Below are 72,089 nucleotides of genomic sequence, written 5' to 3' on the forward strand. Positions count from 1 at the left end.
TCCGACTGGCTCTGGGGTCTAATCATAATGCTGTAAAGCACCTATAATGCATCTTTCAACCAGGGATCGCAATGGGGCTTGACACACATGATTAAACTGAAGCAGGCTAACAAAGCTTTATCTGCCTGGCCCCAGCAGCCTACAGAAGGATTCAGAAAGCCCCGACACCTGCAAAATGATGCTGTTGCTTCTTTAAGAAGTAGAAGCCAGGCTCCAGATAAGAGGATTGTGAATCAGCACAAATTGCTCAAAACTGGCAGATTCAAAGTGTCACAATGACTCTAGTTTGGCAAGACGTGGAAAACAATGCACTGAAGGTCGTAAAAGACACGGTGATCAAAATAAAGGGAGGAGATATAGGTATGAAACCCCATTTCTAACAATATTTAACTTCATCACTAGCTCTGTTTATGGGCATAAAGGGACTTCAAATATTTCTAACATCTTTGTTCATTTTCCAGTTTCTGTACAGCGAGGTTGTTTTGGAGTGATCAAACCAATAAAAAACGAACACAGAACTCATGGATGACATATGCCAGGATATTAACCACCATCAATGGCTTTCAAATACCATCCCCCACAGTAGCCCTTTCAAGTGGGAATTACAAATTGCTGACTTGGAGAGGAAATTTCAAACACCTCACTTATCAAAAAATGCCAAATAAACCTGTCATTGGGATAGAAGCTACAAACCATTCCTAAACTCTGCAGATGTTTCCTGAGCCTGTGAACTCTGATCTTGGCTTCTAATAAACATGACATCAGCTCCCCAGCATTGTAGACACAAGACACATGACCCACCGCTATGATATGGCCTCCCCTGCTGGTTCTTATAGGGTCTACTCTAAAGCATGTTGACGTCAATGGAAGTCTTTCCCTTCATTTCACAAGGGCTTTGGATCAGGCCCATAATGAGAGAAGAGTAAACGAACTGGCATAATTTGTTCTGTGACAGAATGCACGCCCATATGCACACCCTACACATTACTGTAATGATCTTTGTACACAATATGCCTTGTAAGGTGTCATTTGAAAACTGGTAATGTGGTGGTCAATAATATCATGGTGAAATGTATGTAAAGTTATGAACATAAGCTGAAATCAGGATCAAAGTGTGTTTACCAGACAAGTCTGGGAAGTGGGTAAACTTGTTTCCCAAAGACAAAGGACCCGGCCAGGTGTCATCAAAGCTGATGGGCCATCACCCGTCAAGTGGTGGTTCTTTGGCATGGAAGGTGGGGGAAGGCAAGAGACCAGGCAAATCTGCATTTCAGCATACACAGCCGAGAAGAAACAGCATGGAACTGCCTCCCCCCAGACTCCATGTCTCCTTGCTCTCAGCAGGAAACAACTTCATCCAGGGGTCACTCTCAGGAAAGTGTTTTTCAAAGAGTGACTGAGGGGCAAAAACACCATTTTCTCTCTCTCTCTCTTTCACTTAAGAGGAAAAAAGAATACAGCTGTTGGACCTTGGGAGCAGATCTTGACCTGAAACTTGGTCAGCAGTGCTACCGGAAACCTGTGGTAAGAACTTCACTTTGAATGAAGTCTAGTTGGTTACGTTTAGTACGAGACAGCGTTTTATCTTTATTTTTCTTGTGACCATTCCTGACTTTTATGCCTCATGACTTGTACTTGTACTCATTAAATCTCTTAGTAGTTCAATAAACTTGTCTTATTCTAATCCAGTGTTGTGAACTGTGTGGGTAACTCCATTTAAAGTGGCAAACTGTTGGAATTTGATCCCCTTAAAGGGACAATGCAGCTAATATATCTGGAATGTCCAGGAAAGGGCTGGACAGTGCTAAATGCACATTTGGGGAGGGGGGGGGGAATCCAGGACTAGAAGTGTGTTGGGGTCACCCTGCCAGTGATAACCCAGGGTGGTAGAAGCCAGGGGGTGACTGGTATGTGCTGACAGGCTGTTGGGGTCAGAGCTGCTGGACCAGGGCTGTAACTACACACAGACACTCAGGGTGTGACCTGCATGCTGCTAGCCTGTTTGTGAGCAACCCACGTTGGAAGCTACAGCAGAAAAGCCTTGTGTGGCACCCCAGGTTGCAGGGCAGGGCTGACAGCCCCTCACTCATCTGGACTGCACTCCAAAATGTCACACCTGCCCTATGAACAGCAATTTCCCGTGGCACCTGGAGCGGGTATCTACCATAGTCGAGTGCCAGATTTGGCAGGAAATATAATGCTGTATCCGGTGTCTCGTGCTAAGTGAAAGAGCTCAAGCTGAGACACAAAGGAGGAATCTTACTGGAGAGAACATCTCCAGGAGCATCTGAGAGTCCAAAGTCTGGGTAAATCACAACACAGGTCAGTCTGAAAAGTAAATTAATAAACAAGCACGGCTAGTGTCCTGAAGGGTATGTCCCCTTCTACACAGCGCCTCTGCACTGACCCACAACCCTTAACGCTGGGAATGGCCTCCAAGTCCGTGCAGATCACAAACCACACTGCAAACAAAGCAGCTGTCTCCTATGTTGGGCAAGGACAACACAACAGGACCGTCACCGTCCTGAGGCTAGCGTGGAGCAGCTAAGCAGCTGTGCATAAGCCATGCTCTAAAACCAGGTACTTCCCAATGCATCCGAGCTGCTGCGGTCCTGACACCCCTGGCCACAACATCCCTAATGCACAGCTCGCTAGGCACAGAGATGGGGAATCAGATACAACGAATATGCAGGCGACACACAGGGGCTCCAGCAAGGAAAGAGGATGAGCCAGGAAGATGTGTGGAAATACCAAGCACTGCTGTCCCATGATCCACACAGACATCTGCAGCTAGAAAGGGCCTCATGGCCCATTCCAGGGAAGGGAATAGGAGCCTCACGTGCTGTTTGGAACAAGTAGGACGAAACTCCCCAACTTGAAACTCAGTTTCCTGACCCCTTTTGGTGGATTTGTCCTGTGAAGGAGGAACAAATCCTCAGCTCATGGTGGCATAGATCAGTGGAGCTACTCCAGCTTACAGTACTGGGGCTCTAGCCCTCTAGTTCAGCCCGTCGGATATGCATGAGGATCTCCTCTGGGCTGCTGAGTGTCCCAGACACATTACGCCATCGTTCTAGGAGGACAGCCGAGGATAACCGCGCGGTTGGAACTGCTGGTAGGGGCAGGGGCTCAGCTGGAAGAGCCGCAGGTACTGGAGTGAGAAGTCAACCGGAACAGCCTCTCGAACAGAAAGCACTGTGTGATCTTTAATGACCGGTAAAAGTTCAATGCTTTGGTTTCAATGACTCATCCAGCAGCGCTGTGCCTCCTCCCAGCCTGCTGTGGCATTTGTACCCGGAGGGATGTAGGTCAGCTACTGATTCATAAGGATTGGTCGTCTCCAATCCAAACACTGACCAGCCCCAGCCCTACTTAGTTCTGATGCAACTGTAGCCCAAGGCTAGGCCCTGGAGCTTTCCAAAAGAAAAACCCTTTCCTGTGATCAAAAACAAACACAAGATTATTTCCAAAAGCAAGCTATCAAGCCCGCGTTTCCCTTGAAAGCCTGACAATTACACGGCACACACACTTAGCGTCTGGACTTCAAAAGAAAAGTGCAGCGGGCTATGCCAAAGAGATTGAAAGTTATGCTGATTGGTCGTTTAGGAGCAAACTTTAATGCATGAGCGGGACTTGTGTTTTTATACCACTGATCTACATTTGCAAATCCCTAGGGGCAACTTCATCCAGCCTATAAAAAGGGAGAGCTATAAAGCCAGCTATAGGTTATGCAATAGAAAGCCCAGCTGTGCTGAACAGAAACAGCCCACACACACACACACACAAACACAAAGAAAAGAAACAAAAGTCTTAAGGTTTCATGTAGAAAATCTAATACACTTCATCCAGCAAAGGAGAGACTAATTAAGTTGTCCTCCTTGAGTGCAGAGATAATTAAATTACAGAAACAGTCACAATAGGGTAATCAGTTTAGAAGAGCCCACAAACGGAGACAAAACACTCGTAGGTTCAATCACGCAAAAAAAAAAAAAAAAAAAAAAAGAGTCTCAGCTAATTTTTTTTCCTTTGGAGAAATGCACAGTTGTGCTCTGCCACAGAGGGATGAGAAAACCCCAGCTTGGTTCCAGTTTTCCCAAAACACCTGAAAAGCCATCACACCTGGGAGAGACTTACAGTGTAGACAGCTCAGGATACTTAGTGATTTTCCACAGGAATCACAGCTTTCCGTTTTTTTAAAGCCATTATGGTTGCAGGAGAGAGATTGAAAACATAACCCAAGTATATTCTAAAGGCTCAGAAACCAGAGGGATATAAAAAGCATCCCCGCTCATTTTTCGTCTTTATAGTCTATAAGTACATAGTTGTTTATAGCATATAAATCTCATGATTTTTTAAGATAATCTCTTGATTTGAAGGGGCTGACTTATGATTTTCGGACACTTGGGGTCGGAAGTGCCGGTGTTAGGGCTTGTCAAAGCCCGGGTTTGTGCTGCTATGTTTATATCAGTTTAGAAGCTGACACTGTTAAAGCGGTACAAGCCCTAGTTGGACGCAGTTATACTGGTGTAAAGGTGCCTACCTTTCTGAGAATAAGCTACAGCAATACAAGCGCCTCTGTAACCGGTATAACTTTGTCTACACTAGGATGTTGTTCTGCTTCAACTATGGACAACAGCTAGGTTGCTGGTGTGCTGACACCACTGCCAATCATGCTGACCAATATTGTCTCACTGCGTCCTTGGACTCCCCCATCTGCCTGTATCTGTCATCTCTTGTCTTGTACTTAAATTGTAAGCTCTTTGGGGCAGGGAACTGTCTCTGCTCTGCATTTGTACAGCACCAAGCAATGGGATCCTGATCTGTGGCAGAAGAGTTTTAATGGGAAACTTTCACCCAGCCTTTAGCAATAGTCCCGAGGTCTCTATCAAGAACACCAAATTGGAGATTTGGTCTGAAATCAACAAGATGAAATTCAATAATGACAAGTGCAAAGTACTACAGTTAGGAAGGGGGGGAAATCAAATGCACAGCTACAAAATGGGGCGTAATACTGCTGAAAAGGATCTGGGGGTTATAGTGGGTCACAAATTCACTATAAGTCAACAATGTGATGCAGCTGTGAAAAAGACTAATAGTCTGGGGGTGTTAAAGGATTTTTTCTACGTAAGACACAGGAGGTGATTGTCCCACTCAACTGAGTATTGGTGAGGCCTCAGCTGGGGTACTGTGTCTAATTCCGGGTGCTGCACTTTAGGAAAGACGTCTACAAGTTGGAGAGAGTCCAGAGGAGAGCAAGAAAAGTAATAGAACTTTTAGAAAACCTGATCTATGAGGAAAGGTTAAAAAACTGTTTGCCTCAAACTGGGAATGGGCGACCGGGGATGGATCACTTGACGATTCCCTGTTCTGTTCATTCCCTCTGAAGCATCTGGCATTGGCCAGTGTCGGAAGATGGATACTGGGCTAAATGGACCTTTGGTCTGACCCAGTATTGCCGTTCTTATGTTCTAACTGGGCATGTTTAGTCTTGAGAAAAGAAGACTGAGGGGGACCTGATAACAGTCTTCAAATATGTTAAGAGCTGTTGCAAAGAGGACTGTGATCAATTGTTCTCTGTGTCAACTGAAGATAGGACAAGAAGTAATGTGCTTAATCAGCAGCCAGGGAGATATAGGTTAGATATTAGGAAAAACTTTCTAACTATAAGGGTAGTTAAGCTCTGGGATAGGCTGCTGAGGGAGGGTTGTGGAATCCATTGTTGGAGGATTTTAAGAACAGGATGGACAGACACCTGTCAGGGTGGTCTAGGTTTACTTGGTCCTACCACAGTGCAGGGGGCTGGACTTGATGACCTTTCGAGGTCCCTTCTAGCCTGACATTTCTATGCTTCTAAATAGGGGCTTCAAGGTGTTTAAGGAAGCAGGTCATGTCTCTTATTTATTAAGTGCCACCTGTTTCATCCACAAGGTGGCACTTGGTATCTTCTTGAGATGCAGTGGGAGATTTATTTTTTTAAGTACTGCAATAGGCCATGCCAACCATGTACTGCCATAGGAAGGCATCTGCACCTGCCAATAGTCTCAGAACTCTCATTCGCTGGGGATCAGTTGGACACATCCATCACTCTTTGGAGGGAAGCGTAATGACTTTGTTGACTCTCAGGGGATCCCTGAGATGCCACCAGGCTTCTATGTGGTGTTAAAAGGGCGCACAGTATACAGTGAGAAGAGGTGGGAAATCAGGACAGAAAAGCAGGGCTTTAAAGAAGTCATAAAATAGCAATAAATCTGCACACTGAGCTAAAATTTGACAAGCCACAAAGGGTCGCACAAAAGTTTGGAGAATGTGACTATAGCAGCATCTACTGGTCATAGCCTGGTAAGCAGATTACATTTCTGTTGGTTTGGAAAAGTTCACACAGTAATAAAGAAAGCTCTTTTGTATCTTCTCACCCTTTTATTTCCGAACTGTTATTTACTTGCTTCTAAGAAGTCCCTTAAAACAATTTTAGGGCTAAAAATAAGATTAACATGCACTTAAAAAAGACATTCGCTACTGTGACAATACATGACCATGAGTGTCTGTATTAACTGCATATTTTGATCTGTATCCAAAATGAGATTTAGGTGTTTGCCTTCTAAAACTATGTTTGATTGACAAAGGAGATCAGATAGTTTCAACACCCTCACCTACAAGGGGAAGACAGTCATTAGGCTTGTGATGACAACTAGGGCTGGTCAAACATCATTTTTCCATCTAAGCAGTTGACAGAAAATGGAGGTTTTGATTTTGTTAAAAGGGTCATTCAAAGTATCTGCTTTATGTGGAAACGTTCAGTTTTTTGTTGACAAAAACAGATATCCCTAAACCAAAAAGATGTTGGGTTTGGGCCCAAAATCAAAATAATATCATTAGGATATCACACACTGGTGCCTCATGGGAGTTGCAGTTTGGTTTCCTGCTGTCCTAATTCTCCTCTATGGCCCAGCTGGACTGCATATCCCATGATGTGTAGGGTGACCAGACATCCTGATTAAATCGGGACTGTCCTGATTTTGAGGAGTTTGTCCCACGTCCCAACCAGGCCTTTTTTTTTTTTACACTCACCCATCCTGGTCTTCGGTGGCAGTTCGGCGGAGAGTCCTTCAGTCACTGATGGTCTTTGGCGGCATTTCGGCGGTGGGTGCTTCTGTCTTTGACGGCAAGGTTTATTACCCGCCGCCGAAATACCGCCGAAGACCGTCAGCAACTGAAGGACTCTCCACCGAATTGCCGCCGAAGACCCGGACGGGTGAGTGTAAAAAAAAAAAATGCCCACCCTGCGGCGGTCCCGATATTTTCCCCTTACCATTGGGTCACCCTACATGATGTGCCATGGCCAAGGACTCTGATAATGCAGCCACATCCCCTCAACAATCATGAGGGGAGACCAGAGTATATCAGGGGAGATGCAGTCTGACCAGGGAGCCTGGCCAAGAGAGAGGAATGGAAGCATAAGGCATCACAGCAGCATTTCAGAGTTGAAATATTCGGGGGGTTGGTTTTTCACTAGAGAGCGCTAACTTTTCCCTGGGAAATGAGATTTTTTTTGTTTTCAACACAATTTTCCACAAAAAAGCAGCTCTAGTTACAACCTATTGCGACTGAGTGGGTCTAACTGTCCAGACAATGGAATAGCCATTCTCCTGGATACACCGGGATAGATGCTCCCACTGAGTGGAATGAAGCAGTTTGAACAGAGAGAGAACCAGACTGAGGGTTTGTCTACACTATAAATGTGTCTACGCAGCCGCACTGCTGTAGCGTAGACACTTACTACACCAATGAAAGGGGTTCTTCTGTCACTGTAGATCCTTAGCTGGTTTCAATCAGCGTAGCCTGAATATTCGCATTTTCCCTGCCTAAAATTCACCCATGCTGTTTCAGTTCAGTCATCTCCTTCCCTTCCTGCCCAGCACGGTTAGCAATGCACTGGTCCCGCGCTCTGTTAAATAGTTGTTGCACTCTACCCAGTGCTGAAATTCCCCCACCGCTGGGGAAAGTGATCCCTTTCACAGTGAAAATGTAATAGGAAGGGCCAGCGCCTGTAAATGGAGCTGCCCAGAGATCTGACTCAAGTGCAGGGGTCCGTCCACACAGATCCAGTTACAGGATCTGGCCCTTAATTTTGAATTTAATTTAAAAAAATAAAAATCTCCAAAAGTGGAACGGGAACAGTTTTCAACAATGTATGTTTTAACAACACTCTTAAGAAAAAGACAATTCTTCTTATTGGACTTACTGATGATGTAGCTCTTTGCACTGTACCTCAACACCAAAAACACCACCTGGGGCTAAATTCAGCCCTGATAATAACTCCATTGACGTCAGTGGATGGATTTTGCCTCAGTCCAATTGTTGCAAATCTATGAGCATGGTGACCCAGAGAATGCCACCGGCTGGAAGCTGTTATCGACAGGTTTCTGGGTTAGACCAGATCCTGCAAAGGCTTATGCAGGTGTACTTAACTTTACACATATGAGTAGTCCCATTGAAGTCAACGGGCTTATTCATGCGAACACGTATAAGCACCAGCACAGGTCTTTGCAAGATCGAGGGCCTAAGATTGTAAATAGTCTGTCACTTTTCTCATGCATTATCCTTCATTTCCACACTTCATCTCAACTCAGAGATGATTTAACACACTTTTGAGGAAGGATCCACTCACTGAGATCAGGGCCGGCTCCAGCGTTTTGGCTTCCCCAAGCAGCCAAAAAAAAAAAAAAAAAAAAAAAGCCGCGATCATGATCTGCGGCGGCAATTCGGCGGGAGGTCCTTCGCTCCGAGCAGGAGTGAGGGACCATCCACCGAATTGCCGCCGAATAGCTGGACGTGCCGCCCCTCTCCAGAGCGGCCGCCCCAAGCACCCGCTTGCCAGGCTGGTACCTGGAGCCGGCCCTGACTGAGTTAGAGGTGTTAGAGCAGCAGTTCTCAAACTTCAGCAACCCCAGGACCCCCATTTTAATTTAAAAATTTTCGGGGACCCCCTTGAGCCCCACTCAGGCCCAGGCTCTGCCCTCACTCCACCCCCAAGTCACTATCCCCACCCCACCTCTTCTCACCCTCGTTCCACCTCTGCCCCACCTCTTTCCGCCGCCTCCCCTGAGCGCGCCCCATCCCCTGCCCTCCCAGCGCCTCCTGCAGGCTGCTGAACAGCTGTTCCCCGGCGTGCAGGAGGCACTGGGAGGGAGGGGGAGGAGTTGAGGGAAGAAGGGGGAGGAGTTGATCAGCAGGGCCCACGGACCCCCCTGGAGTACCCTCGTGGACCCCAGTTTCAGAAACGCTGTGTTAGAGAAAGTATACGCCTCCAAGTTACCAGGACTTCTTTTGACTCTGGGTGACTCCAAAATGGCTGAACTTTAAAGCTTCAGTGCTGACCTGTATCGGCCATAGATATCATATAGATCTGGAAAAGTAATATTGAAAGAAAATGTATTAAAAATCTGGATCCACAGGATCCATAAAGAATTCTATGAAGTGTTTCATTTCATAGCTGTCTGTAGTGCATAACTACTGCACAGCTCTGCATTGAGAGGCAGTAAGGTCTAGTGGCTAGAATATTGTACTGGGATCAAAAGAGCTGGGCTCTAGTCCTGGTTTTACCACCGACCTGCTGTGTGTAACCTCCGGAAAGTGGTTTCCCCTCTAACTCTCTTTGTGGTGCCTATTTACATTGTAAACTCTTTGGGGGGGACAGGGAGTGTCTTTTATTATGTGTCTCTGCAGTGCCTAGCACAATGGGGCCTTAATCTCAGGTGGGTTCTCTAGGTGCTACTATAATACAAAATAAATAAAAACACTATTTCTAGATATCCTCTATACATACTTGAAAGTGGGGCTCAGGAGGGAATAGGACTTATTATGGGCAATATTAATAGGACCAATGGGATAAAAATAATCAAGAAAAGGAGGATCTATCTACCTCCGATTTTTCCCAGGTTCCCATCAGCACAATATTAAGCACTGGATTTGGACTATCTCGGAAAGCTGCCCAACCACGAGCTCTTTTAGCTTGTGGAATAGTCTCCCAAGGGAAACAGTGGGATCCCCATCGCCTGAGACATTTAAGACTAGACTGGATAAAGCCATTGGTTGATCTGGACCCAGACCTACTCGCTTTGACTTTAATGTGATCAGGTCGTAGGTTACCCTGTGGGATTTCTTCACCTCGCATTTCTCTGATTACACAGTACAGCACTACAATAAATCAGGTGGAGATGCCCAATAACTGCATTCCTAATACAGACGTATTGACGTGTCACAAAACAGCGTGTAGTGTTGCTCATCCTTAGATCTCACAGCAGTATACAACGATGGAAGTATATCATTAGCAGTGTCACGGCTAATTCCCCCCTCTGGCACTTCGAGTGCACAAGGTGGGGACCCGCAAGGATTCTAAAAATTAAAACTGGCCACTCCAGGCTGGTATTAAACTCCCAAGGTTACAGCTTCTCTCTGACCTTGGATGGGTAGATGCTGCCACCACCCAAGTGCAAAACCTCTTTGAGAGCCCTGGAAGGTGCACTTGGGAATTCCTTCCTGTGGGGTACCCTCAAGCCCTTTCACACACACACACACACCCGCCCCCGGGGAAGAGCTGAGAAAGAAAAAAAGGGAATCAGCTGTTGCCACCAGCTAATTAAACAACATGTGCACAAACCTCTTAGGACACAAAAATCCAATCGTGTTCTTAAAAAAAGTAAATTTTATTAATAAAAAAGAAAGAAAGAAAATACATCTGGGAACTCAGGCTAGTGCTAGATTTTAAAAGAGCAACTACAAGGACAAAGCACCAAGAATAGCTTTCTTGAGGTCCAGCTTAAACGTTACAAGCAAAACAAAAGCACCTGGGGTTAGCACAGAGGAATCCACAAGCCATAACGAAATAAAAGGGATAAACCTAATCGTGTCTTCCTAGACATTTCCTGATCTACTTACACATCTGGGGTTTTAAATGAGTCGTTTCTAGGTGTGATACTGATGATTTTTTCATCCCTGGCCCAAGCTTCTTACAGCATAGCTCTGCCCCCTCCGCCTCTCCCCCGGAGAACAACCACAGACAGACAAAAGGGGAGTCTTTTTTCTATTTTAAAAAGTTCTAGCCTTCCCATTGACTCTTCTGGCCAGGTGCCCACTCATTTCCTTTTACCTATGCATAACAGTGAGACTTTTTAACCCTTTACAGATAGAGCAATTAGAGAACAGCTACTAAGAGGGATTTTATAGCTACTGGCTGGCTAGGTGTCCATAAAAGGAAGCCACCCCCCCTTCATTATCACAAGCAGCTTACAGATGGGGATACTGAGGCACAAAGTTAAGTGATTTGTCCCATCAGTGGCAGAGTTGGGAACAGAACCCAGGATTCACAATCCTTTAGATCACAGATGCCCTCCTATTGTTAAATGGGAAATAGTTGTATTGCAGGAACATTAGCAACAAAAGACCTTACATGAAGTGTTTGATGTGTGCAACACAAAGCGTGCTGCATTAGGGAGCACGTCTAGTGATTAAAGCCATGGACTAATTTTCAGGACATTGGGGTTCTATTTTTGGCCCTGTCACTGACAATCTATACAATCAGGGACAAAGCCCCTCTGACTCAGTTTCTCCATTTGCAAAGTGAGAACAAGAACAATTACCTCCCCGATAAAAACTGCTTTGAGCGCCAAAATGCACAGCGCTATAGAAAAGCATAGTATTTCGGTTAATTTATTATTATTGGCCAATGTTCTCAAACTCAGGCTCCTAAGTTAAGCACCTATGTCCACATTTAGGCACCTAAATAAAAGTGACCAGTGTTTTTAAAGGTGGCTTCTGCTGGGAAGCTGTGGGTGATCAGCATCTTTGAAGAAGAGGCTACTTCTGCTTAGGTGCCTAACTATGGATTTAAAGGTGGGATTTGCAAAAGTGTCCCGTATCGGTCCAACTGCCTCCCCGTTACCCTTGACTTCAGTGGACTGAGATTAAAAACCGATCCATAGCACTACCTAATCTCACCCTCACTGCCTCAGATCTTTCACAACTGCCCCATTCGTTATTTTTATCAATCTTGCAAGACACTCCAACCCGCTGTGTGTGTGTGTGTGTGTGTGTGTGTGTGTGTGTGTGTGTGTGTGTGTGTGTGTGTGTGTGTGTGTGTGTGTGTGTGTGTGTGTGTGTGTGTGTGTTGGAGCCGCTGCTGTACTGAATCAAGGAGAAAGACTGAGTGGTAGGCTTAATGGATTAGCTAATCCTCAAATATGACAAATGATTCTGGCTGCAACTGATACTGTACAGACCTTTAGAACTCAAGTCAAAAACAACATGACAAAGGTTAGAGTCATTACATCAGACGTCTGGGGAAAATACATATTGTTGTGATGCACACCCATGCGTTATTGCCCTGACTCTGGTCTGAATAATGAGTCCCCCTCTGCTCACGTCTCCTTGTTACTCACACTCGAGGGGTTTTCTAGAATGCTTTTTAAGTGTCTCAGATTTCACATTGGTCATGCTACCACTTCCTCGGTCTGCTTTTCGAGCATGAGAGCCGGCTATAAAGGAAAGGCAGGCTTTTGAAATCCTCCACGAAGAATCCAGGCCTTGAGGGGTGACATGTTCACAGGCGTGAATCACACAGGATCCTCGATTGTTGGCAGGATTACCCAGCACTCAGCTCTGACTCCTCAAGTCTTTTCTATGCACAAAATTTGCACAGGCATCGCTTTCTTTCTTGTGGGGGAACTGTCTTGTGTCTGCACCTAAATTATCCCCCCTTCAATATGTCTTGGATCTTAAATCAATATAATTAATCATAATTAAAAAGGCTTTAAGACTCTGAAGAGGCGGGGCTGATCCAGCTGAGAGAGAATGCAGAAGCTATATATAAAAAAAGCACAGGGAGATGGAATTTTATCTTTCGGATACTTAGGCTGCTAAATAACTGGATACATTTTTTTAAAGCTTAAATTTCATTGATTTTCCATGCGACTTAGGCATGATAAAGTGAGAGCTTTATGCCTATAGTTAAGAGGCTTTTCTGCATTTTAAGCACTGTATATTTATGGATATAGGCGGTACATATTATACTACATAGGCACATTCCAGAATTTCCAGTGCAGTTCCGAGTTCCCCAATAGCCTAACAAGTGTGGGAACTGAGCACTGTGGAGTCCCCACTCCGCAGAGCAAGGGATGGACAGTTCCAGAGACATGTTGCATTAATTGTGTCCATCTCTGAATAGCAGCCTGGTCTGTCACTATAACCATCTCTGCAGGAGACCCTCAGTGGACACTTAAGGAACAGGAGGAATCAAACCGTAGAGGGAATGTCAGGCCTGACTGGTTCTGGGCATGAGGTCACATCAAGTGAGGCTCATTTAGAATATGTATTGATCAGGGAATCCGGGGGATAAGTACTTTCCTGCAATTTCCTTGGCGCTCTGTGGCTCTCCTTACTTCTCTCTTCCACCCAAATGAAGGAGGACAGAATAACAGGACTGCAAGTCTGAGCTCACAACTTCACCTCTGAGCAGACTCCACAGGCCTAAACTTCCCAGCACAGCAACGGCAACCACGACTGGGGATTCACACCTCTGGCTTTTTTTTTTATTTTTTTTAATATTGCGCTTACTGGCTGACACACCCGCTGCTTTTTGACTCCCTGCACACAGTCCTGTGGCAATTCAAATTTGAAGACACGAGGAAGCTTAGCCAGAGCTCTCTTTCCTTTCTCCCAGGCCTTCAACTGTTCCACCGACAGCTCTGGGAGCTGAGAGGCATTCCCTGTGGAGAATCTGACTCATTCTTACAATGGGGCTACTCCAGGTCTTCTACAGGCACACATCCCATAGTTCGTTTCAGAGCACCCAGATCCTAATGACCACATGGTTCCACTTAGGGCCTCATGACTTGCAGGAGCTAGAGGGCAGCAGGACATGTGGCCAATGCTTACCTCTGCCTTCACTCCCCTTTGGTCAGTCACCCCTGGAGCACTGGGATAATAATGCCAGCTTCTCAGGAGAAGCTGAGGGTTGCATTGTTTTGGGGAGTCCACAGAGGGAAGCCAAAGAACTGAATTCCCAGCTTGGGAACCAAGAAACACGCCTGCATGTAACACGTTACAAGCTCATGGAAATAAAAGGGGAAAGATTTGGACATCAGAGTGCTTCGACCCCTGAAAGATCTTCTCCTGAGTCTGAATTACTTTGCCAAGCATTGAATGGAGTGAAATCTAAATTTCACATCCCTCTTCAGCCTTGTCAAGGAATATTCATAATAGACATGCATAAAACAGGTGTATCGAACAGCCCAGATGGCCTGTAGGAATGTAGTGTATAGACCCAAAGGGAAAGGCAAATATATAGAGGAAGTGCGTGGGAACTTCTCTTTCTGTTTCTTATACAGTAGTCTGAATCTGCATGCATAGGCAGGGCCATCGAGGAGAACTCAGCGAGTGGAATGGTGAAACTGGAGAAATCATCACTGTGGCTGTGGCATCTCAGAGACTAGATCTGGGTAGGAGACCTTAGGGCAGTGGTTCCCAAACTTGTTCCGCCGCTTGTTCAGGGAAAGCCCCTGGTGGGCCGGGCCAGTTTGTTTACCTGCCGCGTCCGCAGGTTCGGCCGATCGCGGCTCCCACTGGCCGCGGTTCGCTGCTCCAGGCCAATGGGAGCTGCAGGAAGCGGCGCGGGCTGAGGGACGTACTGGCCGCCGCTTCCAGCAGCTCCCATTGGCCTGGAGCAGCGAACCGCGGCCACTGGGAGCCGCGATCGGCCGAACCTGCGGACGTGGCAGGTAAACAAACTGGCCCGGCCCGCCAGGGGCTTTCCCTGCACAAGCGGCGGAACACTGATATGGAGGTGATACGTCAGGACCACATGCAGTAGACCTTATCAGAGGGCTGACCGGTAGGTTCCCACACTGCCCCCCGCACCCCCTAGCTCAGGAGCCAGACACAACTGGACAGCATTCGAGGGTTGGCAAGTTTAGTCACTGGCATAGAGAACAGGTTCTTTGTCGATTTCCCCAGAGAGGCTTTCCCTGCAAATTAGACTTTAGAAAGACAAGGAACCTTTCTCTCTGTTCTCTCCCAGGCCCTTGTCTGACTGTCTCGCTGCTTCTGGAAAAGGAACAACACATGCAACTAGAAATGAGGTACGAAGGATGTTCTGCAGGGAACTTGCCTCTGGGGGTATGGCTACCCTGCAAACAAAATAAAGGTCTGACTGCAGCATGGGTAGGCATACCCGTGTTACTTTTAATCTAGCTAGCACAGGTAACAATAGCAGTCGTGGCATTGGGCTAGCAACCAGAATATGTACCCAAAGTCCCTGGAAGTCTTGTACTCGGGTTGCTAGCCCCTGCTGAAGCCTGTGCCACCATGTCTACATGACTATTGTCACCTGTTACCTGTTATCTCTTCTGAGGCTGCATTGCAAATCCATGGCCTACCCATGCTACAATCAGACCTTCACTGGCCATGCAGACATACCCTTAAGGTACAGCTACGCTTGTGGTGGCATGTGGAATACAGACACCGCACCCCCAGCTAGCATGGGTATTTCAATAGCAATGGAGACAATGAGGATACAGCTTAAGCAAGTAGAGTGCCCTGAACCCTAGGGTATATACACAACTGAGCCCCACATGGCTCTCTACACACCCAAGCAGGGCCTCCCATGACTACACTGCACGTAGTGAACCACTGCCTCCCCGCTGCCTCCCCCAAACCAGAGCCTTGCACTGCGGCACATAGCTACGCGAGTAGTGCCTGTATGTTACACATCACTAAGTGTAGACAAAGCATTAGAGAAGTGCTTGCCCAATATCCCCACCTGCTCTTCCAGAGGCAGCGAAGGCCCTAATGTCCCCGGGCCACCCAGAGAGAACAGAAAAGCAGCTAGGTTCAGGGTCAGAAGGACTTGAGGACACAAGGGGTGATGGCTTGTCTCTGAATTCTCACAATTTGGTCAGTCCTGGGTGGAGCACAGAGCTGCAGTGTCTGCTGTGAGGAGAAGCAGAGCATGGTGTCCCAGGGGAAATGCCACACGTTTGGCCATAAATTTGCAATACAGCCTCAGAGGAGATAACCCTGTCACCTCCGCTGTGCGAGCAGTGGCTCTGCAGTATTAATATCATCCACAGAAGAGGGAAGAAACTATTTAGTAGGAATGGGTGGTGCCCTGGAATGTCAGCGGCACTTTGCAGAGGTTGGACTTTAGCACCATCAGTGAAGGGGAACTGCTACTCTGATATTGCATCTGGGAATGTACAACGAATTTCATAGGCATTAGAGATGCCAAAGATACTGAAGATCATCCCCATGATTATGTGAAACTCTTACCTTTGATGGATTTCAAATCTAGTTCTAAAGTCCCACGAGATGGGTGGGGGTTAAGGACTCCCTCCTTAGGAAACTATTCCACAGCCCGATGGAGCTCAGACTCAGGATACTCTTCCACATATTCCTTTTACGTTTTCCTTTTCCTCACTACGTCCCATTATTCTTTGTTATAACTCCCCAGCCCTAGCCTAGGAAATTTCTCTCCAGCCTTGGTGATAACCTCCTCCACAAAAGGGACGAGCAGGGGCATAATCCCCAACAGCTCCAATACAGCACACACGGATCATCCTTCCCTCTAGATAATGGGGAAGTCACCTGCCTACCATTAAAAAGTCAGGGAGTCCCATCACAAAGTCAGGGAGCTGTAACTCAGTGCAAGTTAGGGTGCCCAGATAGCAAGTATGAAAAATAGGGATGGAGTGTGGGGGGTAATAGGCACCTATATAAGAAAAAGCCCCAAATATTGGGACTGTCCCTATAAAATCGGAACATCTGGTCATCCTAATACAAGGAAGGCAGCAATATCATCAGAACTAAGTTACTAAGGAAGGGTCATGTTGTATCTCAAACTAACCAGCTGACGCAGCCACTCCTTTCCCACAAAGACAGGATCAGAGGAACCCCTTGTAGGAGGCAGATGATGCAGCTGTGGGAAAGGGAAGCATCAAAGTCCACTACAAAAAGGTCAATTCTTTATCTTTTCCCCATTTCTTCCATCCCTCCAGCCCACCAGGCTATCAGCTGTAGGGACACATTTACAACAATGGGCCTCTGCTAATGCCAGCTAGGATTCCAATACCATTATCTTCACCATAGCAAATACGGCTCATTGCCAGCTGCATGACATGAGCTTATTCAAGACACTGCAGGGGCATACTGAGCACATCAGAGTAACCATTGCTCCACTATGCAGCTTGTGAGCTACCAAGGTGCATTTCCTCCCACCAATGCCGACTAATTTTTGGAGCCCAGCCCACTGATTTCTGCCAACAATACAAAGGGTTTAATAAGAGAAGGACATCTCGTGCAGTCTCTGCATGGAGCATTCCCCATTTTGTACATTCCTTTTGCACATTTCTTGCAAACCCCATTGCCCAGGTCTCATCAGTCTCTCCCAAAGCTGCTGTCGTCTGAAGGGCTGGCCAGATAACAAGAATTGTTTCATGAAAAGGTTCAAGGTTTTCCCATTTGGTTTTGTTCCAGCGTGAAACGAAACCACCGCTGCTTTTCAGACATTTTTTTGATAAAAAGAAGAGAGAGAAGAGCCTAGAGCAATCACCTGGAATATGAGAGACCCCGGTTCAAATCCTTGCTTTCCCTAATTTGGAGCAGGACCAGGAACCTAGGTTTCCCTCAGATGTGTTACCCGTGGAAGGAGCAGTGCTCCAAAACCTCCATGAATCGTTGTGTTCTATCTGGTGGACGCTATGCTCGCTCGCTCTCTTTCTAATACCCATTTCCTGGACTGAATTGGGAGGATCCCTTAAAAAAAAAAAATCTGATCCTCTGCATTCCACCGTTTGAGGGAGTGGAGAACGTTCTGTGACTCCGGCAGTCCAGGTGCCAGCTCATGCCAAGGCCCTGGGCCTCACTGCTCACTGACAAATGCACAGCTAGGAACCAGTCTGGCTCACCCTTGTGTTACTATTGTTGTAATAGATGGTAAGTTGATAAGAATGTGTTTAGTGTTTAGACTCGATGAAATGCTTGTAGGCTGCTGCATGTACTGGTTTCACTTATAACATCTGTATCCATTGAGTGTTTGCATTGTAAATCTCTGTAACTGTGTAACTCGCCAGACAGGAAAGAAGCAATAATGAGTGTGGAGTGCGGGTCCTGCACACAATAAGGCCCTTTGAAACCAAATGAGCCATTGTGAAACATCAAAGAACACACCCCTCCACACACACCCAGGAAGAGGAGACAGATGCTCTAGGGGAAGGGAATAAAAATCCCTGACCAGAAGGAACTTTATCACCCTGCTGCTTGGAATGTGGAGAGGACAAGAGTTCTAAGCATAAGCAAGGGATCCACATGCTGCTTTGCTTAGCTCTACAGGTCATAGAAAGCTTGAATATCGCAGCAGTTTCTATTACCTTTTGGGACCTAAGACTGTAACTCATTTGTGTGTGTGTGTGTGTGTGTGTGTGTGTTTACCTGCTTTAACCTTGTAAATAACTTATTTCTTTTTCTTAGTTAATAAATCTATAATCAGTTTATTACAGGATTGGCTACGGGCGTTGTCTTTGGTGAGAGATCGAAGGTACAATTGATCTGGGTAAATGACTGGTCCTTTGGGACTGGGAGTAACCTGAATGTTGTTGTGATTTTTGGTGGACGGGACCATCTATCACAGGGGTGGCCAACCTGAGCCTGAGAAGGAGCCAGAATTTACCAATGTGCATTGCCAAAGAGCCACAGTAATACGTCAGCAGCCCCTCATCAGCTTCCCCCCCCTCCGCTCCCAGCACCTCCCACCCACCGGCAGCCCCGCTGATCAGCGCCTCCCCCTCCCTCCCCGCACCTCCTAATCAGCTGTTTGGTGGCAGGCAGGAGGCTGGGGGGGGAGGAGGGAGGAGCGAGGGCATGGCAGGCTCAGGGGAGGGGGCGGGAAGGGGTGGAGTGGGGGCAGGGCCTGTGGCAGAGCCAGGGGTTGAGCAGTGAGCACCCCCCAGCACATTGAAAAGTTGGCACCTGTAGCTCCAGCCCTGGAGTCTGTGCCTATACAAGGAGCCGCATATTAACTTCTGAAGAGCCGCATGTGGCTCCGGAGCCACAGGTTGGCCACCCCTGATCTCTCACAAAGGCAGGCTTGCCTAGGTGGCAGGATATATTGGAGTTCCTACGAGGACTGTCTGACTCCATGTTAAGGCTGTTGCAGTGTTTGAGGAGTTCACACTTGATTACTTGGCTGGTGAAATCTACGTATAGACCCCCCCCAACCAGTTTGGGGTTTGGGCCCTGTTTCTTAATAGGCTGCCCTGAGGTTGGCACTCACAGTCATGAGCCACTCTAGACAGCCTGACATATACAATGGGGCCTAAGTGAGGTAATAGGAATTACTGGATAGATATCATATGAACTCTGGCTCATTCACACGTGTCTGGATGAGATCAACATTCCCAATAGGCTCCCATAAGAACTTGATTTTTGTTTCTGGGCTGCAACTTGGTTTCCATTATGGTCACCTTCTCCTGAGCTGAGACTTTGTATCTGACAGTATTCATCCTCAACCCAGGCCAATGACGGACTCCCCTGGCACCATGTGTCTGTCCTGAATTTCAGCTCCTGGAATATCTTGATCATTCGGTGTGTTTACTTCAATTTTCTCTCTTCAGGATAGGGTGACCGGATGTCCTGATTTTATAGGGACAGTCCCGATTTTTGGGTCTTTTTCTTATATAGGTTCCTATTACCCCTCACCCCCTGTCCCGATTTTTCACACTTGCTGTCTGGTCATCCTAGTTCAGGACCCTGATCAGAAAAATTGCCCAGGAAAAGATAAGTGAAGTTTCTTCTTCCCTAAAGCCAATATTAGTACTCCCCTGATTCTGGAGACAGATCCTGAGAGCACATCACATCAATATAGCATTTTAATATGACTAAATGTATGTAAACAAAGATTGTGTACACTTAGGCCAGACTTACATGCTTGGGGACTTTATTCTGGGCAGCAGTGACTTAAAAAGATTTGGGGGTCAGGATGGATAATCAGCTCCCAGTGTGATGCTGTGGCCAAAAGGGCTAATGCGAACCTATAATGCAGAGGTTGGCAACCTTTCAGAAATGGTGTGCCCAGGGCCGGCTCTAGTATTTTTGCCGCCCCAAGCAGGGAGGGGAAAAAAGAAGCTGCGATCGCGATCGGCGGCAATTCGGCGGCAGCTCTAGCACCGCTTCATTCTACGGCGGCAATTCGGCGGGAGGCCCTTTGCTCCCAGAGGGAGTGACGGCCCTGCCGCCGAATTGCCGCCGAACTGATGGACATGCCGCCCCCCTCTTCATTGGCCGCCCCAGGCACCTGCTTGCTATGTTGGTGCCTGGAGCCGGCCCTGGGTGTGCCGAGTCTTCATTTATTCACTCTAATTTAAGGTTTCACGTGCCAGTAATACATTTTAACGTTTTTAGAAGGTCTCTTTCTATAAGTCTATAATATATAACTAAACTATTGTTGTATGTAAAGTAAATAAGGGTTTTTAAATGTTTAAGAAGCTTCATTTAAAATTAAATTAAAATGCAGAGCCCCCTTGACCAGTGGCCAGGACCCGGGCAGTGTGAGTGCCACTGAAAATCAGCTCGCGTGCCACCTTCGGCATGCGTGCCATAGGTTGCCTACCTCTGCTATAATGCATAAACAGGGGAATCTTGAGTAGGAGTAGAGGTTATTTAACCACTGTGTGTGACACTGGTGCAACTGCTGCTGGAATACTGTGTCCAGTTCTGGTGTCCTTAATTCAAGAAGGATGTTGATAAATTGGAAAGGGTCAGAGAAGACTCATGAGAATCATTAAAGAATTATAAAACATGGCAAAGGTGATAAACTCCAAGAGCTCAATTTATTTATCTTAAGAAAGAGAAGGTGAAGGAGTGACATAGACTAATCAAAAGTACCAACATAGGGAACAAATATTTAATAATGGGCTCTTCGCTCTTGCAGAGAAGACATAACACAATCCAGTGGCTGGTAGTGGAAGCTAGACAAATTCAGTCTAGAAATAAGGTGTACATTTTTAAGTGAGAGTAATTAACCATTGGGACAATTTACCAAGGGTCCTGATGGATTTTCCATCAAGATTCAATCTTATATTCTAAAAGATATGGCCTAGGAATTGTTTTGGGGAAGGTCTATGGCCTGTATTATACAACAATCAGACTAGATGATCACAATGGTCCCTTCTGGTCTTGGAATCCATGAATCAAGGAAATGGTAATGACTGAAGCTGGGGAAAGAAAAAGGCTGCCATCCGTATGCAAAGCATAAGAATTGTTGAGGATGGTAAATGCTTTGAAGATAAATCTCCTGTAGGAACTTAGTTAGATGTTTCAGCTGGGACCCTGCTCTGCTTATCCCCGATTCTCTGCGGCTCGAAAAAGGATGGGAATTGGGTTGTCATGCTCTCATCAGAAGTAGATAACTGACGATTTCACTTATATTGTGGCATTTTGAGGAGTTGCCGAGACTGTGAATAGGACACAGCTGTTCCTGTAATTCTTGCATAACTCCATAGGTTACCCCTTCTGGACCATGCCCACTGACCTCATTTGATCAAAGCTTTAGGCAATCATTTGCTCCCAAATTGAAAGAGCCAGCCACCAGTCCAGCCAGGGTTGGTGGGAAGTCAGCAGATAGCTCTGAGACAACTGAGGGGCAGCCACTGACCTCGCCTCACCATCCTGCGCTTGTTCTAGCTACCGCTTGCAAAGAGGTAGAGTCTCTTGCTTCAACTTGCCCTGTGACCTGTATTCTTTTCTAGAGCATCTGGCAGGAGCCAGGGTTGTAAGTCAACTATTCCAATTACTCTGAATTGCCTCAGCTTTCCAGAAAGCCACCTGCTGTAGCACTAAGACAGCCGGGAACTGATTCTCTTGAGTGTCTGAGTTCTAGGACCAAAGCCCCATATATCTGCATGAAACATTTGTATCCCTGTGTTCTCCAGGGAGAAGCCTGTGGGGCAAGAGGGTTTTACATAGGAGGGACCATGTTTACAGTACTTAGATGAGAGGAAGAAAATATCCCCAGACACATGGAAGGGGGGGGGGGGGGTCAGCCGGCAGAGCCAAAAAAACAAAAAGCCAAATGCTGCCAGTGGAGCAAAAAAAGCCAAGTGCTGCGGGCGGAGCGAAATATTGGATCGGTCGGGACACGGGACAAACACCTAAATATCGGGACGGTCACCCTAGCAGTACTGTCCAACCATGTTAGTATTGCTTGTGGGGGCATGCAGGGTGTCAGGTGAAAGCACATGGGGGCACTCGGGATGTCATGTGACAGTTCATGTTTATTTGGCCTGATGCCACTTGACTTTTCATGCCTAAAGGAGGGGGGCTGAGGCCAGGCCTACCACAATTTGAGTGCTTGTCAAGGCCCTGTATAGGGAGGAGGCTTCTCCTTCAGGTAAAAATCTCCCTAATTTACAAACAGAGAGTCTCTGCCCATCAGGGGAAATTACCGCAGGTAAATGTGGTGGTGACACCAGGACAAATGGGGACTAGTACATACTGAGGAAACTTCTGGCCTTATAAAATAGAAGGTGGCGGGGCTAGAAAGAAATGATGGGCCAGGCGGCCCCTTCCTACTTACTTGTTCTTTCACTTCTGGGCTGCTGTCCTCCTTGTCCCTCCATGGGCTGCTGGCAGGGGAGGAAGGTCACGCCAGACATGGCAACTTGCAGCAGGAGCTGGGAACTACCTGGTCATGAGGGTGTGGTGACCCACAGCAGCAGCTGGTGACAACAGTCTGATACTTTCCCAGTCTTTCAGGAGTGGCTGGAAATCCCCATCCTCTGTTACATCTGCCCCGGGAGCAGGAGCGGGGGATTGACAATTATACTTTGTCTATGGCTGCTGTTGACATCCTAAGCAAACATTCCCCACACTCCAGAAAGTCTGGCCTTGTGCACATGTTTTTGGCCCCGACTTATCGCACAAGAACCTGAGCGTGCAAGGCCTGTCAATAAGCACCAGTGGGACCGACCTGTATTTTGCCAGCGCCGTCAGAAAGGTGCGTGGGTTGGAGAATCCAAGGGGCAAAAAACTACTTGGGAAAAGTGCTCTGCTACAGTCTTCCCAGGTGCCCTTGGGCAAGTCACTTAGATCCAGATCCTCAACGGTATTTAGGTGCCTCAGGCTGCTGTTGATTCCAATGAGTGAGGCACCTAAATACCTTTTGAGGCGCTGGCCTCAGTGTCCCCATCTGTACAAGGGGGATACGAGCACTGCCCACAGGGGGGGCTGTGAGGATAAATACAGTCAAGCCTGTGAGGTGCTCATGGGGGTGGGAGTCACAGCCGCTCCATGGATGGATAATTTGTACAGTGCCACAAGTTTGTGTTGTATTTAGCTGCGGGGGAGAGGCCGAGGGCGGTGCAGCAGGCGAGCAGAGCCGCCGCTGTGCTGTTTGCACGCTCCGGCTGGCTTGCCCCGACCTGCCCGCGCCCCGCTGCCAGACGGGGTGGGATGCCCGCGGGAGCGGGGCCGGGCCGGCTGCAGGAGCAGCGGATAGAGCTAACGCCGCGCCCTGGTTCCCCGCAGCCCCCCGGGGCCCCGCCGCGGCGCGGCGCAGGGCAGGGCCGGGAGGAGGGCGCCGCCCCCTCGCGGTTCTTAGGCACCAGGTGCTGGTGGAGGGAGCAGCCGCAGGTCTGGGAGGCGAGAGCTGCCCTTGGACAAGGCACGTGAGTGTGATGGGTGGGGAACGACCCTGAGCAGGGGCAGCTGGACCCCTTCTCCCGTGGGCAGCTTCCCCAGGCTCTCCTGGCTTCCTCTGGCAGGAGTGATTGAAGGGGGAGGGAATGATTCTTCCTTAAAGTCCTACTCTGTTTGCAGGTCTCTGGGTAGCTCCTGCTATGTTGGTGGGAGAGACCAGGTTGCTTTGTGTGATATCTGTAACCTAGGGGCAAGTGGCAGTTAGTTGTGGGGTGACATATTAATTGTAGGGTGTTTTGGTTTTTGTTTTTTTTTTAACCCTAATGGCCTTAATGGGTCCTTTGGAGAATGAGATCTGGATACCCAAGGCCAGGTCCTCGGCTTGCAGAAATAGGCGGTGGAAGTCCCGGGGAGCTTTCTTGATTTCCACCTGGCTTCTAAAGACTTCTGCGTGTAAAAACCCGCTTTTGAACAAACAGCGGTTCCAAGTTCAGGCTGAAATGATTGAATTGGAGGGAGGGATTGGAGGAGGAATGTTGGGCAACCAGATTTTCTGACTTTAACTGCTGGTAGCCTTTAAATCAAGAAATTGTCCTGCCTCCTACACTTCTTCAGTGTCACTCTGGGGTAGCCCACAAGTGTTTGCTGTTGAAGAAATTTGGGCCAGATCCTGCAGTCCTGAAAGCCAGTCGAAGTTTTGGTATTGACTTCAGTGGGTTCAGCAAGCTGGTTCCTAAGGGTTTTGCATGATGTTTTAAAACTTACATTTGAGAGTCTTGATTTCCTAACCCAAATATCATGTTTTTTAAATAGGTGCTATACATTTTGGTATCAGTTCTTAAATGCCAAGGTCATAGGTTCTTAAGAAATACCTACAGTAAATAGAGTTCATTTTGTTGTTGTTAATATTTTTATTTTATTGTTGTTTGTTTGTTTTGTTTTTTGCACTGGTGTGATCATTTAAACTAAGGAAAACCCCACTTTTGACTAGTAGGAAAAGAAACAAAATTCCCATTGGCTTCAGTTGAAGACGGGTTGGGCCTCATGCCAGTTTGTTTACTCTAAAATTAATGAAAGGATGTAAAGTTTGGAGCAGTAAGGGCTACGATTTATGATCTGTGCAAGTTTGTGTTTTCTAAAGAAGGTAACTGTAATGTGTTTCCCAGCAATTAAATGATTTCTATTATGTTGTTGCTATGACACTATTTAGAACCATTGATTTAATACCTTCATTCATATATAAGCCCAGAAGGCACCATTATCATCTAGTCTGACCTGTAAAATTTCACCCAGTTACGCCTGCATTGAGCCCCGTACTTGTGTGTGACTAAATTATATCTTCCAGCAAGGCTAGTCTTGATTTAAAGATGTCAAGAGATGGAGAATACACCATTTCTGTTGGTAGATTGCTCCAGTGGTTAATCACTCCCTGTTAAAAATGTATGTCTTATTTCTTCTTTGAATTTGTATGGTTTTAACTTCCAGCCACTGGTACCCATTATGCCTTTCTCTGCTAGATTATCTATTACTGTTTGTTTTTCTTATCACAGACAAAACCTCTGCCTTGAAAGGGAAATATTGAAGAGAGCCTTTAGAGAAATAAATCAGACAAGGCGCCTGTCACAATTACAGAGCTAGCTGTAACTAGCTCTGTAACTGTGAAATAATAATAATCTCCAGGGTGAAATCATGGGATTCTCCTACTCTTAGACTAGGCCTGTGGCTGCAATACTCTGTATATCAACCGTGCTTTCCCAGCAGGTCCAGCTGGGTTCAGCATCTGTGGTTCTTCCCTTCGGGGGTCTGTGAACAGAGAGTCCAGATGGCCGCCTTAAACCAAAGCATTGTTTGATTTCAACAGTAATAATAAAGCACAACATAAGGGGGGGAGAAGGTTTTGACATGGATATAGGCCTTTCTAGGGATGGTCTAACTTCTTCACGCCTCCCCAGCAGGTGTCTGTATGTGTCTGAGTCTGACCAGCTTCTCAGCAACAACGGTCTCCCTGTCTTAAGAGAGAGAATCGTTTGTAGCATTCTTTGTTCTCTCGGTTTGTGGGCTTTGGGTCCCTGGTGTCCAAACGCAGTTTGGTAGGCTCAACAGGAGGTCAGGCCCGTCTCCACAGGGCCAGTGGCTCTCCCCCCTGCCTTGTAACATCTCCCACGTGGGCGCTGAGGTATCATCTCAAGTCATTCTTTAGCCTTCCTGTTTAACCCAGTGTAGTCATACAGTGAACATCCCAATAACCAGCTCACGGACGGCATTCTTAAATTATTACAGAGCAGCCCCTGGCCATCTTGGTGCCCAGCTGTGCTTGGATCGGTGCAGGGGATCTTGGGCCCACAGGGAGCTCTGTGAAAGCCAGGGGCTCTCTACCCAGATAGAAGGTTCCATCCACATGAATATAACTTCAGGATTGGGGCTTTAATATGCCTTCCTAGCTTTAAACACAACCATAGGTTTTACTGTAACCCAAACTGAAGAGAAGGAGGAAGAGTATCTAGGTGTCAGAGCTGGGGATCATGTTAGTGATCAGTGACTTTAACATCCATATGGATGACAAGTCCTCTGAATGGAGTCCAGGATTTTGTGGCTACTGTGATGCTAACCGAGGAGGCTGTTGGTTTAACTCGCAGTGAGTCCCAGTTTGGACCTTGTGTTTGGGTTGGGGGTGAGTAATCCTGAAATCCCTACCCACCTCATTGATGGACCATTGCTTCCCTCAGTTTCCCTCTCCCTCGCGAGGGGGCCTGTTTGGATGGTTCACCCTCAGAAACTAATGACAGTTGAGTGGGAAGCTGAGGGAGAATGCCATTCCCCTGACAGACTGTGCTATCTAGTGGAATGTCATGTGAGAGGTTGTGGGATCATTCCCTGTGTTCTCCAGCTTGCTACGCCTCGGGACATAAATGCTTTCTTTGAAGTTCTCTTGCCTGTGTTCTACAGAGGGTGAGACTAGATGAGCTAATCATAGAAGTATAGGGTTGTAAGGGGCCTTGAGAGGTCATCTCGTCCATACACACACCCCATCCTGAAGCAGGACTAAAATCGATGAATCATAAGGCTAATTTTCCTCCTCCGTTGACAAGGTTGCCCCTAGGCATCCACTTCTTGGACTTTGGTCTAAGAGGTCACCTTGGCTTACAGGTGACCTGTGGCAAATGCAGCAGGAGGGAAGTGCTGGCGTTCCAGGGCCAGAAATCCTATCCTGAATCTGACCAAATGGGATACAAAGACTTTTTTTTTTAAAACGTACATTGTGGCTGTGAAGTAGGCAAATAAATGGTTTGTCTCTGCTGCAGGGTCTCCACTAGTGGGCGGTCACCAGTCTGCTGTACTGGACCCAGTCTTTGGATCCCATGTGCTCCCAAGCCCATGGAATCTGAGCAGCGTCCAGACGCTATCTCTAGTCCTTACCTCTTGGGCACATTCTGTCTGACACCCTTCTGTGGGATGGTGGGACCCAACAGTCCAGCTGCCCTAGGTCCCAAAACCAGTTCTGAACCTGCCGCAAGTCCTATGCACACTCTCCACAGAGCTCTACCTTCGTGGGCGCTCCAGCGTGTAGTTTAACTCTTTGGTGACACGTGGCAGATAACGCAAGGTACTCACTCAGGCTTTGCCAAGAACTTCTTAAACACACATGCACCTTACTTATAGACGGCACAAGACATTTACAGACCTATGGGAAAAAACAATGCACAGCTGAACGCATTTCCCTCCTTCAGAGTCCTCACCACTCCTGAGAGTCCTTTAGGGTTTGGTCATAGGGGACCAGGTCCATCTTGCCCCCCACATCTCCTTCTCAGTCTCCTCGTTCCGGTGATGGTCTTCGTCCCTTTGCTAGAGAGCCTGTCCTTTGAAAAGCGGGGTCGGACACCCCTTCCTGCTTCTCCTCTCACGTTGGGGGATTTTCCATTCTCCCCCTCCCTCACTTTGAGTGGCAGAGGGTTGCTAAAAGCTAGTGGCTCTGCCTGGCACCCCTCTGGAGCTATCTGGGTAAGACTATACAGTTGCTGATGGCGCTGTTTGAGATTTTCAGCTGTGGTGCATTTTCTACCATAAAATGGAAGCTATAATCCACACTGACGGTCACAGTCATAAACAGAGTGCATAAAATCAAATGGAATTCATGAGTTTACATAGACAGAGTGACGAAACTTCACAGCCTCCACCATAGCGTCTGTAAAGTCGTGATCAGCGGGTTTTCTTCGGGGAGTGGGAAGCTTGCTTGAACAGAGCTGTCTCTGCTCTTTCGCTGGTTCAAGTTCCCCCTGTTCTGAAGAAATATCTCCTGACTGTGGCTAAAATCATTCAAATCCAGTGGGAGCAGATTCTGGAGGAAACATATGCCACACCTCTGCTTAAGTTTCTGCTATTTCTCTGTCTGAGCTGTTGCCCACATCAGGCCCTTAATTAAGTCTCTTTCTTGATTATTATTTTTGTTTAAATGCATTTTATTTTGAACATCTGTTGATTTATATTTTCTTTTACTCTGTAGAACTCACAGTAGAGGTTGCTGAGATGACTTCCTCAAAAGAATATGGATCCAATTCTTGGGAGCTCATTGTCACAGTCGATCATCAGTATGAAGAAGAGCAAAAGGAATTTACGCTTCGGGTCTCGGGAGATCTACATATTGGTGGAGTGATGCTCAAATTAGTAGAACAAATCAGTGAGTAGAGAGAGAGAGAGTTAATTTGCATGCTGTTATTGAAATTACATGTGTAGATTTCCCCCTCCTCCTCTTCCTTGGCTCAATAGACAAGGCAGAGGAAAGGTTCGAGAGGAAACAAAGATGCAGCAAGGTGAAGTAACTTGCCCTCGGTCCCACAGCAGTTCACTGGCAGAGACAAGAATAGAACCCAGATTTCCTGAGTCACAATCCAGTGTCCCAGCCACTAACATAAGCTGCATCCTGAAATAATTATCCCAGGGCCCTGATCTTGCAGTTGGATCCATACAGGCCAAGAAGGAGCTTCCAGATACAACTATACCTGAAAAAATATTGACTATAAATGTCATTGTCTCTAGATTTCCCATAATACAGATATTTCCTCCACCACACTCTCCACAAGCATGATTCTCTCTCTTCAAATCTAGCAATCTTTGGTTACCTTCTTGCTGACTGCTGAGCAGGGCTTGTCTATATTAGTCAGGTGTGCATGCAGTGGGATTTGCATTCCTCAGACTTGGAACTGCTACAGAGTGGAGCACTTGGTGCAGAAGAGGTGTTATCTGGGCACCACTATTCATATCTTTGACTTCTCGTCTTGCTTCTGTGACTCCTGTACACAACAGAAGTGCTGCTGTCTTCTTTGGTCAGCTTGCTCAGTCCATAGCATGGCCTATCGTGACTAACTGTCTGTACCTCTTTTGTGACTGTGAATTGTAATTCAGGATAAGTTTACACTACACATTTACAGCGGCGCAGCTGCACCACTCTAGCGCTTCTGGTGAAGACGCTCTAAGCTGCCGGGAGAGACCTCTCCCCTCGGTTAATAACTCCACCTCCGCGAGAGGCAGTAGCTAGGTTGGCAGGAGAAGCTGGAGCGACGTAGTTACATCGAAGTAATTTTGTAGTGTAGACCAGTGTCATCCAAACTGAGAGGCCAGTTCTTCTGGCATGCAGCCGACACAAGGCTGCCAAAGAATTCACACACAAGAAAGCCCTGGCATTTCACCATCAAACATGCTTCTGAGTGGCTTGTTTCTTTTCCAAGGTGGTAGTTGTTCTAGAACAGAGTTCACTAGATTCATTTGTAAGAGCTTAAAGAGTGACTACATCCTATTCAGCCTGGAGCTATTGAAGCTGATGGGGAAGCCGGGGTAATTTCAGAACTCAAAGGAAAATAATAAGGTCACAAAGTCCATTCCCTTAATCCCTTGCACTCCACCCCTTTAGCCAAACAGCTGCATGGACTTTTACTTGTGACGTTTAACAAAAAGAAATCTACAGTACCAAGTGAACTAGATGGTCAGCAACACAGCCCCCAGATCCTACATGAACTGTGTCTGTTCTCTTTCGATGTTACAACTTTCTGGAAACAAATGAATTTGCTTTGTTCAATATATTTTTAATTTTTTGTTTTAAAATGAGAGCTGCTTCTTAGTTTAAGGCCAGAAGGATCTAGTCGGACTGCCTGTATAACACAGGCCATTAAAAATCATCCAGTTACCTCTGTATTCAACCCACTACATTAGATTTGGTTACAGCATATCTTCCAGAAAGGCATCCTGTCTTTGATTGAAGACATCAAGAGATGGAGAATCCACCATTTCCTATCTTTTCATCAAAGTTTTTCATCAAAAAAGCAAAATCTGGTGGTGGTGGTGGTTGTTGTTGTTTTTTCAGGTTTGGCAACAGAAAAACCAACTTATTTTTTTTTTTTTTTTTGAAAAAAAGTTGGTTTTTCTGTTGCCAAACCTGAAAAAACAACGTTTGGCTTTTGAGAACCAAAACCTGAAAAATTTCAGCCAGTTGGGCAAAAATTTTCAGTAAACCTAAAATTTTCCCCCTGAGCAACAGAAAAATGTCAGGTTGGCAGAAACTGAAACATTTCTGTGTTTGGGGTGCTGGGGGAGGCAGTTTGTTAGTTTTTCAATAAAAACTGAGGAGAAAAAATTAAAACTTGACATTTCCCACAGAAAATTCCATGTTGATGAAATAGATGTTTTCCATCAAAAGCACTTCAGAGCTGGTCCAAAATTTTCCATCAATTAATAATTTTACCAAGGAAACTGTTCTTCCAGCAGTGGACTAGCACTGTCACTAAGATGTGCTGCAAAACACAAGACCTTGTCTCTTTCTAGCAGCTCCTGCATTTAAAAGATAATCCATCCAACAACGTTTTAAATTTCTGGTTAAATTTCATTAGGTGGTGGGTGAAATGATGCTCAGGTTGTTCATTATTTAGAAGCTCTTTGTAAGAAGTGTGTTCTTGCAATAATGTAGAGAATTCTGGATTAAAGGAACGTCTGTCAAATCATACAGCTACTGATTTGCTCTAGTTATATAGTTCCTAAAGGTCCAAACCAAGATCAGGGCCCCACTGTGCAAGGTGCTGTACAAACACATAGTGAGAGATGGTCTCTGCCTTGAAGAGAGTATAATCCAAATAGCTACAATGGGCAAAGGGTGGGAGAAATCTTTGAAGATGTGGATTCAACTCCTAGCTCTGCTGTAGCCACCTTGGGCAAGTTGCTGCATTTTTTCAGTTCCTGAGTCCCCCGTCTTTCCCCTTGTTCCCCTTCACAGACACCACTGCAATCCACAGACTTCCCACTCGGCTGCCACCTAACCCTGTAGTAGCTAACCTCACTTGGTATCACAAGTTTTTCCATCTGGGCAGGTGCTCTGCAGCCTCTCTGAGTGCCCGTCTCCTTCCTGAGCGTGCACGCTACTGCCTCGATAGGCCTCTGAATGCCTGTTTCCTGCTTATGCCCTGGAGCAGTTACAAACTGGGGCAGGGGTGTGCAGCTCCCAAGTCGCGTGCAGGGGCCCAATCCAGTAGGTGGGTTCTGAGCCTGCCTCCCAGCTCAGGCCCCTCCGGTGAGTTCACACAAAACAGCTGGGGTGGGACTTCCCTCCCAAGCTGCAGTGGATTGGGTGCTCATCCCAGGATGTGGGAGACCCCCAGTTCAAGACCCTCCTCCACCTGAGTGGGAGAAGGGATTGGAACAGGGATCTGTCACCTCTCAGGTGTACTAGGCTGCAGAGTCATCCTCACGCTCTCTGGCCCAATTAATATTTAATTATTAAATGAAAGAGGAACAACAGCAATAGGCGAGATTGAGGGAGCCCTACACTAGAATAGCCCGATGGTTAGGACACTCACCTGGGAGATGGTAGATCCCTGTTTAATTCCCTTTGGGGAACTTGAACCAGGGACTGTCTCTTACTGGGTGTTTGTACAGTGTCTAGCATACTGGGGCCTTGATCTCAGGGTTTCTAATTATTAATATTTGTACTATGGTAACAACAGTCTCATTGTTCGTCTGATCTGTAGCTCCGTGTTTCAAAACAAGACTTTTGAGTGGATCCGCTTTATAGTTGGTTACTGATCGCGTACTTTGCATTCCCTCGTTTGATATTGCCCTAGACTTATCCCGGGATTGGTCAGACTACGCTCTTTGGTGGGAGCAGAAGAAGTGCTGGCTTCTGAAGACCCACTGGACGCTGGATAAGTGTGGGGTGCAGGCAGATGCCAAGCTGCTCTTTACCACGCAGCACAAGATGCTGCGCCTCTGCTTGCCGAACATGAAAACCGTGCGGCTGAAGGTCAGCTTCTCTTCGGTGGTGTTCAAGGCTGTCGGTGACATCTGCAAAACCCTCAGTAAGTGACGCTTCGTCTCGGATTGCAGCTGTGTTTCAGAGCTTCCTGTTGGCTCGGTGTCTGCAGCCCCTACTCATGCGAGACCCCTCGTGTTCGAGGCCGGGAAGAAATTTCCCCCCAGTCGGATTGGCAGTGACCTTGGTGGCTTTTCGCCTTCGTCTGTAGCATGGGGCGAGGGTCGCTGGCTAAGATCATGTGGGCATAGCTCTCTTAATCACGTCCCTGCCACTACCAGGGCCCCAGGCATTGGTGCACCGCTGTCCCTCCACGGTGCCGCAGCAGAGAACAATAGTTTAGTCTCCTGAGGGCTGTAATCCTTTGGTCTCATACCGATTGTTGGGCTTGGTGTGGGGGTGGCTGGGTGGTGTTGGTGGCCTGTGCTATACAGGAGGTTTGGTGGACCCTTCTGGCCCTAAACTCTATGACCTCAGTCCCAGACCACAGGCCTGGACCTTTCTGAAGAGAACACAGACTTTTATGTTCAGTATCCAGTGCAGGTTGGCTAACAGGGTGAGTCTCCGCCCTTACAGATCCCTGATCCATAACATTATCAGGAGCTTCTCCTGCGACCCACGTGGCTGCTGATTAGTGAGAGTTCTGAGGGTGGCTTTAGGTGGCTGAAGCCACCAACTCCTTTCACGCTGTGCGCAGAAGAGTTTGAGCCCCGTTCTGCTCTCACACCGGCCTTACCACAGGGTAGCCCCGCAGGGTGGGTGGAGTTACTCCCAGAGTACATTAGCATAAATGAGGTGAGAATTGATCAGGCCCATTGCCTTTATTTCTTTCCTATTAAGAAGTGAATTTTAGTGCTTGAGAAATGTGTAGCACTGCTCAGACCAGGACATCCATCCTGCTTCCCCGCACAGCCCTGTCAACATACTACAGTCCTGAGCCACAGCAACCCTGGTATGCCAATGATGGATTTCTCCCAAGCAGCAATTAGCAGTGGATTATTACTTGCAGCTGGATTGTAGGTTGTAGGATACAGCCCTGAATACGGAGGAGTCCCAAGTGCCGTTGCCGTGTGTGGTTTTTATTGGCCATTATCTAGTAAGATTCCGTAGCCTTAACTTCAGCACTTATCATTGTAGATATTAGACGGTCGGAAGAACTCTCTCTGTTGAAACAGTCGGAAGATACTTTGAAAAAGAAAAAGAAAAAAGACAAGAATAACAAAGAACCCATCATAGAAGACATTTTAAACCTGTACAACTCTCCAGTGATTTCAGGATCACCAGGTAACGAAAACCCAGGTGGACTTTATTCAGCTGATTTTTTTTCTTTTAAAGAGAAATATTTTGAGGCCGAGGAAGGGGAAACAGTTCTTCATGTTGTGCAGTTAAAACAGGAGGAGGCACAGAGGTGTGCAGGGAAGCAGAAGTTAAAGGGATGCTGTTGACATGAAATCTAGCCAGATTTTTTTTAAATGATTTGAAAGTAGTTTCAGGTCCTATCCCAGCCTTTGAGTCTCCATGCCAGCGTTTGTGGTTTTATATCACTATTTTTTAAATAGTTTTTCTGTCCCGGTGCTCCTGAAAGACCCACACAGACAAAAAGGGTATCTGACGAAGGCCCCAACCCTGCAAACAGTATATGCTGCTGCTTCATTGGCAGTGTGAGCCCAGCTTTGGAATGTTCAGTCATTTCTGACATGCTGCAAGAGAGAGAATGGAACTGCTGATTTTTTTTTTTTTTTAACATTTTATATATCAGCCAAACCTGAGTGGAATTTCATGGGACAAAGAAAAGGCACTTCTCTACCCAGCAGGCATTTCCCCAGGCAAATATCTAAGGCCTGCTTTGAACAATGGAGGTGTGAGAGCTTCTCAAAGAAATGGTTTAGAATCCTGTATAACAAAGTGCTAGGCAATGTAAAGATAGCGGTCACTACCAGTTCCCCTTATAATAATACATTATTGTTTTTTAACTTGCAGCAAGTCCTGGTTTATACAGTAAAACTATGATTCCCATTTATGATCCTGTCAATGGAACACCAGTCTCTTCTACTATTACTTGGTTCAGTGACAGCCCTCTGACCGCACCGAACTGCAGCATCCTCGCCTTCAGCCATCCCAACTGTTCTCCGGAAACACTGGCTGAAATGTATCAGCCTCGGACCTTAGCTGACAAAGCCAAACTTAATGCAGGGTAAGGATGCTTCTCTTTGGCATGTAAGCTCGCTTAGCTGAATTGACACTAATCCAGCCTTTTCAGAAATGAAACACAGAATTTGAAAACCTAATTCTTGTATTTAGTTGCGTGGTATCTTTAAAAGGGGTCCTTTGATCTAGCTCTCGTCTCATAAATGCTTCTTTGACTCTTTTCTACTTTTTGCCTTTATGCCACTTATTTTGTTTTAAGTGTTCAGCAACGTAACATAAAAAGACACTAGACTAAATTTTTCTTTATCAGACCACTGCAAATCCACTGAAGTGTGTAAGATCGCATTGGTGTAATTGAGAGGAGAATTTGGCCCTCTGTCTAGTAATGGTGGCTTCTCCTTAAATAAAGCGCTGAGGGCATGTGTGATGGCCGCCATCTTCATTGACACAGTGGGGATTGAACTGGGGACCTCCAGAGCTAAAAGCGTGACCTGCTACAGCTTGAGCTAAAGAGCCAAACTCAAGAGCTTGGACTTTAACAGAAAAACACTTTTAATGGAAATTTTTCAATCAGCCCTACTGTAGACTTATATTTTCTGCTCTGGAGGACCCAGTTTCAATCCTTAGTGTATTGACCAAGATGGCAGTTGCCGTATAAGTGAAGGCTGTAACAGACCCACATCCTCTGTAGATCATGCGTCAATCCTGCTCCTCTGCATGCATGCCTAGACTTCAGCCATAATTGAAGACCTGGCAGAGGAATCACTGAGCCTGCGAGCACTTTCCACAAAGGAAAACTGCATTTTTTTTATTTATTTTTTTTAGCTTTTTGTCACCTAAGTGGCTCCACCCCCTCCTCTCAATCATTGCAAATCAGTAATTCCTCCCAGGAATGCACCTTGACTAAACAATGCACTACTGCAGGCCACAGACAAATTCTACTCAATAAGATTTACAAAAATGACTGTGTTGTGCTCCCTCTGCTGGCTCTTCATCCCCAACAAAGACTACTCCTAGGTCTTTGCTGACATATGATGATATTGGTGCATGCTTTGGCTAGGGTTACCATATTTCAGCAAGCAAAAAACAGGACGGGAGGAGCCCTGCCCTAGCCCCGCCCCTGCCCCTCCCACTTCCCGCCCCCCTCAGAACCCCCAACCCTCCCCCCGCTCCTTGTCCCCTGACTGCCCCCTCCTGGGACCCCTGCCCCTAACTGCCCCCCAGGACTCCACCCTCTACCTAAGCCTCCCTGCCTCTTGTCCCCTGACTGCCCCCTCCTGAGACCCTCCCCCCATCCTAACTGGCTCCCTAGGACCCTACCCCCTACCTGTACCCTGACTGCTCCAACCCTTATCCACACCCCCACCCCCAGACAGACCCCTGGGACTCCCACGCCCCATCCAACCACTCCCCACCCCCTGACAGCCCCCCCCCCCAGAACTCCCGACCCATCTAAACCCCTCTGCTCCCTGTCCCCTGACTGCTCCAATCCCTCGCCCCACCCCCAGAACTCCCAGCTCCCCCCCCCCCCACTCCTTGTCCCCTGACTGCCCCCTCCTGGGACCCCTGCTCCTAACTGCCCTCCAGAACCCCACCCGCTACCTAAGCCTCCCTGTTCCTTGTGCCCTAACTGCCCCCTCCTAAGACCCCCCCCCCACCCTAACTGCCCCCCAGAACCCTACCCCCTACCTGTACCCTGACTGCCCAAAACCTTCTCCGCCCCCCCCCCAAACTCCCGACCCCCCCCCCCCATCTCTTGACTGCCCCCTCCAAAATCTCCCTGCCCCTTCTCCGACCCCCTGGCCCCCTTGTTGTTGGCCTTTGCCTAACGTCTCTGTGAACTTGCTCAGGAACGACCTGAGCCGTTCGTCCCGGCACGCTGGGCAGCAGGGGAGGAGGAGCGGGGGAGGAGCTCCAGACTGCCGGAGGCGATCTGCGAATGCAGGGAGGGAGGGATCTCAGCTGCAGGGGAGAGGAGGAGGGACTCTCTCTGGCTGTCGGAGCCCCATGTAAGTGGCACCATCCGGCCAGCTGCCCTGTTAGCCGCGCACGCTCGGCATTGGGGGAGGGAAGTCCGGACATTTACAAATTCCCCCCGGACGCTATTTTTAGCTCAAAAAGCCGGACATGTCCGGGGGAATCCGGACGAATGGTAACCCTAGCTTTGGCATGAGATGACCACCAAAGTGCTCTTGTTAGATGGGGCCTATCAGGATTTGTAATCCCACAAGCTGACCTACTGCACACTGACAGTGATCCTGTCTTTTAGCCTTTACTTTGTCATTTAGACATTGAGGGAGCTGGTCAGCAAAGCACTTATGAATAGCCCCATTGACTTCTGTGCTTAAAGTTCATACTTCAGGGCTTAAATAACATCTCGCTAGTAGGGGGTCAGGAGGAAACTTCTGGGGGGGGGCAGGTTACCCCATAACTGCCTACTGCAGGGTTTTTTACACCTTCTTCTGAAGCAACTGGTCCTAGCTACTGTTGAAAAAGAACATAGTGGATTGGGTGGATGTGGGGTCTGACCCCTTTGAGCAGGGGGTTGGACTAGATGACCTCCTGAGGTCCCTTCCAACCCTGATATTCTATGACCCAGCCTGGTAGTTCTTGTGTTCCTTTGTTTAAATACTTTAGACACCCATGCAAAAATACAGTGTGCTTCAGTTATGTGAATTTGCCTGTGCTTGTAGGAGCCAAAACTATTCGTTCATTAGAGTTACTCTGTAGCTTTGTATCTGACATTGTTTTCCTGGCACAACTGAATTTATTTTTTGTTTTTTCTCCAGCTGGCTGGATTCATCACGATCGCTTATGGAACAAAGCGTCCAGGAGGACGATCAGCTTCTCTTACGCTTTAAGTACTACACTTTCTTTGATCTGAATCCAAAGGTAAGAGTCTCTTAACTCTTGGTTTCTGTCGTTTCTCTTTGTTTGACCAGCTTTCGTGTTCAGGAGCTGCAGCACAAGTCTCTTGTGATTCCTAGCTAAAACGCAATAAAGGGTTGCTCGGAAGTCTCATATTCAGTGAATTCTGCTCCTTGCGGATCTTTCAGCTAAGAATTCGCCCTCTTCGCTGAGTATTTGATACCCAAGTGGCAGTTTGCACATTCTGGTCCCCTCCTGTATCAAAGGGCCTAATACTGCTCCTGCTCCATTGAAATCAATGGAAAGGCTCCCACTGGGAGTTGGGTTGGGTCCAGAGAGGCCAGAAGAATGGGAGAGAGGCCAGAGCTGTGTCCCCAGGATTGTCTCCTTTCAAGTACATTCCTGATATCTGTTGGGGTTGTTGCTGGGGGTCCTGTTTCCTCCTCCCTTCCTGACTGCATGCCAGAGGGGTTTTGCATCCCAGTGGGCTGTTCCTCTCTGTTCCCCCTTTCCAGATCTCCAGAGCTGAGACCTGTCCCCCAGCCTCCCTCCCGGGAGTCACTAAAGATTCCAGCCCCCAGGCAGCAACCCATCAAGGACACTGAACTCAACCAGGATGCATGCAGTGCTCTGTGAGCAGGGAGGGTAGCCCCAACTGGGCTCCGGGCCCTTAAGGTGGCACTGCCAAGATATGGCTCAAAGATTTTCTTAACTATAAGGGCCTGGTCCAAAGAAGAAGTGGTCAGGCTTTCAAAAGAGCTTGTTTATTTCCTGCATTTCTCTCAACGTGGGCAACAAGAATAATCTGGGTAACATTTGCAAAAGTACTTAGGAGCCTAAGTCTCATTTGCAAAAGTCACTTTGGGTCAGATTTTTAAAGGTATGCAGGTGCCGAACGCCCATTGAAATGCCACTGGGAACCTCAGTCTCATTGCCTTTTAATGGGATTTAGACTCTCAAGTGCCTAGGTCGGTTTTGAAACTGGCACTTAGGCTCCTAAAGTTACTTGAGTGCTTTGGTAAGTTTGCGCCTTAGTTCTTTGCATCTGCACTGATAGTGACTTACACAAGATTACAGGAAGTTGAGTTCTGCTTTTGTTTTATTTTTAAAAACATCACTTAATTAGGGCCAGATCCTTAGCTGGTGTAAATCAGGAAAGTTCCATTGTAAATTGTAGCTGTACCGGCTTATACCAGCTGAAAATCTTGCCCTTTTTTAAATTTTTTTTTGGCGGGGTGAATTAATTGTTATTTATCTAAAATGCCTGAAAGGAATGTGCTTTCTAGTCTGATTAAAACGTGGGGTGAAATCCTGGCCCCACTGAAGTCAATGGGAAGTTTGCCATGGACTTCAATGGGACTAGAATTTCATCCATTGTCTCCTCCAGTCAAGGAGTTCCTACGTGAACTAATGCAGCATTTTATCTCTGCCTCCAGTATGATGCGGTGCGAATAAACCAGCTATATGAACAAGCCCGGTGGGCCATCCTATTAGAAGAAATCGATTGCACAGAGGAAGAAATGTTGATCTTCGCTGCATTACAGGCATGTACTTGATCCTAGTTGAAAAACCGGTTTTCTCAAGGGGGTAAACACAAGCTAGGGCAGGAACATAATGGAAAGAGCACGAGCTAATTCCTCGACTTGAGCAGTTGTTTGCAGTTGTGCTTAGAGTTCTTCCAGAGATTGATTGTTGGATTCTGTAAAGTGTTTCATGCTCAGGTTAAAACAATGTCCATTATTTACATGCGACACATGCCTTATGTAACCATTTATTAACAGTTTCTAAAGCAACTATAACCACATTAAATCAGAGCTATTTATTTTCCATTTCAGAAAGCATTTCTTCTTCAGTATTAACTGCCTACAGGGTAGCCTTTTAATAATGGCTTCTTTGGAAGGAGTTTTTAGACAAAGTTGCTTTATTTACTACCTGTCAAAATCCCACTTTACCCCCGAGGGTTTCTACAATGCAGTTATATTTTGGCAATATAAAAATCTGCAGCACATTGAAAACTGAAAATGTGGGGACAGTGTCAAGTACATTTGAGTTTAACCTGACAATAAATAGCACAAGGAATAGCGTTGTGGTGATATAACACTACAGGGTTCTGGTCCAAGACTGGGACTACTGCAACACAAATAATAGTTGATGATAAAACCCCTTCCTTTTAAAATGGAGTTTCCATGGAATTCAAAGTTTGCCACCTCTGAGTGCCACAGAATCCTGCAGTCTTGCTGCAGAATTTAGATCCAGTTTGCCCCAGAGTATGGATTGAAGGCTGGAGTTATGGATTTGTAGGTTACAAAGCCAGAAGGGACTGCTGTGATCATCTGATCTGACCTCCTGTATAACACAGGTGTCACAGGGTGTTCTACTTGCTGCTGGAGCGCCTCCTTCTGGCTGCATCTGGGGATTAGTTCTGCCAGTCCAACATCCCTCCAGCTTTTGCTCACTGCATCACGCTCCTTGTCCTGCTCCTTTGGGACTCAACTACTCCCGCTTTGTAGCTTGCCCCTCCAGCCAGGTCACTCTAGTCCTCCCTTTCCGGGGTATCAAAGTCTCTCAGGACCCAATGTCCCAGGCAGTCCTTCCTCTGAGAGCTCCGTAATGGTGCCGCTGCTCAGTGGCTGGTAGGGGAACCGAGGCCCGCCCTCTCCATGAGTTCCAGCCTAGAGACCCTACAACAAGCAGTCAAGGTCTGCACAGTCCCGAACCTCACTGCTGTATCCCTGACTACTTCCTACCTTACCGTCTCTCACCTTGAGAGTGACTGCAGTTCCTCTCTCTGCAGCCCCCTGCTTGCTTTCTTTTCTTTCCCTTTGTTATGGCGTAGCAGAGTTGACTGAATAGTCACAACCTGCCACCAACTATAATTCCTCAATACTTAGCGGGTTTTAGCCTCTTGCTCTGCCCGGTGCCTTTTTAATAATACCCCATTTCCCAGTTCTTTTACTAAATCACATAATGTAATTTTTTTTTGCCTTAAGATGTTTGACTTCCTCAAAAAGCTGTTCCCTTTCTTTATTAAAGCCCTGACATACCCATCAAAGATGATGGATTGTTTCTTCCACCTTCGAGTGAACATAGTCCACCTTTGTGACTTTTTATTCGAAAAAGATTTCTGTTTAAGCCACAATGGTCAAATTGTATTCTTAATAAAAGCATTTCCGTCGTCCTAGCCAGGCCCTGACGTATATTGTAATCCTGAACTCTAGGGCACGATTCAAAAAATCTTCTGCCTCTTTTTCTCATTAATCCAATTGTTTTGCCATTCGTCTTTTCCATTTTTCTGTACTACGTTTCCCCAAGTGTATTTCTATGTCAATCCTTCCATTTCTTTTAGCTGCTTTGTCTGCCATTTCATTCGGTGTTACCCCAGTATGCACTGGGGTCCAAGCTAATGCTACACGTATCCCCATCTGTACTAACTCTGTTATTAGAAATATCTTAATTGATTAAATCATTTCTATGTACTGAGATGCCCTTTTTTTATTGCCATAAGGCCTGAGATTGAATCCGAAAAAAATTACCACTGCTGCTGGGCATACATCCCAGATCTAATTTATTGCTACTAGTTCAGCTGTTATGACAGCAGTGGTGGATTATTGCATGGGACCCATGCCCAGGGGCTCTGGCCAATTTGGGGCTACCGAAAAAATCTCCCCCCACCGAGGCCATGAGGCTGGAGGAGCTCTCACTCCCCGTTGCGGCACGGAGTTTCTCCGGTCTCGGGGTCGCAACGGCAGTGGGGGAGGTGGAAGGAGCAGAATGGGTTGGGGCCATGGGTGGAATGGGGCGGGGCCTCGGGGGAACAGGGGTGGGGCTGCGGCGGAAGGGGTGGGGCAGATCACGGTTCCAATGCCGGGGCCCCCCCACTTGCTCCAGCCCAGGGCCCCAGCAGACCTTAATCCACCTCTGCATGACAGCCAAATAGTAGGATATTCTTTTAGATGTACTGATGCCCAATTTTGGATATGCCGTCGCTACTCTTCCTGTTTGTTTGTTTGTTTTCTTTTTTGGACATATCTGCGTGTATTTAACAAAACCGACTCCACTTTTCATCTATATACTGGTATACTGCATTTTTTAATACCCACTGCCTCTTTTATAAATTTGATTAAAAATAAATAAATAAATAAATAAAAATCCATGTTTGGACATGTGACTTTCCATCCATAACTCATTTTCCCATGACTGAAAGTTTTGATTTCATTCAGCTTTTCCTTGCCTTTCAATTCCTGCATCCACACTGCATCTCGAACGGCATGTGGCATTCTAACATGGGAGGCTATAGTTTGCCTATCAAATTCCCAACGGCCCTCATAAATTGGTTGAGCACTTTCATCGTGGCAGTTCCCATTAACTTTGGCCCAGAAAGTTAGGTCCAGTAGTTTTGTTCACAGCGTAGCTGCAAGTGAAATGCCAATTATCTGTAGTGCACATAGAGGTGTTGTTCTAAATGTGCCACACACCATTTGTAGTGCCTGGGCTTGCGTTAAATCTAATTTTTTAAGATCTGATTTTGGTGCTGACCCAAAAGCTTGGCAGACATAGTCCATAACTGGTGTGATTAAGGCTCTGTGTACCATCAGCTGTGTTTTCTTATCCGCCCCCAGTTAGTCTCAAGGAGCCTTGGACCCAGGTTCATCCTTCCTGTACATTTATCTTTAACATTGTTTGTATGATCTTTCCAAAGTAATTTTAGTATCAAATATTACCCCTAAGAATTTGAACCTTTTAACTATATATGTTCTCCATACAGAAACTGTTTACATTCCTTTTTCTAAAAAACAATCCTTTGGTTTTAGCAACGGAGAACTTGAAACCCCATGTATTTCCCCAGCCAGAGGTCTCTCAATGCTTTGTTGAGTCGCTTTTGTGCCACCTCAGTAGTCCTGCTCCTCATCCACAGAGCAGGGTGAATAGAGTGACACCTACCCCAGCACTTCCTTGTTTTGGGAGATCATAATATTAAATAAGGTCAGGCTGATAACACTTCCCTGTGGTGTACCATTTTTAATATTCTATATATCCGACATAACTTTCCCAACTCCGACCTGCATGGTCCTTCGACTCAAAAATAAAGACACTTGAACCTCATACTATTTTGTATTACAGTTTCTAATTGTGCCATGTGATCAGTGGTGCATCTTCCTTTTGTAAAGCGCTCTGCATCTTCTTTATAATGCCACTGTTTTCCAAATAGGCATCCAATCTTCCATTCAGCATTCTCTCCATAATTTTACCCAGACTGGATATGAGAGCTCCTGCCAACGTGGCTACTGCCTTTCACGGAGGCAGGAATGATTAAGCCAATGGGAGAGCTCTCTTTTGTCGGCTTAGAGCATCTTCACCAGAAGTGCTACGGTGGCACAGCTGTAGAGCAGACATAACCTTAGTCTGAATTCCATTCATTCTTCTAATTTGCCTGTATATTTCTGATGTCTTGGGATCTTAGTTTATCCACCCACAGTACTTACTCCAACTCTTTCTTTGATTTTGTTTTTTATAATTCTTTGTGCTATTGCCTTACTTCTTTTATACTTCATTAGCTCTTCACTAGTCATTGTATTTTTTGCTTTTTTTATAGGATTTGTTCCTTTCTTTAACTGCCATTTTGCATTTCTCATTCCACTATGGAAGTGATTTTTATTTTTATTTTTTAGTTTGGGGGTATTTAAATATCCTAGGTATGGTTACAGTAGCTGCTGCTATTAATCCCTTTGTTACATTATTACTGAAATTCTCTGTCATCACTCACCCAATGATTATTCACAAATTACTTGTAAATAGCTCCCAGTTATCTTTCTTAAAATTCCAGGTGGGTAACTTTCCATTATCTTCCACCTTACTTTGCCCTTGAAAAGTAATAAGTATAGGGAAATGATCACTCCCCATTCCTTCTTCCATATATACTTCTCAGTTGCATTTACTTGCAATACCTGTTGTTATAATTCCCAGATCTAATTAGGAAAAACTATTATCTGCTGCATTAAATCTAGTTGGGATGCCATTGTTTAAAACTACTAGATTGTTTTCATCAATGAACTTTTCTAAGCATGCATCGTGTTTACCAGTTGTCTTACTTCCCCACAATTTATTATGACTATTTAGGTCACTGCATATAACATATGGTCTTAGCATTCTTCACTATCTCTTGTAGCTCTGAACTTCCTGATTTGCCACGCGTTACAAATATTATAAATCCTTAAAGAAATATTACTCTTCTGCATTGGGATCTCAACAGTATTGTATTGTAGGCTTGCTTCTTCATTCTCTACTGCAATGCAGTTTAATCTTTCCCTTTTGAAAGGACAGAACACTTCCTCCTCTTCCTAGTTTTTGGTCTTGCCTAACAGCAATATACCCTGGAATTTTAAAGGCAAGCTTTTCAACCAACCATGTTTCCTGGGTACATATGACATCTGGTTTAGCTTTCATTTCCAGGATATTTTCATTTAGTTCTTGACCATGTGCTATCAGGCTGTGTGCATTGAGATCCCCATACTAGTCATATTTCACCATTCACTTCATTCAAAATTGTACAAATGTGGTCTATTGACAAGTTGCTAATATACAAGTATTTCTCATTGCCCTTGTGATAATTTTCATTTTTTCTGATTTTTTTCCCCCCAGTTTGTGATATACAGTTCATCACTTCTATCACTAATGCAATAAACCTTTCTTTTTTCATTACTGGTAGATCATCACCTATTCCTTATGTGGTGTTTATCATATTCTTTATAGAACAAGGCTATGTCTGCAGTTCCCCTTTTTCTGTGCTGATTGTCTCTTTCTTCTCCACCTGATGCTTTGAAAGTCTCCTTACAGTTTTCACATATGTTATTGACAGTTTTTGTCTTTTGCATCTCTTTAGCTTGTCGCAATACACCCTCTATATGCCAGTCTGTGGTTACCACCACAGTTACTACATTTGACTTCTGTCTCTTCTCTACAATTTTCATAGGAATGCTTTCCCCCACATTTACCACATCTTGTTTTCCCTTTACAAACAGCCACTACGTGCTCATACCGTTGGCTCTTATAACACCTGAAGAGAGGGGGGTTATATGGCTTAGTTCTCAATATCTGAAACCCTAGTGTTACTTTCCCAGGTAGAGTCGCTCCCTTGAATGTAATCAGTACAGCTGTGGATGGCTTGCTTTCTTCTCGTTTACTCATTAGTCACTTCCTTACTAATACTTTATCTTCTCCTATGCTTTTGGTTATCTCATCATTGGTCAGCTCTAATAGCACTCCATCTAATACCCCCTTTATTTCAGTCAAATACTTCGGTAGTTGGCAACTTATTTTAACTTTCCCTAGCATTTTAGTTTTTAGCAGTTTATCAGCTTGCTCTTTGTTTTTACATTCAACTAGAAGACCATCTCGCAGCTTCCTAACTCTTACAATATCCCCTACACTCTTGTTTTAATCCAAGCAGCTACTTTCACAGGGTTAACATCATCTAAGCTTATATCTTTAGCTAGGGATCTTACCAATAGAACATTTTGGTTTATTTCCTTCCTCAGCTTTGCTTTTTTGCTGATATCATCTGCTTCTATTCTTTTCTTTTTTCCCCCCCTACTTTGCCCTGACCTGCACTACAACTACAAACAACTATCAGTACCACTACATCGCTCAGGGGGAAATCTATACCCCTAGTGTAGGTAGTGTCGTCACTAAATGCTGCAGCTCTGTAAGTGTAGATGAGCCCTTTCTAATAGATTCTTCTTCAGTTTCTAGAGTGACTTCATTTGGGGTCAGGGAATCCTCCATTGCCCCGGCCCCTTTTGCTCTCAGCTATGGGCTTTATATAGGCTCCCCCTGTTCCTTTCCAGTGGAGCCTCCTCTTTAATTAGTCCTCCTTGCTCCCTGGGTCCTCCTCCAGGTGTAGCCTAGGTGGGCAATTGGGCCTCGCTTACCCCCTGCAGGCCTTGTGTGGAAGTGGCTACCCCATCACAACCGGCCATAGAACTTCCCCAGCATAATTCCTGTTTGAACCAGAACATCTTTTAGAAAAGCTTGCTGGGCCAGGGTGAGATTGTTTGTTAGTCACGGGGGCACCCTGACAAAATGTAGAATTATCCAAGAGTGGAATGTCACCATTGGCAAGCGCCATACAAGCTCTTTGGCAATAATTGTATTCGAAATCCTATTGTATCTACCCCACTGTTTACAGCCAATGGAAATTCCATCCTAATTCCTCACAATGGAGGCCCACACCAGGTGGACCCCGCCCTAGAAAATTGATTGCACTCTTTTCAGAGTCTTTGCTTACAGGTAGCCAGTGATATTTACAGTACGTTTTTGAAATAAACTAGGCTTTTCAATCCAACTCTCTATATTTTATTACAGTATCACTTAAGCAAGTTATCGTTATCATCAGAGGCACAAGACTTCACAAATGAATCTGAAGTAGATGAAGTGGAAGCTGCGCTTTCCAATCTGGAAGTAACGCTGGAAGGTGGAAAAATGGATAACATTTTGGTATGTCATTTGGGGTCCCGAGCTTGCTCCCACTGAAGTCACTGAATCAAATACCTTAGTTTTATATCCTGAGAACTCTAGTAAGAAAGCAGGACCTGAAGGGTGTGACAGCCCTTTAGGAAGTGTGTTGTAATAAAATTTATCCTTGATTACCTTTAGGAGGACATTACAGACATACCGAAACTTGCAGATAATCTCAGGCTCTTTAGGTGAGTAAACACAAAAAGATTAAACAAAAAACAAAGCTATGCATGTGAAGATTCCTTCAGTTTTGTTGCCTTTTAATGCTGTCCAAGTGATCTCTAACAATGATTTTGAGGAGAGCAGTGAAGATATCTGATAAGTGTATATAACGAATTACATAACTGGCACTTTGGCATAATGTCCTTTTTTGCTGCTGCTGCTGCTTCTTCCCCCCGATCTTCATCTGGTATAAATCAGTGTACCTCCATTGCAGTCAAGGGAGCTAAACAGATTTACATCTACTGAAGAGCTGGCCCTTTATACATAACAGAGTTCACTGAAAATTCTCCGTCAAAACTTTTTTTGACAAAAAAATTGCCTTTTTTTCTAAATCAAATAGTTCACAAATTTTGTTTTTTCCAATTTTTCTGTTTTTTTGTTTTTTCCGATGTTGTGAAACCAATTTTTTATTTTTTGCCTCCAAAAATGTATAACTTAAGGGGGAAAGTCCTCCTCAAAATCTTGCATTTCTTTCTAATATTTTTAACAGTAAATACTGAAATATTACAGCTGGTTAGAAACATTAACACAAACAGGGGGCCAGATTTAAATGATTTCAAACGGAGTTACACCGGTTTGAAATTGGAGTAATGCTGTGGTGAATCAGGTCTCTAATATCTAGCCTTCAAAGGGTTAGATTTTTATTGGTAAAGGTCAATTTCACCATACACCCACAAACCGATGAAAAATTATTTCTATTGATAATAAAGTTTGCAGATAGGCAAAGTAAGAAAAATGCTACTTGAGAAGTTATTAGAGTTTGAATTAAGGCTATTTACTTTGTATATTTTGACATATGATGTGGACAACTTGTGTTAATGATTATAAAACTTAAACTTTTTAAATCTCAACATCTATTGTCATTAAATAATTGTCTGACCTTCCCATTATCTGAACCCCTATAGGTTCCCACAACTGTGAAAATTTAAGTTGATTAAAGTTGGGGGGGAAAAGCTTTAAAATAAAAATGTCAAAAAAATAATAATTTTAAATTGAATTCTGCCAAGCCTAATAACATGTAACCTGCACAAGAAACAGTCCAAAAAGTACAATTCCATCATCACATTACAAATGATCATGAGTAGGATGTTGTACTGAATCACATCACAGCGACTGCAACGTTTGTAATGTTTGTTGTTTCAAAACGGACCCAGTTTTTAGAGAAACAAAGCCTTCTATTGTGGGATTATTTATCAGTTTCATTCTCTGGACAAATCATATTGCACTGACCTCACTTGCTAAATGGCTCAAATAAACCTGCAATGTATAGCTGTCATATTTGCATATGAAAGTTGCCTGGTCATTTCCAGTAAATAAATCAGTTCAACAGTCATGACGCTTTCAAGGTGTGTTAAGATGAAAGCGAACTCAACCCTTTTAAGTGCTATCAGTTCTGTAGTTTTAGTAATGGATTGTTTGTCTCTCCCTTCCCCCTCCACCTTCCCAACAAGGCGGTTATCTTCAGACAGCATTCAGTGGTGATTTTTAACCATTAAGAATGTTATAAATCACACAGTAAACCAAAGGCATTTCAAAGGATATATGAAAATCAGATTAGATGTAAAACATTCCTTTAAAAGGCTAGTAGTGTTTTGTTACTAATACTTGCTTTGTTGCACTGCTAAATACACAGTTTTGCAAACCTGAACATGTTTGCACTGACAGATGCATTCACATGCATCATGTTGAATCACAGTGTGTGTCATTGCAACATATTGGGAAAACCAATATTTGCATTCGTATGGGTGATAATATTGGGTAGTTCGCTCACATCTGGCCCAAGAACTACCGGACTATATTTTTTTTATTTTAAATGAGTAATAAGTAAGGCTGGTTGAAAATTTTCTGTCCAAACTTCTTTTTTGGAAAATTGGGTTTTTGACTAAACAAAAGTTTTCACAGCTGGTGTCCGCTTTCCTCTGAAATGTTTGTTGGTTTTGTTTTTGTGGTTTGGGGTTTTTTCCCCATCAGAAAAATGAAAACCAAATATTGTCCATTGCCAAAAAGTTATTTAGATTTTTGACAAAAAGTCAAAATTTTCTAGATGGAAAAATTCTCATTTCCCAATCAGCTCCAGTACTAAATGGACAGTACTGTTCTGTAATTCTTAAAGATCAATAATGACTTTTTAGAATTTGTACATGTAGGGTTTCACTACTCAAGTCAACAGTATTTTAAGTAGATTATGTTTTTAACTTAAAATAGTGATTGTCTCTTCAAACATATTAGGTTTGATCCTCCTCTTGCTAGTGTCTTATCAGTGGAGTTACTCCTGATTTAGACCAGTATAAACAAGACAAGAATCACACTGAGTTGTGGATAGTCCTGGAGAAAATGTTACTCAATTAATCAAACAATTGCAACTCCTCCCTAAGGCAGATGCATTTAAACTGGTTTAAGAGGTTTAGCTTGCATTGGTAAAGTACTGAATTAAATGAAACTGATTAAAGCCAGAGTCAAACCGGTTTAAGTGTGTCGATGAGGGGTTTACAGCAGTTTTACTAGATTAATTTAAAATTATTATTTATTATTATAGTGCCTAGGAGCCCTAGTTAAGGACCAGGACCCCATTGTGCTAGGTGCTGTACAAACACTGAACAACAAGACAGCCCCTACCCAAGAGATTGTACAATCGAAGTATAGATTAATTTAGTCAAACTGATGCAATTTTTGTAATAAAGACAAGGCCTCGGAAACCACAGTGGAGCATCGGAATTGATGTATACATTGTATTAGCAGTAGTGTATTTATCAGACAAAACCTCATTTAGTCTTTTTAGAAGAGATTGATACTGATTATTAATGTAAAACTTAAAGATGGACCTTAATCAATATTCTGGGTATAAACATCCCTGGACTTCAGGGTAACTTGGAGTTTGTTCTGGACAATGGGGATTGAGCCTTCTTTCACTTACACCAGTATAGATCCAGCGTAGCTCCACCGAGGTCATTCATTTACTGACTTGAGAGGAGTTACTCATGATTTGCACCTGTGTATCTGAGAGCAGTCTATGGCCCAGCGATTTGTAGGTTGTAACGTAAGCCATAAAACTGATTCACATCCTCTTTATTTGTAGGCCCAAGAAGCTAACACTAAAAGCCTTCAAGCAGTATTGGTTTGTCTTTAAAGACACTTCAGTATCTTATTTTAAAAACAAGGAAGCTGGGCACGGAGAACCCATTGAGAAGCTAAACCTAAAAGGTAGGCATTTGTTTTTCCTTTTCCATATTTACTCTATTTCATTCATAGTATGGAAAAATTAATCGAGAACTCACTGTAAATTGTATACTAAAAGATCAATATGGTAGCACTTAATCCTACGGCTGTTTACAGATATTGGCCTATTTGGGGCCTGATCAGACAGGCTTTACCTGCAGAAAGAGGCCCAGCTGAACTGTACTAGCACAAAAGGAAGTGTTCCTAGCCTATCTGGCCTGACTTGCAAAATGCTGAGGGCCACTGAACTCAGTGGAAATTGAGAGAACTTACAGCCATGAAGATCAGACCCTCTGTTTGCGACACTTCTGTTTCCAAATATTTATACTGTATATTTAAGGCAAATTCTCACCCCTGTCCTTGCAAAAAAGTAAACTGGTAATAGAGGATTAGGGGTAAAATTCCAAAAAGTGCCCAAGACCCATTTTCAAAACTAGTCACTTTTTTGAAAATGGGCCTTAGCCTCCTAAATCACTTAGGTGCTTTTGGAAATTTTACCCTATTCCACTAAACACGTCTCCATTATAATGCTGTATTAAATTATTGCTAAGATCCATGTTGAGAATTTCAGACATCTTCTTTACCTCACTGGTCATATTCTTGTGATTCAAGTTAAACATTGTGCTCTTAGCACTACAGGTGCTCAGCATTTCTGCAAATTAGACCAGTCATTTAGGTGCCGTGCTTTGGGCTAATGTTTGAAAATCTTGCCCACGGATCTCAAAAAGATCCATTAAACACAGCCTTTCCACAGCTATAATAGTTACTGCACTTCTGATGTTAACTAAATACATGTATCCTTCATTTCTTTTTGTCCCTCTGTCATTTAGGATGTGAAGTTGTACCAGATGTAAATGTAGCCGGGAGAAAATTTGGAATTAAATTACTAATTCCTGTTGCTGATGGCATGAATGAAGTGTATTTGAGATGTGATAATGTGAGTAATGAGACACAAAGCACATTCCTTGATGTTTATTATGGCACTTCCTGGGAAGGCAAGTCACAGAACAGCACCTGTGATAGACCCTGTACAGATAAATACAGATTGTGAGATCTCTGGGGCATCTTTATGTCAGATAGGATGCCACAAGTGGACAAAACAGGCGAATGGGGTGTGGGCTGGTAGAAGGGATAAAGTAATGAGAAAACAGAGTTCATTCATGTATTCACATGTAGAGCTGTTTGAAACAAGTAAGCGCATGGTGAAAAATTTCAAAATAAATGAATGTTTTGTTTTGAAATTTTCAGTGACATTTTTTTCCTCGCTTTTTTCCCACTGGAAAAGCGGGCAGCGGGAAGGATAGTCGAAAAGTAAGAGTGATTTACACACACACATTTTTTTGAATTTTATTGTATTGAAATTTGTCATTAAAACATGTCGACCCAAATGAAGATTCTTTGTGAAAATTTTCATTCTGGTCCAAAAAAAAAAATTCCCTGGAAAATATCCTCCCGGCTCTATTCCAAAGCATTTTATTTTACTTGGTAGGCTCAGTAGCCACTGCTGGAGCCAGGATAATGTATCAAATGGTTTCCCACAAATATTCACTTGGATAAAATTTTGAATTTGCTTCTGTTCTGTTTATGTCCATGAGTCAGCTATGCTGAGCCCCCACAGTTGTTACTGAAGTCAATGGGAACTACAGATGCTAGGCATTTCTCAAAGTCAGGCCCTGTGTGAATGTTCTACCAAGCAGGAATGTTAATAGCTGATTTCAAATAAACATCCAAGAATATTCCATGAAAGCAGCTTTGGAACTCACTACGGTAATCGTGTCCCGGGAAGCTGATTCTGAGTTACACTAGCCCAATCAGAGAGCAGCATTGATACATGTGATCTATGTGTCCAAACTTAACTAATCGGCACAGCTTGAATTTGGGTGTTGAATGATCATAATGAACTGCTTGTGAGCAACAAATGGCAAGAATTTGGCCAATAATTGCAAACGATTGGGGGTTTTTATTGCAGGAGAATCAATATGCGTGCTGGATGGCTGCTTGTGTCTTAGCTGCCAAAGGCAAAACAATGGCAGACAGCTCTTACCGGCCCGAGGTGCATAAAATCCTTTCATTCCTGAAGATGAAGAATCGGAGCACGTCTCCGCAGGCGGTCTCCGATCCAGAGAGCATGGACATGAAACCGGAACGCTTTGTCTCACCACGATATGCCAAAAAATACAAGTCCAAACAGGTACGGCTGGCGTCCCTGAGGTTAGGCTGGCCCCTGGGAAAGGAGAGATGACAGATACACTGTGGGGTGGAGCCCAGGGCCAGACTGGCTCAGAACGGTGCTGGGAGACTACTCAAGGGGCTCCTTGCCACAACCCGGAATATCTTACCACAATAATTCTCCTCCGTGTTTAATGAGAGGCCTGTCTCTTTAAAACAAGCACAGAGACAGGCTCTCAACACTTGCTTTCTCCCAGGAAGCCCCCTGCAGCCACCCCTCTGTCTCCAAAGCCAGTGGCTGCCTCCCATTGATCGTGCTGGCACCCCAGAAGGTTGCACGAGGGACAGGGTTGTCTGTACCTTAGGTAGATAGGATCCTCCAGCAGCCCCCTAGACCGGGAGAGGAGGAGAAGAACCTCCTGTGGTGCCCCACCCCCTAGCAGAGCTGGTCGGGAAATTTTTTGTCTAAACTGTTTTTTGTTGGAAAAAGCCAATTCTGTGAAACAGGAAAGGGTCTATTTTGGCGAGAAGGTTTCTTAGGTCGGAGGAGGGGGGCGCGAGTACATATGTATGTACGTACTTGCAAACACCACCTCCCAGAATAGCCAATAGTCCAGTGGTTGGGGCACTCGCATGGGATGTGAGACCCCCAGGTTTAAGGCTGTGCTTTGCCTGAGTCAGCCCAGGGACTTGAACCTCTTGGCTATTCTAGGGTGAAGGGTTGATCTCTCTCTCTCTCTCTCTCTCTCTCGTTTTTTCATTTTAAAAGGGCTCGGTTTAATCCTGTTGGAAAATAGGAAAAGTTTTGAAGTCTAAAAAATTTTGGGAGGACTTAAAAAAAAGTTTGCCGGGCAGCTTTACCCTCCCCCCCCCGCCCCCAAGTTGTACCAGTTTGTCACTGAGTGGGTTTGAATTGATCAAGTTACAATTGTCGAGTAACTAATTGTTGCATGTAACAAATCCAGTCAGCCCATTCCTCCCAGAACTTATGGACAGGCTCCTCTCCAAAGCCAGATAGCAGAGCTACCTGCAACTCAGCCCTCACCGTAGGGCAGGGGTTGGCAACCTTTCGGAAGTGGTGTGCCGAGTCTTCATTTATTCACTCTGACTTAAGGTTTCGCATGCCAGTAATACATTTTAACGTTTTTAGAAGGTCTCTTTCTGTAAGTCTATAATATAGAACTAAACTATTGTTGTATGTAAAGTAAATAAGGTTTCAAAATGTTTAAGAAGCTTCATTTAAAATTAAATTAAAATGCAGAGCCCCCTGGACTGGTGGCCAGGACCTGGGCAGTGTGAGTGCCACTGAAAATCAGCTCACGTGCCGCCTTCGGCACCCGTGCCATAGGTTGCCTACCCCTGCCGTAGGGTTTTCTCCTTTATACGGCCACAGCCTCAGAGGGGGCCCCCTGCTGCAGGCCTCATGGGCTTCCAGCCCCTCTGGCATTAGATCAGGAATCAGCGTGGTAAAACTGCTCCCTAGCAAAGGGCACCTTTGTTTGCACCGATGTACTTGTCACTAGATTGTGCAAATGAAGCCCTAGAGCTTGCTAAGTGCAGTGACTGCAAAGGGCATGAATGAGTACCAAATGTAACAACAGCCTGGTGTCATAAAGGAGCCTGCTTCTCTCATTGGCTTTAAAACCGATCTGCAGGTGATCGGGGTCCATTTCCCCAGCGCTCTGCAGGGCTCCTTGGCAGCATATTTAGCATTCCAGCAGGATTGCTCAGGAGTGACGCTGCGCACAGCAATTCAGTTTCCACGCCATGAGCTCCTGCGGTCACCAGGCCGCAAGTCGGGGTAGCAGCCGCAGGTGGACCCAGCACAAAGCAGAAACAGGGAAGTGCGCCGGGCCAAAACAAGGATGTAGGATGAGAACCAGAAACGAGCCAGCCAAAGAATCGCTAGCCTGAGGCAGCGTAGGGTGATGGAATGAGCCGTCGCTCCAGGCTAGCTGGGATCGGAGGGCCATATTGTACTGAATGTGCAGCTTGGAAACTAAAAGCTCTTCCTGTGCTGTCGCTTTGTTGGCAAACAATCGACAGAGGGCCGGATTCCCTCCATGCACGCCAGTTGCTCTGCACCAATCAGGCAAGGTAGAGCAGTCATAAATCCATTAGGTCTGGCTTCACGAGGCTCCTGCATGCCTAGAGGAATCCTTGGGTGGCAAAGGGCCACCGTAGGAGCTCCTACACCACCCGACTCCTGGCCTGCAGTGCAGGGGATGTGGCCAGAAAGAGGGGAAGTGAGTGGCTGGGGCCTCCTAACATCCCAGAAGTCTCCAGCTATGGAATGCTCCTTAGGGGAGGTGGGCAGCAAACCTAAAATACAGCAGCCCTGAGGTTGCTCTGCTTTATGTTGGATCCCAGCACAGCAGAGAATGAGGATCAGGCAGGTATCTTTATGCCCCAGACTCTCCTGATCTGCACTGAGCAGAACAAGGCTACAGGTCAGGATTTGTCCCTGAGTGAATACAGCACCTTGTTTACTTAGGAGAGTGACTACTTCCTCCTGAACCATTTGTGTCTGAACGTGGCCTTGGAGCTGATACTATTTTATTTAAAGAAAACAAAGGACATTTTTGCACAGCACTCATCAACCCTCTGAAATCCTCCTCTCTCCTGTCTCTCTCAGTTGGCTGCCCGCATTCTGGAAGCCCATCAAAACGTGGCACAGATGCCGCTAGTGGAAGCCAAGTTGCGCTTTATCCAGGCGTGGCAGTCCCTCCCTGAGTTCGGTTTAACATACTACATTGTAAGGTAATAATGTCAGACTGCCCTGCTGTTTTCCTGGTCAGTGATTTTCAGAGACTCCTTTGAATCACAGTTCTTAAGAACATGATCTTACACTTTTTTTTTTTTTTTAAGAACACTTTTTAAATTCTGGAATGCTGTTTTAGGACCAGCTTTATTCTTGGTTTGTACAGCACCGAGCACTATGGGGTTCTGGCCTAGGACAAGGGCTCTTAGGCACTACGGTAATACAAGTAATAAATAGTAATAATATTTCTATTAGGTGGTAGCACTTAGGAGCCCCGTTACTCCCCATTGTGTTCGGCATTGTACAAAACATGATGAGTTTTGACTGAAGTAAGGTGCCCGGAGGAATAAACTAGACTTCTCACTCACACAAACTCAAAGATGAAAAAGCACCATTTCTTCCTCCATGTTCTCAACTGTGCATTGCATCTCATCGCTCCTGCTCTTTCCCAGTAGCACTCGATGCAACACTGCATTTCTTTTAAGCATCACACCTGTTTTGGCAATTCATTACGTACTATATGCATTCAAATAGCAAACTGTCAGCTCCTCCATATCTCAGGGCTTGTCTTCACTTACTGGGGGATCGACGAGCGGCGATCGATCCACCGGGGGTCGATTTAGTGGGTCTAGTGAAGACCTGCTAAATTGACCACCAATCACTCTCCTGTCGACTCCGGTACTCCACCGGAATGAGAAGACTAAGGTAAGTCGACAGGAGAGTTTCTCCCGTCAACCCAGTGTGGTGTAAACACCGCAATAAGTCGACCTAAGCTATGTCGACTTCTGCTACATTATTCACATAGCTGGAGTTGCGTAACTTAGGTTGACTTAGCCCCATAGTGTAGACCTGCCCTCAGTTGTCAGCTGGAAGCTGGGGTCCGAACAAATAGGGTCCAATTCTGCTCTTAGTTATTGCCTTGCAGCATCCATCTCCCACTGCTCTGGGCCTTCCTAAGGTTTCAGTAGGGATATACGGGTGCACCTGAGGGCAGAATTTAGACCATTGAGTCACAATTGCTCTCCCCAAAAAGTTCAGCAAAATTTACAGAGCAAAAAAAAAAAAACCTATAAGGCACATCCCTTATTTGGTGCCTACTGTCCTGTATAAAGACAATTTAGGGTGCACTTTGTCCCATGTTTCATCAATAATTCTGCAAAAGGTCCTAAACTGTGATACAAATGCATGATTTTGTAGCGTAGATAACATATTTGTGCAATGATGTTCTGTAAACTGATAGGCAGTTATCTGATATCACACACACACACACACATTCTGATCTGGTTCAAGTCCTCTCCCGCAGGGCCAGCTGTGTGATCTTAGACGAGATTCCAAAATAGAATCAATGTAACACAGGGGGTGGGGGGAAGGAAATGCTTTTCCTAGCTATCTCCTGGGCCCCTTGCCAAGTTCCCATAGAAGGACTTTCCTTGGTCTTACCTCAAATGCTCATATCCTCCAGAGTGAGGCAGAAGCATTCCTTTATATAGTTTCCTGCAGGTGTCACATGACACTTTGTCAATGGACCCCCCTTCTCCATTATGTGATTTGTGTGGAAACTACAACTCCCAGCAGCCCCCAGGCTTAAAGGGGCTGTGTCCCTGTATCAGCTTCTTTGGAGCAAGGATCACCTTTTTGTTCTGTGTTTGTGTAACATTTATCACAATGGGGTCCTGGTCCATGACTAGGGTGCCAATGTGCTACCATAAGATAAATCGTAACAATAATAATAAAGATGTACCAGCCATGCCTGTGTTTACAAGCCAGCACTCTTACATGTCCCTTAAAATGAGCTTTTTTTCCTGTATTTTTCATACAATCCTCCTTTATTTCCCTAAAATGTTGGTGGCTGAATAGCTACATTCCCATGAGAATACACTCTTCTGCTGTATTTTCATAGCCACTGCCATATTTTACCAGGCCATATTCTTGCCTTGTGCTACGCACCTCAGCAGAGAAGGAGCCAAACTTTCCCAAGCTCCAGGACGTTGTGGTCAGCGGGTTTGATTCAAGCCTGTTAACTGCTCCAACCTCCTGCGTTGCTCAGGCTGCCTCTGGGTGCTTGCGTTGTGGCTTACCTGTGGCCAGGCAGCGGAAGCCTCCTCCCCCTTTTTGCCACACTTGCATAAGGGACAGGTGAAATATCTCACTAGGGAAACGTGCTGCAGAATGAATCTGCTTTCCCCCCCCCCCCAGGTTTAAAGGAAGCAAGAAAGATGATCTGCTGGGAATTTCCTATAACAGGCTGATTAGGATCGATGCAGCCACTGGGGATCCTATCACAACATGGAGATTCTCCAGTATGAAGCAGTGGAATGTGAACTGGGAAATACGTCAGGTAAAATCAGAACAGCTCTTCATGTCTGATTCCTACGTTGCAATCACCTGAAGATGCTTTCACCAGATCAGACTAGTTTTTGGGTTTAAAAATGATGTCGACTTATTAAATAATCCATTTGTGTGACTTGGTATTACACTAGCAAGACAAGATGGGTGAGAATCTCTTTTACTGCACCAACTTCTGTTGGTGAGAGAGACATGCTTTCGAGCCACAAAGAGCTCTTTGAAGCTTGAAAGCTTGTCTGTCTTTAGCCCATAGGGCTAGCTTGCCTTTATTATATTCACTGCCTTGTCTGCACTATATTCCACCTTTATTATATTCAGCAGTAATGCAAGGAACCTACAGGCCTGTACCCTGTACGACATTAGCTTCAGCACTTAGTATAACGCTTGAGGCCTATGAACTTTGGCACAGATAAATGGCCCAATGGTAACCCCCACATTTTGGGGAACTGAGAATAGAGTGTGTATGGGGAAATTTTGTTCATAACGACACCAGTCAACCACAGGAACATGAGTTAACATCTGCAGATGACTGCCCACAAGAATGCCATGGCAAGGAATTAACATATATGATAATAAGTTGAGATCATTGATATACTAACCTATAGGAGAAGGGCACCTCAACGTTAATAGGGTGAGGAAATACAAATAAGGAAGAGGGGAGGAACCCCTACTGAATAGGCGTTCGACATAGTGGCATCAGCATACCATATTATACAAGTTCTATCCCAGCCTGCAGACAGTAGGAGAGAGATGTAGCCTTTGGGAGGTGCCAGAATGGTGCCCACTGGTGATGGTGATGAGGAAGATGATGGCTAACATTTCAGGTTGTTCTACAAGGGATGGTAAGAGTACATGGATGTGCAGATGGACATTCTATATTATCTCTATCTTACTGAATTGGGGTGTTTGTGATTGTGCTAAATGTACTAATAAATTATTGTAAATATAGACGTTTTCCTATAGTGTGAGTGTTGGAACTGTGCACATTGGGGTTCCCACCTCTACAATAATTTTAATAATACTGGGCCTGATCTTGGGACAAGAACCTGTCAACACTCAAAGTGATAACTGGAAATTCTTAAGTAATCAATATAATTAATACAAGAATCTATAGATCAGGCTACATTCTCACCAGTAGAAGTTGGTCCAATAAAAAAGATTACCTCACTTACTTTGTCTTTTTAATATCCTGGCACTGACATGGCTACAACGACACTGCATACAACATTGGTATTATGCTGGGTTTTTTAACAGGCAGAGACTGAAATTTAAAGCAAAATCAGAAAAATGCAAAAATGGCACCTGCTTAACATGTCTCCCTGTATGCCTTTAAGTCAGATCTGCTCATTGTAATTCACTAGAAAAGGGACAAATTCGGCCGTCAGTTAAATTCTGCCCCTGATTTCATTGGGATGGTACAGGTGAACTCAAGAGAAGAATCCGCTTCCAACGTGTTTTTAATGCTTTACCAGTAAAGTGATAGCACAGTCAGATGGATTACAGTCTGCCTGACCCATCATTCTCTACACTCCAGAGGCAGAATCTTGATTTCTGGGAATGTGAGATGCAGAAAGAACCCAGCTTGACTCTCAGATCCCAGGCTGAGTTTGCAGGGCTAAAATGGAAATAATCTTCAGGCTCTGCTACTTCAATGCATAAGTCACTGAGAGAGGGGTAAATATGGACTGTCACAATGTCATTTTTACAGAGATTCTCAGCTTCCTTGGTCCAGCCAAGCTTTGCTCAGTGTAGGATTTGGTAATTGGAGGGCAAAGGTGGCTTTAAGCCTTTTGTGAATCCTAGATTCAGGGGCCAGAGAGTAGCCTAACTCCTGATATAAGTTAGTGAGACATAATCTCAGTGGTTCTCAACCAGGGGTCCGGGGCCCCCTGGCTGCGAGCAGGTTTCAGGGGGTCTGCTAAGCAGGGCCGGTATTAGTCTTGCTTGGGCCCAGGGCAGTAAGCTGAAGCCCCACCGCATGGGGCTCAAGCCTGGGGCCCCGAGGCCTGCCCCCCCAGGGCTGAAGCCAATGCCTGAGCAACTTACATGCAGAAAAAACAGTTGTTGTGGCACAGGTGGGTCATAGAGTTTTTATGGTATGTTGGGGGGGCCGAAAGCGAGAAAAAGGTTGAAAACCCCCGCTCTAGCTTACACCTGGCTCCCCCTAGCTCCAAGGGCCTTTCCAGAAGCCAGGGATAACGGAAATGTGAGATGCTCCAGCTCCCCCCCAAGAATGCCCCTTGTGTGCCAGGGTGTGGTGAGGAGCTGCTAGGCCAGGATCACAAGGAGGCAGAATTGCCCAGAAGCCAGTTCAGCTGGATTTTGTGGCTTCGTGCGACTAGAGTTCTAGCCCCCAAATCACACTTAGATTCAGCACATGACATCATGAACAATAATGAAATAATAACGTTCTTTAACTTGTTTGTATACAGACTCAAAGTAGGGTCGTTCATGCGGTTTGCAACATTCCCACTGAGACATTTAAAAGCTGGGAACTTCCCCAGTTACCTTAGTGATCTGTGATATGGCTTTTTGTTTGGGCTGTAAAAACATTGAAGGGAGATTTGACCACAAGAGGGCTCTAACTGAACAGATGGGGGGAAAAGGCTTACTGCAGATTCAGAAATCCTTTCCCCACACCACTGTTATTAGCAATGCCAGCTATTTATTTATTTAGGTATTTATAGTCCAGCCAGTATTTATTGGGCTCAGTCTATTCTAAAGATTCATGTGATCACTGGTACAGAGGTGATCTTGTTTATTTTCATTACTGATTTTTTGCTGTTCATTTTCTCTTTAGGTTGCAATTGAGTTTGATCAGAATGTGTCCATTGCTTTCACGTGCCTGAGTGCAGATTGCAAGATTGTCCATGAATACATTGGAGGTTACATCTTCCTGTCAACTCGTTCCAAAGACCAAAATGAAACACTGGATGAAGATCTGTTCCACAAATTAACTGGAGGACAGGAATGAGGTGAAGCAACATGTTTGTTTGCTGGCAAAAAGGACCAGACAATATATAAGGTTTTCTCTCTTACACTGTTATGTCTGTTGGCTGATGGAATAGCACAGACAGTGTACTTATCCTGTGTCAGAGGGATGGAATAAGGTGACTTTTGATCAACATTAGGGAAATAAGATGACTTTGGTTGGTTGTTTTTATGCTACGTGAAGTTTTCACCAAAGGTTCACTCTATCTTGATTGTTGACGGACATTTCCCATTCTTTCCTGTTTAACTTAGATGATCTATTTTAGCATCCTGAACAAGGAATTTGAGGATATTGGGATACACGTCCTGTTCTCTGTTACACTGGCGCAACTGCCGTTGATCTCCCAGTTTCTAGATTATCTCAGGATTAATAGAGCTAAGGCTACATAAATATACATTTGAAATCTATATTACTGGAACAAAATACTACCTATCCTGTACATAATATGGTCCTTTCCGTACTCTGTGATCTATCTTACTCAGGGCTTGATAGTTCCATGTGCATCAGTTAAGGACCCAGTCCTGCAAACACTTATTGCCATAGTTGGACTATTCACAGGCATGAAGTCACATTGAAGTCAAAGGGACAACTCCTGTGCATAAAGTTAAGCACAGGTATTAATCTGGGCACCTAAACATTAATCTTTTGGGGAATATTTTCATTTTGATGTTTAAAATAATTGTTTTAATTGCTATTTCTCCATTATTAACACTTTTTACAAAGGCCTGTAAACGTGCTTCCTCGGCATTTTACAAACGTAGCATTAAATTCGGGGCAAAAGTTATTACATGCCATTCTCTAACTTGAGACCTGAATTATCTGTGGGAACGTTGACACTAAAATCTGTAATGCTGAATGCTTTGGACTTGGGTTTCAAGATATCCTCTTCACAACAACTGCAAAACAAAATCCCTCTTCGTTGGACAGAGAGGTCCACTGGAGTTAATGGTGAGACTCTCATTGACTTCAGTGGGCTTTGGCTCAGGCCTGTAATGCTCAACTGTCAGCAAAGCGCTTGATCACTGGACAGGCTAATTCAGGTACAGTCGTAAAATCAGTTACTTCCACTTCCCCCCAGGATTTCATGCATCCTGAGATGTTGAATTTGTCGCTACAGAATCACTGCTAGGTGGTGTTTGTTTGAGCTGTCGTTGGGCCTGATTCTTCTCTCACTGGGTCTGGTTTTATTCCGGTGTCTCTCAGCTGGTTGCCGCGGAGCCATTCCTGATGCATATGGGTGTATGCACATGAGGGGTCAAGTGGATTGAAACAGGAGGGGGAGCTGTGGAGGAGCACTACAAACCCAAGCCAGGGAGAGGAAGAGGAGCGTTCCCTCCTCTTTTAGCAGCGCTGCTCCCCTTTCTTTAGCGCTCTGTGGGAAGAGTCAGACCCAATGGTGTTCTGTTAGTGAAATTCACTCATGGTGCAGAGGGACCACACAAGGCCTTCTATGCTACTTAATGCCTGCACGAGAGCTGCTAACAACAGAAGTAGGTAGTTCTTTTCATCAGTAGATCTCAAAGCACTTTACAAAGGAGGGCAGTGTCATTATCCCCATTTTACAGATGGGGAAACTGAGGCCTGGGGGAAGTGAAGTGACTTGCCCAAGGTTGCCCAGCAGGACTGTGGCAGAGCCAGGAATAGCCCCGTGGGTGCTTCAGTCCTTGTCCAGTGCTCTACCCACTAGGCGACACTGTGTTGAGATCAGAGGGAGACAGCATGAACTGATCTTGCAATCCAAGGTGCAGGCTGTGTCAGGCTGTTGATTTTGAAGAACTCTACGCTTCGTTCCGTGGGGAGTTCTGCCTACACCCCACAGCGTGTTACAGCTGCAGGCAGCAGAGGGGAACCACATGGTATGCTGTGTATATCTGAACGTTTGTGCGGTAAGATTTTTGAAATGTTTCCCACTCTAGCCCGGCTTGTAACACACTATTGCTGTTCCAGCCCTTAAATAAATACACACTTTTTTTGTATTCAAGGAAGGCTGTCCCTGGGATTGTGTATCGAACACGCGGGTATCTTTAACTTTCATTGTTTTGCGCTCATGCTAATACTTTGCTACCCTTCAAACAATGGTGTCCTGCTAGTGCGGGGAGGATGGCCGTGTATACACATCCAGGAGCCCGTAGGACGTCTCTCCCCTGTTTATCCTTTATAGTCGTGAACTCTCAAAAGTCTAGCAGTGTGCGAACCATCCTCCCGCCCAAGGAGTGCTGGAAATGGTACCCCGTATGGCCCATTGACATCACTCCTAAGTGAGTTAGAAGGGTCATGCTAAAGATTCTCTACCTCCTGGGTCTTTGCCAACTTGAGTCTCATTCCCCGGTGTGGAATATTGTCCACCACCTCTGTGATCCCTTTATCAGGGGACACATATGTTTGCCAATATTTTTCTCTGCACCCACCCAGCTGATTTGACAAGCAGTGTGCTGCCCCTTCTGTTACAAAAGCACCATAGACTACAGTGACCACAGGTATTCCAGACCTCCCTTTTTTTTTTCCTATTCTGCAAACGCTGGCACTTCCAACAGCACAGCGCCCTCTAGCACTTGCTGGGGCATTGGTTCATGACTGACTCAGGGCTTGTCTATTCTGGGATCTTACTCACTAGGGTCTTACCTTGGTTTAAAACTGTGGCAAGCGGCACTGGTACAAATAACTTAGTGCATCTACAGTAGGGACTTGCATTGGTGCAGTTACGCTGCAAAGCAGGAAGGTCCTGAGAAGGAGGATACCAAATATCCTACATGCAGCCCCCTGTGCTTTCCTTGGAGGTCTCAAAGTCCTGTCCAAGTATTGACAAGGCCCAACATTTTCACTTCATAATTAGAAAATGGAAGAGCAGGTGATCTTTCAAAGGGGCATTGCTGCCCCTGATACACGGTTAAATCAGATCAGTTGCTTGTGAATTCTCAGGCTGATCCCTGGCATTCTCACGTAACATGAAATAGTGGATTGCTGCCCTCCTGCACGTACAGCTGTGACATTCACGTCTTCATCAAAAAGGTTCCTTGCTTCTCCGTTCCCGTCTTGCAGTGCTGCTTTGTGGGACACCTTGCATCAAAAGCAAACTAAATGGCAGGCGAGGCTCTTCACGAGTTTCCAGTATCTCAGTCAGAGCTTTCCCCGGAGTATGAGATGCTTTGTGTAGCTGGGCCCTGATTCTCAGGTGCACTGGGGACAGATTTGCTTTGCCAGAAAAAAGCTGCCCTAAAGCCCGGTGAAAATCCCCTCACTTCTACTTCCTGCAAGTGCGTGTGTGTGTTAAAGGTTCCCGTGCTGGAGTGTTTTGGCTCTTTAGCTGCTACAGCTCGAGCTAATGCTTTTAGTCCTGGTTCAGTCCCAGGTGCGTGGGTCAAATAGAGCGTCTGTCACACAAGCAGCACGGGGGAGCAAGACTACGAGCGGCGGAAGTGCCCTAAAAGTGTGTGTGTGTGTGTGTGTGTGTGTGTGAGACCACAGGCGCCTGAACTGTGGTGCCGCCCCCAAGGCCCTGCCCCTGCACTGCCCCTTCTCCCCCGCCCTCGGGACACCCATTCCCCAGAAGCCCCATCCTCAAACTACTTCTCCCTGAGCCTCAGTCCTCTCACCGCCCCTTCCCCGGAGGCCCTGCTCCCATTCTGCCTCTTCCCTCCCCCCCCCCCCCCGCCCCGCTCGCTCCTCTCCACCCCTCCCCCTGTCGCTCGTCCTTATGGCCAGTAAAAAGTGAGGGGCATGGTCCCTTGGCCCCCCCATTCCAGTGCCCCGATCACGACCAAGTATTCCAAGCCGTTGCAACCGCTATTGGCAGCTAGCATGAGTTTGGCCTGCTTTAACTCACACCCCATGAGGACTGGGCCAACTGCAGCTCAAAGCCACCTTTTGCATTGCCACCCACGCTGTGCCAAGTGCTGCTTTGCTAGACGCCACGAACCAGCCCTTTGTGTGACTTGGCATTTCAGTTCCTGTGTGTCACAGCCTGCTTGCCTTACTCCTGCAAAAAACCCCGCTGAAGTCAGTGTTTGCTTGCAGATACCAACTGGTTTACTCAAGTGAGTCATGGCTGCAGGATCAAACCCTTCTAGCTAGATGAGTTATTTACATAGCACCAAAAGTGCCTACAAAGTCCCTACCCTGAATTTAAAGAGAAACTCCAGGGAAATAAGATTTTGCATTCAGAGGCAGAATGGAGACAGATGTATTGTCTAGATGAAAACAAAATTCATTATGAAATTAATACTCTGGCTCTAAATAATAGTCCATTGTTGCCACCCTATTCTGTATGTCACAAAGCAAAATCAGATCAGTGTAAAACATTACACATGTCTTGCATAGCTGGGGCCTGCTCCAACTGCCAAGTAATTCCACAAAAGAGATTTACCACTGATTTGCTAATGGGGTCCTGGCCTATAATGCATGCGTACAGCAAATAGCACGCAGTGCACTTACCACAGGCTTGTTTAGACCACAGGCTAAATAACCGTGTTCTTGCTTTTATATTCCTTGTAGGAGAAGAATTAACTTGTGCTCACTCTGGGGTTTGATTGGCCTATCCGAAAATGTTTCTTCTTTTATCAGCTTTTGATGTAATTCTCTGTTTTTTGGATACTTCCATTGTTAGACTCATTTTAAAAATTCTTTGCCTTCCTGGTGCGGAAACACTCATCTCCGGAGCCTTTACAACCTGGTACCATGTATTGCTCCCTCCTAGCTTCAGCTTATCTCACTGTGTCATTAAGGAATGCAGGCCTCATCCTTAACATTCCAGCTCAGACAGTCAGAGGCTTTGACTCAGATCAAGGGAGAGGCAGAGGTGGGATCTGTTTTAGATTTCAAAACCCAACCACATACACAGTCTGTGGAAAATGGCCTGATCAAAACACATGCCCAAACTGAGATCCTGGCCATTCCCTTTGCCTTGTCGCTAGAAGCCTTGGTAGAGTTGGAGAGAGGAGAAAATGTCAGTTAAAGAAACAGTGGAGGCTGGTGATGTGTGAAAGTAGGTGGATGAAACTGACACACAGCCGAGTTTACAGCAGATTGGAATGTGTCTGATTTCAAAATAGGGTGAGGGCAACACTACCTACCCATAGGACCTGTCATCAGTATGACACTAGCTATTTATTACTGGTCAGATCAGGTCTCCAGTGTGCTAGGCGCTGTACTAACCTGTGGGGAGGCACAGTCTGTTCCCTGGAGAGCTGACCATCCAAAATGCAGACAACGGCTGGGGAGAATACTGAGGAAGAACAAAGGCGAAGTCTGATCCTGCAAGGGCACTCAGCACCTGACAGAACATGCTCAGTGTCTTTCTGAATTGGGCCCTGACATTGGCAGGAGTTGCGAGCGCTCAGCACTTTTCAAGAGCAGGCCCGTAAAGGGCAAGATTAAGTGTTTGTTTTCCACTCCGGTTGAACTGAATGGCCCCGTTGTTAGTTACCGTGCTGTCTTCTCAACTCTCCAAAGGCTGCCTGGTTTAACTCCTGGGGTGAAATCAGTGGGGCTGACTTAGTGAAAAGTGAGGGCAGAGTTTAGTTGGGCAGGCTTTTAAGAGTGTGAAGTGATTAGTCCATTTTCTTATGAAGATACATTGCCCATAAATACCAATCTCCCAGTAGCAAATGCTCCAGCAGTACTTCCTGGCTCAAGGCAAAGAGAGTGCATCTCCCCCTCTCTAGGATGTCTGGAGATGAGGGAAGTCCAAAGAAAAGTAGCATTTAACGCTTTGAGGATGGAGTTTTCATAAGCTCTAAGCACTGGTCTAACTCAGCTCCCGTAATGAGCGCTTTGGCTAATCCCACTTTAAGTGGTAATTCAATCAACTAACGGGGGCAGGTACAAAACAGCTGAAGCCACGGACAGTATCCGACCGTGTCGTTAGCAGGAGCCCAGGCTACACAGTCAGTCCCTCAGAACTGAGGGCAAGTCTACATGAAGATGTAGCTTTCCCATCAGTGTCGTTAATCCACCTCCCCGAGAGGCAGTAGCTACGTCGACGCTCTCCCGTCAACATAGCACTATCTACACGGGGCGTTAGGTTGGTATAACAACGTTGCTTGGGGGTGTGGATTTTTCACACCCCTGAGCGACATAGTTATACTGATATGGGGTTGTAGGGTAGACCAGACATCAGTGGGGCTGCTTGTGTGGGTGAGGCAGCAGGATCAGGCAATAGGTCGGCAAACCCTTTGCCTTGTCTTAGAACTGAGCCAGCTGACTCCATAGCCTACAAGGGAACAATCTGTACATCTCCTGGGAACCACAGTGGCTTCCAATAGTCCTCTTAAGAGACCGTATCTTGTTTCTCTGGATGTTCTGCTAATTTTCAAGTCCCTCCCCCCCCACTCAGATAGTGAATGACATGGCCCGAGATAAGTCTTGTGTGCACATACTGTCACGGTCTGTAGGAAAAGCAGTGCATGGATTAAAGTCTTGTCATTGGGGTGTGCAGGTCTGCCATGCACAGATGTGTTACTCTCCTGGGAGAGCAAAGGCTCCAAAGAGAACACAAACCACATTTTGATGATGATTTGGCTTGCAGTAGCACCTGGGGTCCTGGGCTTTTGTTTACACTTTCACTTTGGTGCAGTCCCTATTGACTCCTGTCCCTGCTGTCTGTGCGCTTTCCTATAAGATCTTCATCTCCCTCCTCCTCCTAATAATTATTTGCATTACAATAGTGCCCAGAGGCCCCGCCTGAGATCAGGGCCCCAGTGTGCCAGGCACTGTACAAACATATAGTCCCGTAGCTCACAAGCGAGGTAGATGAGACAGACAAAAGTTGAAGGAGGAAACCCAGGGGAAGCAACTTGCCCCAGCTCTAAGGGCAGAGCTGGGAGTCGGGACTAGAGCCCACGGCCGCTTTATAATTAAAGAACCATGCCTCCTAAGTCTCCAGTCTGCTGAACACTGGTTACGCCCTTCTCTGGCCTGTGCAGGGGGAACACCCTGTTCCTCAGACCTCCGGAGATGGTACTTGAGGTGAGAACTTTGGTTTCGACATTCACTCGGGGCCTCCTTCCAGGTAAGGCCGCTCTTAAAAGCCACTTGCCTGGTGTGGCTGTTTCCAGGGTTTGCACTTTGAGTCTCCAGGCGCCTGTGGAGAAATGTAAGCGGGCGGGGGCGACTTTATCTGCTGCTTGAGAAATCTCAGGGCTGGTGTCAGCAGACAAGCGTCAGCATCGGCCCTTCTTCACCTTGACCCTTTAGTGAAGAGATGTAACAACACCCCCCACCCCAGTGTGGGTGGACAAAGAGGAGCTGAGTATAGAAATTGTTCTCCCTCCTCCTTCCCTCCACCCCCTCAGATTTTGGGGGGAGGGACTGGCCCTGCCTGGAGAGGGGTTGTTAGGAAATCTTCCCACCACCTTGCTGGTAAGGGTGAGGGAGCTGGGTGTGTGGAGAGGGGAGGAGAGTGGGCCTATCCCCTCCCCCCCCCCCTCCTGGGGAGGGTGGGGAAGCTGGCATGTGGGGGAGTGAGGCTAGGCCAGATCTCTCCCCTAGCTGCGGGAAGAGAAGAACGGACGCAGTCACTCCCTGTATAAAGCAAGCGCCAGGCAATCCGAGCAGCGCAGACCCCAGCAGGAGGCCTGGACAGGTATGTACATGCTGTTAAGGCGGAGTGGGTGGGATTGGCTGTGGGCACTGACATGTCTGGGTTTTTACAGGCCCATTTTCCACCTGTCCCCCTGGGTCTGGACTGGAGGCAGAGGACCCTGAGGCTGTTCTCTCTTGGGCTGAGGGCGGAGCAGGCTCTTGCAAGGCCTCAGATATGGGGAGGATAAAGGGGACATAAAGACCCCATTTCCCCTGTGCCTATGGCAGACCGAAGGCAAGCGGGACTGGAAAATGCCTGGCCCAATGCAGGGGCTGCAGCAGCAGCAGCAAACGGAGCAATAAGGGGAGCCCAACTGAGCCCTGGGTGCCATGTAGTAATGGGCTCGAATCACTCTGCCAATGAGATTTTTTTGGCTGAGGGTTCAGGAATGATGGTCTAATGGTTAGGGCACTAGCCTGAGCCCCAAGACTCCTGGGTTCAAGTCCCTACTCTGCCACAAACTGCCTGTGTGACCTTGGGCTAGTCACTTCGGGCGAGACTTGGAAAGGTACTTGGGTGCCTAGTGAGATTCTCAAAGTTGCCTAACTCCCTCTGATTTTAAAAAAATCCAATGGGCGTTAGGCACCTAACCCGCTTACACCCTTTAGAAAACCCCACTAGGCACCTGTCTGCATTTTTAGGCACCTTCAAAAAACAGCACCTAGTCTCTGCCTCACTTCCCCATCTGTACAGTGGGGATAATAGCACTGCCCTAGCTCGCCGGGGGCTTGGGACGAAAAATAGAGTCAAGGCTGAGCTGCTCCGATACGGTGGCAATGGGGGGTGGGGGTAATAGGTACCAGAGAGAGCTAGCTCCGTGTGCATTGGCAGCTGTCGCTTTGTTCAGTTCTTCCCACTTGTTCCAGGCAGAGGCTGCACGCAGGGGCAGCAGCACAGGCTGTGTTGTACACAGCCAGCACGGGGCTCTGGGGAGGCAGCAGATGGTGTTTAGGGAGGGCATCTGCACTTCATGGAGCAGCCTGGCAGCTGCTGGTGAGGGGTGAAGGCTGCAGCATACACGCACCCAGCCAGCTCTGACCTAGAGCAAGCACTACAGAGGAGAGGGATGGGGAAGGCAAATGTAACCAGAGATGCTAATGACAGGCCAGATCCTCAGGGCCGGTGCAACCCATTAGGCGACCTAGGCGGTCGCCTAGGGCACTAGCATTTGGGGGTTGGCATTTCGGGTCCTTCGGCGGTGACTGCGGCGGCCGGATCTTCGGCCTCCCCGGTCGTCGTCGGCATTTAGGCGGAGGGAGCTGGGGCAGGGGGGCGTGGGGAGGGCTGCCTGCAGCAAGTAAGGGGGGGGGGCGGCATGCAGGGGAACTCCCCGCCCCAGCTCACCTCTGCTCCGCCTCCTCCCCGAGCACGCTGCCCCGCTCTGCTTCTCTCCCTCCCTGGCTTGTGGCGCCAAACAGCTGATTGGCGCCGCAAGCCTGGGAGGCGGGAGAAGTGGAGCGGCGACGGCGTGCTCAGAGAGGAGGCGGAGCAGAGGTGAGCTGGGGCGGGGAGCTGCCGCACGGCTCCCCGGGCCGGGGGGAGCTGCCGCGGGGGGGGCACCTTAGGGTGGAGGGAGGGGGCGGAGAGCTGCCACAGGGCTCGGGGCGGGGGGGGCGCAAGGTGCAGGCTCCTCAGCTCCCGGCTGAACAGAGAGTGCTCCTTGCTGTGGAGGGTCAGGCTCTGCAGACACACACGAGGAGAAATGCAGGGGTGGGAGCTGCATACAGTTCTGATGCAGAGTGCTCCGGGGAGGGGCAGTGGATCGAACCCACTGGTGCTGCGCCCATGGCAGTGTGAGGCATATTACGGATCATCCACCTGCAAGTCCTCAGCGGGAAATCCTGGCCTTGCCTAAGGGACCCCTGACAGCTATGGCTGTTAGGAGATTTATATGCACTCTCCTTTGTCTGGATCGGGACTGGTGGGGAGCAGGCTCCAACCAGAGCTGCACAAAAGGAGAACGAATACCCAAACCCCCTTGCCTAGGTCACAGAGTCCAGAACAAGCAGTTCAGAGGCTGGGGTTTTTCCAGGTAAAAAGCTCCAGAGCTCAGGTAGGGAATGGGAGCAGAGTGCGCTAAAGCAGTGAGTGACCAAGGGAGCAGCTCCTTGCTGACAGGCCTCTTTCTGCAGGGGGAAATGGCCCTTCTTGAGTTTTGGCCATTTTGGTGCAAGGCAACGAGGACCCCTGCATACACTGTAATACATCAATGACACTGGAAAATCCCCCGAGTCCGTGACACTGAATCCTCTACTACCAGGAAAGTCACCTGCTGCAAAGCCCCTGCCACCACTTGGGAAAGGGCCATTGGTGTAACTGTCAAAGAGCTAGAAGCAGATCTAGGGGAGAGTTTCAAAAGTGCCAAAGGGATTTAGAAGCACAGGTTTTCAAAAGCCCTGAAGTGGCTTAGGCAACGGCTACACTACAAAACTCTGCCAACATAGCAATGCTGATCGGGGATGCGAAGAGGGGTGAACCCTGATGTATGTATGTATGTACATATACAAATGTAGCTGTGCTGGCCAAAGCCCCTAGTGTAGACTCGGCTATACTGGCAAAAACACGCAATGCTGGTAAAAGCTGTGTCCACACTATACTCCTGGGGGAATTCTGCGCCACTACACACGCGCAGAATTCATGTTCCCCGCAGATTTTTTTTTTCTCTGCAGAAAATACATTCCACCAGAGAGGCGCTGCAGTTACACCTTTCACCGACCAGGGAGTGCTGTGGCACTCGAACAGACAGCAGACAGCTCACTGTAGCAGCCAGCTGCCAATAGGGAGGAGGAGAGGCTGTGTTCCTCATAGCACCCTGCCTGTGGGACCAGTTGAGGAGGCATGAGGTATGGGGAGACAGACAAAGTGGAGCACACGGGACTGCTGGGGGAATCACACAGACTGGGGGGTTCAGAAGGGCTAGTGGGAGGGACAGACTGGGGCAGAAGCTGAATGGAAGTGGGGGGGGCAGGGACACCAGGGGGGCAGTGAGGTACAGGTCCACATGGGAATGGGGGTAGCTGAAAGGGGGTCCAGGGCCAGACGGGGTTGGAGGGTGCAAGTGGGCAGGGGGTGACTGGGGGTGCAGGGATGCATGGGGACAGGGGAGGAGGGATGACTGAGTGTGGAGGCAGGGACACATGGGGATGGGGGAAGTGGGGTGCAGGGACACATGGGGATGGGGCAGATGTCCATGGGAGAGATTAGGGATCAGCCAGAGCCTGCATGGGGGAGGCTCCCCAACTCACTAACAATGCCTCCTCCCTCCACAAAACCTGTTCCATACTTCTCCCACCCACACCCAACGCCCTCCTGGTTCACTCCCAGGCTCCTTCCCAGCAATTATTTCTCTCTTCCTCAGCTCCTCTGTTACCCCTGACTCCCCCAAGTGTTTGCACTGTGTCTGAGGGGTGTGGGAAATAAGTTTCTGTATTGTAGTTTAAATTAATTATTACCCAGAGTTCTATATTAATTTGCCTAGTAAGGAATCTATTTGTCAAAAAACATTTCCTGAATCTTTTTTGTTGTCTGTAGGGTTACAGACATACCTGTTGACAGGTATTTTCATAGAATCATATGACTGGAAGGAACTTAAGAGGTCATCTAGTCCAGTGTCCTGCACTCATGGCAGGACTAAGTATTATCTAGACCATCTCTGACAGGTGTTTGTCTAAGGGCTTGTCTATAGTTACGCGCTGGTTCGGCGGCAGGCAATCAAACTTCTGGGTTCGATTTATCATGTCCAGACAAGACGCGATAAATCGAACCCAGAAGTGCTCGCCGTCGACTCCAGTAATCCTGCTCGGCGCGAGGAGTACGCGGCATCGACGGGGGAGCCTGCCTGCCGCGTCTGGACCGCGGTAAGTTCGAACTAAGGTACGTCGACTTCAGCTACGTTATTCACGTAGCTGAAGTTGCGTACCTTAGTTCGAATTGGGGGGTTAGTGTAGACCAGGCCTAACTTGCTCTTAAAAATCTCCAATGACAAAGATTCCACAACCTCCCTAGGCAATTTATTCCAGTGCTTAACTACCCTGACAGATAAGAAGTGTTTCCTAATGTCCAACCTAAACTGCCCTTGCTGCAATTTAAGCCCATTGCTTCTTGTCCTGTCCTCACAGGCTAAGGAGAACAATTTTTCTCTCTCCTCCTTGTAACAACCTTTTATATACTTGAAAGTACATAATGCCTCATCTTTTATGTCTTTTGAAATAAATTACCAAAATAATTGAAACTGGAGTGATTATATTGTGTTATCTTGACAAATAAAATATGCAGAATTTTAAAATATTGTGCGCAGATAATTTTTTGGCGCAGAAATTTAATTTTTTTGGCACAGAATTCCCCCAGGAGTAACACTAGCACTCTGCCAGTACAGTATACTGGTATTGTTATACCATCAGAGCACTCCTAGTGTAGACCTTGCCAAAGGAGCCTGACTTTCAATGGAACCCAGCTGCTTTTCCCCACAAGCCCCAGTGAAAGGAGAGTCAATGGGCCTTGTGCTCCTAAATCCCCTGGGGGCTTTTGAAAATCTCCAAGATCATTCTCTTAGAACCCATAAGATTCCGACACTTGCATTCTGCAGGCCACTTCGTAGGAGCCACCTTGCCGTGGGCACGCCTGACCTTCCAAGCCCTGGCTCCCCACTGCCAGTGCACCACGTCATGAGAGAACAAGCCCATGGCAAGGTGGAAAACGTGATTACCACGAAATTGACTTTTGGACCTTTAGAGGCAAGCTCCTGTCTGCTCTGTATGGCGATTAAAGAGCCCATTGAACTTCACATAAGAGGAGACGTTTGCTCATTCTCTTTGACCAAAATTATCCCCTCATGCACTTGCTGTGTATGTATTGTTTTTACTACTTATTTATTTGTATTGTGGTAGCACCTAGGCATCCTGGTCACGGCCCGGGAACCCACTGTGTTAGGTGCTGAACAAACACAGAACCAAAAGAGGGTCCCTGTCCCAAAGAGTTTACAGCCTCAGGGTGTGTCTGCACTAGAAAGCGCTATGGCTGTAGTGTAGACACTTACTACAGCAATGCAAGGGGTTCTCCCATCGCTGTAGCAAATCCACCTCTCCAAGAGGCGGTAGCTAGGTTGACGGAAGAATTCTTCCATTGACCAAAAACTGTCAACACTAGGGACTTGGGTTGGCTTAAGTACGTAGATGGGTCAACCTAACTTTCGTGTGTAGACCAGCCCTAAGTTGGCTGCTGCTCTCCCCTCAGACCTTCAGTTCTGAGTATACAGCTAGGCAGAGATGATAATGCTGCATGTGTGTTTGTACAGCGCCTAGCA

The 72,089-nt window shown here is 46.3% G+C and overlaps 1 protein-coding gene across 1 annotated transcript; it reads left to right on the forward strand.

Moving 5' to 3' along the window:
- The first annotated feature begins 28,206 nt into the window (after positions 1 to 28,206).
- On the forward strand, positions 28,207 to 59,190 carry FERMT1 (FERM domain containing kindlin 1). Its single transcript, XM_065401197.1, has 14 exons — positions 28,207 to 28,357; positions 31,785 to 32,018; positions 33,110 to 33,256; positions 33,953 to 34,166; positions 36,910 to 37,012; positions 38,425 to 38,532; positions 45,350 to 45,481; positions 45,641 to 45,690; positions 48,801 to 48,925; positions 49,771 to 49,877; positions 50,910 to 51,131; positions 53,745 to 53,869; positions 56,067 to 56,208; positions 59,017 to 59,190. Exons 1-14 carry the CDS (start codon positions 28,207 to 28,209, stop codon positions 59,188 to 59,190), a joined length of 2,034 nt encoding a protein of 677 aa, XP_065257269.1.
- The last annotated feature ends 12,899 nt before the right edge of the window (positions 59,191 to 72,089 follow it).

The sequence above is a fragment of the Emys orbicularis genome, chromosome 3, assembly GCF_028017835.1.
Source record: "Emys orbicularis isolate rEmyOrb1 chromosome 3, rEmyOrb1.hap1, whole genome shotgun sequence".
NCBI classification, from domain to species: Eukaryota; Metazoa; Chordata; order Testudines; family Emydidae; genus Emys; species Emys orbicularis.

Coding starts and splice junctions, on each gene's coding strand:
- FERMT1 (XM_065401197.1), top strand. CDS start 28,207: ATGACTTCCTCAAAAGAATATGGATCCAATTCTTGGGAGCTCATTGTC. Junction 38,533..45,349: donor TGATCTTCGCTGCATTACAG/GCATGTACTTGA, acceptor ATTTTATTACAG/TATCACTTAAGCAAGTTATC. Junction 45,691..48,800: donor GATAATCTCAGGCTCTTTAG/GTGAGTAAACAC, acceptor CTTTATTTGTAG/GCCCAAGAAGCTAACACTAA.